Here is a 72089-nt window from a genome sequence, read left to right as displayed (position 1 = left end):
TGCAAGTGGGAGTTTGTTGGGTATTATGCCCAAAATAAAACTCCATTTCAATGTAATCCAATTTATTCAATATCAATAAAGAAACAGAAGTATTTTTCATTCATTTGTATGTTTTGGTTCATGTTATCAATTGCTTGTCTATTTGATTTATAAATTCATCTGAAACCCTTTTCACATACTTGATCCTGTTTATTGTGTTGTCAACACAGTGGAAAGTAAACATGACTATGTGAATAAAGATTCCTAGATTTATCAGACACAGGGTTTTACTGATATGATAATCTACAACAGAGTTTACTTGCATTTGGTATAATGCTATGTTCTTTCCAGAGCATTGGTTAAAGTAAAGCTTAGGTTGGGTGCATGGAGTATGCATCGGAAGGGACCGATATTGAACTTTGACATAGATTTATTAAACTTACCGTAATATCTATTCAAGTCAATATCGCCTAGTTGATCCTAGATCAAATGATCTAAATCCTGATATGATTAGGTTCAATCTCAAGAGTGTTATTCGTGTTCTTTGATTTGTTAGTTAAGCCTACTTTTGGGTCAGGGTGATACGTACATTTTGGGAACACGGTAGTGCAATTGAGTGGGAGCGCTAACATAAATATGGAATCTATAGCTTCTATCTGGCGAATAGAAAGTAAAGGATGATTTCCTTCGAGCTTGGCCAAACGAAAATAAATGGTGGAGTACTCATTTCACATAGCTGAAATATCATTTATACGGGGTTAAGTGTTTTAAGGATAAAATACATTGTAGGGTGTCACAGTAATCTAATCCCTTTACAGTGTAGATCATCCATATAGAGGATCATTGATCAAATTAGGATTATAACAATGGATAACTAATGACGTGTCTATATGGTGGAACATATAGAGCGTTCTATATTCTGAGAGTGCAATTCTAAGTTCTATGCGTGGATTCAACGAAGAATTAATAAGTCAGTGAATTTAGGTTATAAATTCTTGATCTGCTTATTGGAAGCTCGGATATATAGACCCATGGTCCCCCCACTAGTTGAGACAATATTACTTGTAAGACTCATTTAATTGCTTTTGATTAATCAATTATAATTCTCAAATTAAACTATGTCTATTTGTGAATTTTTCACTAATTAAGGGCGAAATTGTAAAGAAAGAGGTTTTAGGGCATATTTGTTAATTAAGATACTTTGTATGGTCTAATTAATAAATATGATAAATGAAAATATTATTTAATAATTATTTATAGTTATTAAATAGTTAGAATTGGCATTTAAATGGTTGAATTTGAAAATTGGCGTTTTTGAGAAAATGAGATGCAGAAATGATAAAACAGCAAAATTGTAAAAAGTGAGGCCCAAATCCAATATGCCATGGCCGGCCATTTTAATAGGGTTTATCATCTGATATTTTCATTATTTTAATGCCAAATAATTCAAACCTAACCCTATGTGGCATGCTATAAATAGATAGTGAAGGCTTTAGGAAAAATAGTGCATGTTTGGCATCATAACTAAAAAACTGTTTTTTGTTTTTAAAAACTGAAAATTGTTTTCTAAAAACAATTTGGCTTGTTTGGCCTTGTTTTTTTAAAACAGTTTTCAGAAAACAAAGTTACAAAAAACAAGAATTTTGAAAACAACAAAATGTTATTTTCTGTTTTAAAAACCAATTCACTATTGGTCAATATTGTTTTTAAAAAACACTAACCAAACATGACTTGTTTTTAAAAACTTCAAAAACTATTTTTTGTTCTCATTTCTAAAAATAATTTTTTGAAAACAAAAAATAGAAAATAATATCAAACATGCTCATAGACTTTCACATCTTATTTCCTTCAGAGAAAAACCTGAGCCTTCTCTCTCTATACCTAGCCGCCACCTTCACCCTCTTCTTCTTCTTTGAATAATTTCGAACCTCTTAGTGATAGAGTAGTGCCCACACACAGCAAGTAGTACCTCAATCATAGTGAGGAAGATCGTGAAGAACGACATTCAACAAAGAAGGAGATTGAACACTAAAGGAAGGAGAGAAAGAGATCCACGTTCAGATCTTGATAATACTCTGCGACAGAAAGGATACAAGGGTTAGAGATCTGAACGGAAGGAGACATTTTATTCCGCTGCACCCAATGTAAGGTTTCTCATACTTTATATGTGTTTAATTTTATAATTGTTTTAGAAGTTCATATTTAGGGTGTTAATCAACATACTTGTGAGTAGATCTAAGATCCTGGTAAAATAATTTCGAACAGCAGCGGACTATTGGTGTGAGGATTTCACCAAATTGGAAACTGTTGTAGGGTACAAAAAAGGCGTGCTTGAGGGATCAGGGGAAGATGAGCGATTTGAGTAATTTGACTCTGAGGCCTTTGCCTAGCTCTAGAAAACACCCTATGACCAAGATAGATAGTAGGAGAAGAGATGATGGGATCATAGCAAGTTTGATGGCTGACATTGGGCCCACACGTGACCAAATGGTGGATAGACCACATGAGGATATTTGTAAGTCTAGAGTACCCCACCATTATCCTGAGCCCACTTACATTACTTGTCCCACTGATACAAACCTTGAAGAAGTAATTGAACAAGTCTTAAGTCCGGCCCAAGGTGGAAAAGGGCCTACTCAAGTTGTTGTGTCCCATGACTACATGGAGTTATCTTCTTGTGGCCCTTCTTTCTCTGGTGCGAAAAAGAGGAAAGCCTGTGTTAATGTTGTACCTGTGATTGCTTCAGAAGAAACCATAGTTACCCTGGGTGATAAAACCCCTTTGTCACCGGTTACTCTGCTTCCTACTCTGGAAGTTGATACCTTCAACCCTGGTAGTTGCAGTCGGGATGGTGATAGCTCCAAGAGAAAAAATCATTCTCGTGGCCTTGGGAGGGGCTCGATTGGCAGTAGAAGAGGAGCCAAGCAGGGGACCAGAAGTGGTGGGAGTCATATGGTGGATTCTGGGAATACGTTGAATACAGGTACGAGTAGTTCGAATTTGGATTGCAATTTAGTGAACGTTACAATCCTTGAGACGCAAAATGTATTGTCGGGCGGGGAGGCGGCCCTTATCAAGCCCCCCGTCCCCATGAGGCTTCTATCGTGGAATTATCGGGGTGTTCGTAGAACCCCGTCAACCCGAGCACTTAGGTCTTGGGTTAGGCGTCATAAACAGGAGTGTCTTTTTTTAATGGAAACAAAGACTAACGAGGATGGGATTCATGAAGTGGCAAGGCTATTGGGTTATCAATTTTCTTCAATTATCCCCGCCGTGGGTATTGGGGGAGGTTTTGCTCTGATGTGGAATGATGGTGTAGACTTGGAAGTGGTAAAAGCTAGTAATGGGATATTTGAAGTGGCAATTAAAGAACCTATGATGAAGTTACAATTGTTGGGTTTTATGCCATAAATAAAACTCCATTTTCAATGTAATCCATTTTATTCAATATCAATAAAGAAACAGAAGTATTTTTCATTCATTTGTATGTTTTGGTTCATGTTATCAATTGCTTGTCTATTTGATTTATAAATTCATCTGAAACCCTTTTCACATACTTGATCCTGTTTATTGTGTTGTCAACACAGTGGAAAGTAAACATGACTATGTGAATAAACATTCCTAGATTTATCAGACACGGGGTTTCACTGATATGATAATCTACAACAGAGTTTACTTGCATTTATTAAATGCTATGTTCTTTCCAGAGCATTGGTTAAAGTAAAGCTTGGCTTGGGTGCATGGAGTATGCATCGGAAGGGACCGATATTGAACTTTGACATAGATTTATTAAACTTACCGTAATATCTATTCAAGTCAATATCGCCTAGTTGATCCTAGATCAAACGATCTCAATCCTGATATGATTAGGCTCAATCTCAAGAGTGTTATTCGTGTTCTTTGATTTGTTAGTTAAGCCTACTTTTGGGTCAGGGTGATACGTACATTTTGGGAACACGGTAGTGCAATTGAGTGGGAGCGCTAACATAAATATGGAATCTATAGCTTCTATCTGGCGAATAGAAAGTAAAGGATGATTTCCTTCGAGCTTGACCAAACGGAAATAAATGGTGGAGTACTCATTTCACATAGTTGAAATATCATTTATACAGGGTTAAGTGTTTTAAGGATAAAATACATTGTAGGGTGTCACGGTAATCTAATCCCTTTACAGTGTAGATCATCCATATAGAGGATCATTGATCAAATTAGGATTATAACAATGGATAACTAATGACGTGTCTATATGGTGGAACATATAGAGCGTTCTATATACTGAGAGTGCAGTTCTAAGTTCTATGCGTGGATTCAACGAAGAATTAATAAGTCAGTGAATTTAGATTACAAATTCTTGATCTGCTTATTGGAAGCTCGGTTATATAGACCCATGGTCCCCCCACTAGTTGAGACAATATTACTTGTAAGACTCATTTAATTGGTTTTGATTAATCAATTATAATTCTCAAATTAGACTGTGTCTATTTGTGAATTTTTCACTAAGTAAGGGCGAAATTGTAAAGAAAGAGTTTTTAGGGCATATTTGTTAATTAAGATACTTTGTATGGTCCAATTAATAAATATGATAAATGAAAATATTATTTAATAATTATTATAGTTATTAAATAGTTAGAATTGGCATTTAAATGGTTGAATTTGAAAATTGGCGTTTTTGAGAAAATGAGATACAGAAATGATAAAACAGCAAAATTGCAAAAGTAAGGCCCAAGTCCAATAAGCCATGGCCGGCCACCTTTGCAGGGTTTATCATCTGATATTTTCATTATTTTAATGCCAAATAATTCAAGCCTAACCCTATGTTGCATGCTATAAATAGATAGTGATGGCTTCAAGAAAAATAGATATTCACATCGTGTTTCCTTCAGAGAAAAACCTGAGCCTTCTCTCTCTATACCTAGGCGCCACCTTCACCTCCCTCTTCTTCCTTGAATATTTCGAATCTCTTAGTGATAAAGTAGTGCCCACACACAGCAAGTAGTACCTCAATCATAGTGAGGAAGATCGTGAAGAAAGACATTCAACAAGAAGGAGTTTCAGCATCAAAGGAAGGAGAGAAAGAGATCCAGGTTCAGATCTTGATAATACTCTGCGACAGAAAGGATACAAGGGTTAGAGATCTGAACGGAAGGAATCATATTATTCTGTTGCATCCAATGTAAGGTTTCTCATACTTTATATGTGTTTAATTTATAATCGTTTTAGAAGTTCATATTTAGGGTGTTAATCAACATACTTGTGAGTAGATCTAAGATCCTGGTAAAATAATTTCCAACAACAATGGAGGTTGTTTACTGTGTACAGAAGACCGTATGAGAATGAAAAACAATTATTTTGGGAAGATTTGGAGACAAGGATCAACAGATGCCGAAGTCCCTGGATGGTGATTGGGGATCTTAACGTGATTGCGCATCCTTGGGAGAAGAGTGGTGGAAGACGAGTAGCCGCCCGTGATACTTGGATTCTTACAAACTTCTTGCAAAATAGAAGGGGAATTGATCTTGGTTCCCATGGGTGCAAGTTCACTTGGCAAAATAATAGATTCTTGGGTGGTTTGACTAGAGAGAGACTGGACCGAGCTGTGGTTTCGGGGGATTGGATTACAGCTTTTCCTGCGGCCAAAGTCACTAACGCACCTATCTCGGTTTTGGATCATGGGTACGTGCTTTTGGACACGGTTAGGGGAAAGAACAAGGGTCATAAACCCTTTAGATTTTTTGAAGCATGGGCGAGGGACCATTCTTGTGAGGATGTCATAAAAGGAGCGTGGAGTTTGAGGGGTGAGAGGAGTAGAAATATGTGTGGAAGGCTGAATGATACGAGGGTTGCTCTCTAAAAATGGAAAAAAGATGTCTTCGGGGAATGTGACATGATGATTAGAGAAGCTGAGGAAAGATTAGGTTGGATACAATGTCAACCAACGACTGCATCTCTTTTGCTTGAGGAATCGGACTTGCAGTCCAGAATTTCTGAACTTTGGATTCGGAAAGAGTCTATGTGGAGGCAAAGGTCTAGGGAGATTTAATTGAAAGTGGGTGATCGAAATTCAAAGCTCTTCCATGCATCCACTATAATTAGAAGGAGAAGGAATGAGATCTCTGCGGTGAAGAATATGTTGGGTTTTATGCCCTAAATAAAACTCATTTCATATAATCAGATTTACTTATTAATAAAGATCAGAAATAACATTTTATGTTGCATGGTTCACATGATTTATTTCATGATTATATGTATATAATGTATGAATTCTTTTTAAGTCCAGAACATATGAGTTGGTTAAAGATTATAGTGTTGTCAGCACAGTGGAATATAATCTTTATTATATGTTCAAAAGTAGATTCCTTGATTTGTCAGAACACTGGATTTAGACTGACATGGTATAATCAGCGATAGGTATTCTTACACCTTGGAAAAGTGTTATGTCCTTTCCAGGACATTGGCAAAGTTTACCAGTATCGGATGCATGGAGTATGCATTGGAATGGACCGATATTGAACTTTGAATTAGATTTTGAAACTTACCGTAAACATCTATTCAATTCAATATCATAAGTTGATCCTAGATCACATGATCGAAATCCTGATATGGTTAGGCTCAATTTCAAGAGTGTTACTCGTGTTCTTTGATTTGTTAGTTAAGCCTTCTTCTGTATCAGGGTGATACGTACATTTTGGGAACACGGTAATACAATTGAGTGGGGGAGCGCTAACATAAATATGGAATCTATAGCTTCTATTTGGCAAATAGAAGTAAAGGATGATTTCCTTCGAGCTTAACCAAACGAAGATAAATGGTGGAGATCTCATTTCACTTAGGTGAAATATCATTTATACAGGGTTAAGTGTTTTAAGGATAAAATACATTGTAGGGTGTTACGGTAATTTAATCCCTGTACAGTGTAAATCATCTATATAGAGGATCATTGATCACATTAGGGTTATAACAATGGATAACTAATGACGTGTCTATATCGTGGAACATATAGAGCGTTTCTATATGACTGAGAGTGCAATTCCAAGTTCTAAGTGTGGATTCAATGAGGAATTAATAAGTTAGGGAATTTACTTGGTAAATTCGGTTCGACTTATTGGAAGCTCGGTTATATAGACCCATGGTCCCCATACTAGTTGAGACCATACTGCTTGTAAGACTCAGTTAATTGATTTTAATTAATCAATTATAATTCTAAAAGTTAGACTATGTCTACTTTATGAATTCTCACAGTTTAAGGATGAAATCGTAAAGAAAAGGGTTTCTAGGTTTAATTATTAATTGAGAGACTTTGCATGTCTAATTAATAATTATTTTAAATGACAATATTATTTAATAATCTATTTTAGTTATTAAATAATTAGTTTTGGCATTTAAATGATTAGAATTGGAAAAATGGCATTTTTGGAGAAATAGAAATAAAATTGAGGAAACTGCAAAATCCAAGTGAGGCTCATTTCCCTCTATGGGCCGAGCACTCCTTTGTGTTTCCCAATTATTATTTTAATTTTTTAATTGCCGTGTAATTGCTAATCAAAGCCTAACTATAATAGGAAAGTGGTGGATCACACTAAATAAGGCAGTTAATTGATTACACAGTAATTAAGGAAACTGTTTTATTTGGAAAGTTGTGCTCTCCCTTTTCCCTATATAAAGGAACCTTGCTCTCTTCTCTTGCATGGATGATGAGCCACGAAATTCAAGAGAGAAAATGAGAGAAAATTTCGAAATCCTTGTGAGATGAGTAGTGCCCACACACATCAAGTGGTATCTCAATCATAGTATGGAAGACTATGGAATTTCTGCATCAAAGAAGAAGAAAAGAAGATCCAGGTTCAGATCTTGGTGATGCTCTGCTACAGAAAGGAATCAAGGGCTAGAGATCTGAACGGAAAGAGTCATATTATTCCGCTGCACCCACTGTAAGGTTTTCTAACTTTATATGTGTTTATTTTCATTGTTTTAGAATTCATATTAGGTTGTTAATCCAACATACTTGTTAGTAAATCTAGATCCTGGTAAAATAATTTCCAACAACTGGTACCAAAGCCATGGTAATGATTTACTTTCATGTAATATGAATTAAAACGATGAATGCATGTTTCTGTGTTGATTTGGATGGTTTCATGTTGGTTTATGTGTTAGTTGATGAATGTTGATGTTGTACAGTTTCGTTTTCCATGAAAGATATTTTTTCAATTTTTGAAAATATTTTATTTGGATTCCTTGTGAAAAATTGAGCAATTTTCGTTTTTACGGAATTCGATTCCGATAAAAATTGAGAAAGATATGATTTTTGGAAAATCGGGAATGATGGCTGTGGAAGCTAGGTGCACACGTGCACCAGGTGCTTCGGACAACTTCCATCTGCGCGCGCACCTTGGTCAATCACCCAGGAGCACGCCCGTGCGTCTCGCCTGGGAATCCTGCAGCCCGCCGAGTTTTCTCGGCAGATGGGGCTGCAATTCCTCCCATCCGCGCGCGTAAGGCCCATTTTGCATAGTCTTATCTCGGGTCGTCGTGCGCCCTTCGTCGCCACTTTTCCCAAAAAATTGCGATTTTTGGGGTTTTTTTCCCCAAAAATCCAATTTTTTCAAGGGATTGTTTCCCAAAAATTTATTTTTCCAATTTAAAATATTTCTAAATTGAAATGTTTCCAATTTTAAATATTTTCAATTTGGAATTTTTCCAATTTTAAATATTTCTATTTTGGATTGTTTCCAATTTTTAAATATTTCCTATTATGGTCAGATTTAAAAATTTGTTAACTTCTTTAATATTTATTTGTTATTTAATTATAAGATTGGATATTTTGATATTTAAGATATTTTAAATTAAAAGATAGCTTTGTCTTTTTATTTAAAATATTATATTAAAATTATCTTATATGGCAAATTAAATAATTAATAAATTTGAAATTAACATAGATATTTTTATAGATATACTTACCATAATATTTTTCAAATTCAAAAATTTGTTATTTTGTTAAATATTTAATTATTTATAAATTATAAGTATAAAAATGATATTTTTTCTATATATATCATTTTTTCCTTATTAGAAATTTATAAATCATATCTTAAATATTTAAATAACATAGATATTTTTGTAGAGATTTGAATATTGCTTAATTTGAGATATTTTGACATATAATTATGGTAATTATTATTTAACCAAATCTATTTTAAAATTGGTTTATTTTATTAAATTGTAAGATCTGAAAGTGATATTGGAGATTCTTTCCTTTTAAATCATTGATCTTATTAGATATTTAATTTGATTCAAATAAACCTAGATATTTTAAAATTAGTTTTCTTTATTTGGTTAGTTTAAGAATAATAATTTAATTATATTAATATCTTGATTCACATCTGTTACATGGACAATGTTTGTTTATATTGTTTATTCAAAACTTTTTAACAAACCTATTATTTATCTGATCTAAATTGCTATGATTAACTTGTTGACAGATCATGATCCAATGATCTGATTTTTAATCATAGTCCAATTGACGATAGATCTTATAAATAATTTGTAACAGGTAAATTTTGTACTTCTTTCATCTGTGTAAACCTAGTAACATGATAGGGTCCATCCAAATCATTTGACCTGTGTGAGCCTATATGTTTGCTTTTGGGCTTAGATACATATAGGGAGCCCATTTAAGTTTTTACTGAGTAAATGGACTAGGTTGCTAAAATAAATTTTGACATAAGGAAATTTATTTAGGCCCAATTAGATTTGGGCTTATTCAATGAATAACAATTATTTATTGAAAGGTTAAATTCCTCTCTTTTGGGCCTTGTGTGAGAGTTGGGGGCCATAGAAGTGGGTACGACATACTGAACCCAGCTCCCCCTCACATGAACTACCCCAATTGTGAAGGTCCATTTGCCTTATTTAAATAATTGTATTAGGTTAATTATATTAGTCTAACCTAATTAAAATTGAATTAGCAACATAATTAACTTTTAAAATATATGAAATTTATTTTTCATTGTAATATTTTAAAGTTAATTTTAGAAAAACACTTAGTCAATGATATATTCTAGATAGTTATTTCTAGTACTAGTTATTATTTCTAATATTAAATAGGAAAATATCATTGATTGTGAAATTAATTGTCTCATAATTAATTTTGGTACAATCTAAGTTTAGAATATTTTCCTAGTATTAAACTAGAATTAATAATTAAGTTTCCTTTTTTACTTAATTATTTATTTCTTGAATTTAATACATTTAATTAAATTGAAAATTTCAATATCTAAGTTGATTTTCATCATGATACTTTAATATTGTTATTTTCATGTTATTTAATTAAAGTTAAAAATTATTTTAAGTTTGGAATCTTATTTCAGAATAACTTAAGTTTGAATAATTTTCAGAATATATTTTATTTTATTTTATTAATCATTTCCCAAAATTTCGAAATTATATTTCTTTAATGTAGAAATTTCGAATTTTATTTGAAAAATAGATTAAAGTTGAAAATTATTTATTTAATTTTGGACCAACTTAAATCAGTGACTTTTTCATTTGATGGTTAATTAAAATAAATGAACTAAAATATATTATAATTAGAAATTGGATTAATTAGTCTATGAAAGTCTAGATAGATATTATCTGTTTTGCTTGAAGTATTTTTCTAGTGTATTTAATTAAATAGAAAATTAATATTTAAGTTGATTTTTTAATCATGATACTTAAATATTTGAAATTTTTCTTAGATATTTAATTAAATAGGAAAATTATATTTTTTTGTTGAAAATTAATTTTTTATTAATTTTGGGCCAACATAAAATTAGAGTAATTTTCCAGGATTTATTTTTATTTTATTTTAAAGCATTTTCGAAATGCAATATATATTTATAGAAAATTAAATTTGAGTTATAAATTAATTTAAATTAATTTTGAAACAACTTAAATTGAATAATTTTCTAAATATTTATGGAAATTATTACTAAGATGGAAATAATTCACGTTATTTATCCATCTAAGTATAATTTATAAATATTAAATTAGAATTTATATTTGGAATTTTTCATTCTAAATTGGAAATTTTAATTAAATAAATATATATTTAAAATAAATGGATTAAAATAAATGTTAGAAGAAAATACAAACCTTCATTAAATAATGAGCTTTATTATAAGGATATTCGATCTCCATTGTTGGTTTTACATAGCTATTGTTTTAGTGAGTAATCCTCCCTAATGGAGGAACGTTCATTAGCAAGTTAGCACCGTTTAATCTCGAAAGATAAGTAATCTTGTAAGTTTTTTATATAGTTTATGATCACCCTAATGGTGGCGACTATATAAGACTTGCAAGAATATGAAACAATGGTGGAAGCTCATAAGATAGAATAGCCTTGACTCTCGCCTAAACGGGACAACGCGGATTCACATCTTGATCGAATAAAAGGTTGCTAGAATGTTTGACATTTTAGATGAGCTGACAACTCTATTCAATGAATGATAGCTTTGACTCTCGCCTAAACGGGACACTGATATCAGTTTGTTGAAAACCTTGGAAATTATTTAGGATTGTATGTTTTAGTATTTTCACTTGTCATTCCTACTTGCTATGTGCTTCATAATTTCTGAATTGTGTATGAATTTGTATTGAACCATGTTATTTTCTGTTATTAAATTGTAGTTTAATTTCGAATCTTCATTGTTGGTCTAACTTGATTTGTTTTTCTAATGAGATAAATCCCTAATGGATTTTCACCATTAGACTAACATAATAGTGTTAGATCTCGAAAGATAAATATTGTAAATGCAACATCTAGTTGTTCATCAATTGATGACACTTTAGACTAGTGTTTTACAATATGAAACAAGAAGATTGTATAAATAAGATTACTTTGACTCTCGCTAATCGGAGCATCGTTGGATTCTTATTTAAAACGAAATTATCCTAATTCCTCTTAGCTTATTCATTTCAAATTAGCTTAATGACATATCATTGGATGAATGGTCTATAAATCATATAAAGTCTTATTTTCTCTTAAGAAATTAGATGACGCATATGATTATATTCCCGGAATTCTATCTCTAAATGATATAAATCCTCAATCTTAGATATCTCCTACTTGTATAGGCAAATCATAGAGTTAGATTAGTAGTGGTGGTCCAAGAGAGAATTACTAATTATACAGTTACGCTTTCACAAGTGTTTCATAACCATTTTCTTTCAATGGATTTAAACTGTATGAGTTTAGTATTCTGTGACCAGAACCCACTTGCACTATTCTAAGAACTCTTTGATGTAACTAAAGTAAGTCATCAAAAGATTCAACCACATATTTTATAAATCTATGGCATTTGTATCTTGTTCATAGTGGTTTTGACAAGATCATTCTCTGCAAAGAGTTAATATGCCTATATCCACTGAAAGTAATTTCATCTCATTCGCAGATGGATGTACATTCAGGGGTGGATATGAGTTTTCGTTGTATTCTTAAAACGATCACTCTAAATTTTACCTTATGCAAAAGAAATTTGAAATGTTTGAAAAATTTCATGAATTTCTAGCAATGGTGAAGGTAAGTGGTTAAAGATCTTGCGAACTGATAGGGGTGGAGAAAAAGGTAGTAGATATGCAGTTCAAAGATCATTAATTTGATTTTGAATAATATCCAAACTTACCTCCCCAGAAATTCGAGTTGCAAATTGATGATTAGTTACTAGTCGTTGCCTAAATCCTTCTATGGTAATAAAATTTCAGAATGATGTAATGGTTGTATACTTAATGTAAATCATTACTAGATTCATGGATAACCTAATCGAAATCTTAAGAAAAGCTAGAACTACTAACCTTGGTTTGCATGTTTGTCAGCTATTCTAAGTGATTAGGGGTGGAGCATCCCATAGTCATTAGATAAGAAAGTGTTTGTTTAAACAAATACTACTTTTCTAAGAAAATGACTAAGTCTGAAAATAAAGTAGCAAATAAAGGAGATATTTTTTTTCTTGATTCCAAAAGTGTTCCATCATCTTATTCTTCATATGATGATCCCACTACCTCTGTTGTCTTAACACAACTGAAGAGGTCTATACCATTTAGTTTTCTTTGACATAGTTCACGGTACCTTGTTGTAGTGGGAGAGTTTCTAGGAACTCACCTTGTTATAACTTGGAAGACACTAGTGATTAAAATCCATTGTGAGTTTAAACAAGTAATGGATTGTCAAGATAAGAAACTAAGAAGAAAGCCAAGAGAACTATGGTTTGATCCATTCACATGGAGTAACCTAAAGTTTTCTGTTACAAGGACATGAAAGGAAATTTTCGTTAATAAGTCTATTCAATGGACTTAACAAAACTTCCTGTTCCTAGTATTGTAGGTTTGAGTTTATCTAAACCTATGGCTTGTGGTATACCTGGTAATTACTTACTCTAATGCAAGCATGAGATGCTGATGCATTTTCTTTCCAATGGAAATCTATAGAAGCTTCACAACTTCTTAGATATAGATTTGATTTATCTAAGGAAAAGTCTCAACTATTCCAGAGAAGATAAAGCCATGAAAGAATTTCTTAAATCAACAGTGAGAGGTCTCAGATATGCTTTTGCATGCCTTAGACTAGACACCTGCTGTTGAGTGGGAGTAATGAGTAAGTATCAGATTAATCTAGGAGAAGAACATTGGAAGAAAATCAAGTAAATCTTAAGATTAAGAAGAGGAACTATATGTTAGTCAATAAGAGTGGTTTTAAAACTCTTAGACTACACCACATCAGATTTCGAGACTTGCCTGTGTGCTAGAAAGTCTGCTGATGAGATGGTGATTACTTTGGGGGTGGAGTAGCGATTTTGGAGAAGTGTAAAAACCTATCTGAAATCTCTTGGTCTACCAGAAAGAGACTGAATGTTAAAAGTTGCAGGAAAGATACTTATTCAGTCTAAGGAAAGTTCTATACATTTGTGGCAGTGTTCCAACTTGCCTTAACTACTAGGGTTACTTCCTGAATAACGAAAGAGTAGTTGCCCAAAAGTATAGAATCCAGTATCCCAAAAGAGTAGACATATAGAGAGGAATTTCACATTATCAAGGATTTTGTGATTAAGGAAGAGTAATGGTGGAGAAGAGGTTGTGTTTAATTCAACATGTCAGATCCCATTACGAGGAGTTTACTACTATTACACTTGATTGGTATATCAAGGTGTTAATGATTATTTGAAATGCACTTTTTGTTTTATATTAGTGCAAGTGGGAGTTTGTTGGGTTTTATGCCCTAAATAAAACTCATTTCATATAATCAGATTTACTTATTAATAAAGATCAGAAATAACATTTTATGTTGCATGGTTCACATGATTTATTTCATGATTATATGTATATAATGTATGAATTCTTTTTAAGTCCAGAACATATGAGTTGGTTAAAGATTATAGTGTTGTCAGCACAGTGGAATATAATCTTTATTATTTGTTCAAAAGTAGATTCCTTGATTTGTCAGAACACTGGATTTAGACTGACATGGTATAATCAGCGATAGGTATTCTTACACCTTGGAAAAGTGTTATGTCCTTTCCAGGACATTGGCAAAGTTTACCAGTATCGGATGCATGGAGTATGCATTGGAATGGACCGATATTGAACTTTGAATTAGATTTTGAAACTTACCGTAAACATCTATTCAATTCAATATCATAAGTTGATCCTAGATCACATGATCGAAATCCTGATATGGTTAGGCTCAATTTCAAGAGTGTTACTCGTGTTCTTTGATTTGTTAGTTAAGCCTTCTTCTGTATCAGGGTGATACGTACATTTTGGGAACACGGTAATACAATTGAGTGGGGGAGCGCTAACATAAATATGGAATCTATAGCTTCTATTTGGCAAATAGAAGTAAAGGATGATTTCCTTCGAGCTTAACCAAACGAAGATAAATGGTGGAGATCTCATTTCACTTAGGTGAAATATCATTTATACAGGGTTAAGTGTTTTAAGGATAAAATACATTGTAGGGTGTTACGGTAATTTAATCCTGTACAGTGTAAATCATCTATATAGAGGATCATTGATCACATTAGGGTTATAACAATGGATAACTAATGACGTGTCTATATCGTGGAACATATAGAGCGTTTCTATATGACTGAGAGTGCAATTCCAAGTTCTAAGTGTGGATTCAATGAGGAATTAATAAGTTAGGGAATTTACTTGGTAAATTCGGTTCGACTTATTGGAAGCTCGGTTATATAGACCCATGGTCCCCATACTAGTTGAGACCATACTGCTTGTAAGACTCGGTTAATTGATTTTAATTAATCAATTATAATTCTAAAAGTTAGACTATGTCTACTTTATGAATTCTCACAGTTTAAGGATGAAATCGTAAAGAAAAGGGTTTCTAGGTTTAATTATTAATTGAGAGACTTTGCATGTCTAATTAATAATTATTTTAAATGACAATATTATTTAATAATCTATTTTAGTTATTAAATAATTAGTTTTGGCATTTAAATGATTAGAATTGGAAAAATGGCATTTTTGGAGAAATAGAAATAAAATTGAGGAAACTGCAAAATCCAAGTGAGGCCCATTTCCCTCTATGGGCCGAGCACTCCTTTGTGTTTCCCAATTATTATTTTTATTTTTTAATTGCCGTGTAATTGCTAATCAAAGCCTAGCTATAATAGGAAAGTGGTGGATCACACTAAATAAGGCAGTTAATTGATTACACAGTAATTAAGGAAACTGTTTTATTTGGAAAGTTGTGCTCTCCCTTTTCCCTATATAAAGGAACCTTGCTCTCTTCTCTTGCATGGATGATGAGCCACGAAATTCAAGAGAGAAAATGAGAGAAAATTTCGAAATCCTTGTGAGATGAGTAGTGCCCACACACATCAAGTGGTATCTCAATCATAGTATGGAAGACTATGGAATTTCTGCATCAAAGAAGAAGAAAAGAAGATCCAGGTTCAGATCTTGGTGATGCTCTGCTACAGAAAGGAATCAAGGGCTAGAGATCTGAACGGAAGGAGTCATATTATTCCGCTGCACCCACTGTAAGGTTTTCTAACTTTATATGTGTTTATTTTCATTGTTTTAGAATTCATATTAGGTTGTTAATCCAACATACTTGTTAGTAAATCTAGATCCTGGTAAAATAATTTCCAACAGAATAACCTTGGTGTGTGGGAGACGAGTGAGCGGAAGATTGGGATAGTGTTCAATGAGTTCTTCCGGGAATTGTATAAGTCCCAGGAAACGGTTATAGATGGGGCCTTCTATGAGCTTCAGTCGCCAGTTATTTCGGTGGATGAGAACAAAAGGATTAAAAGTATTCCCTCGGCTGAGGAAATCTGGAATGTAGTGGCCGAGATGCATCCTTTGAAGGCCCCGGGACCCGACGGGATGCCGGGTTTTTTCTATCGAAAATATTGGGAGATAGTGGGGAGTGAGGTAATAGAAATGGTTCAAAAATTTTTCCAAACGGGGCTGTTGGATAGACAGCTGAACTATACTTTTATATGCTTGATCCCTAAAGAGGAGAATGCGAGTACGGTGGACAAATTCAGACCCATAAGCCTGTGTAATTTTGCCTACAAAATTATATCGAAAATCTTTGCTACCAGACTACGGGAGGTTATTGACAAGTTGATATCCCCTTTCCAATCAGCCTTTGTTTCGGGAAGGTGGATTGCTGAATCGTCAATTCTAACTCAAGAATTGGTTCACATGATTAAGAGGAAGAAAGGTAAGGGAGGGCTCATGGCGATTAAGCTAGATATGCTCAAAGCCTATGATAGAATTGAATGGAACTTCCTCCATGAGGTGCTCAAAGGTAATGGTTTTGACAAGCAAGTTTGTGATTTGATAATGGAATGTGTCCAATTGGTTTCTTACTCGGTGTTAATCAATGGCGTGCCTCAAAAGAAATTCTATCCACAACGGGGACTACGCCAAGGTGATCCTTTGTCTCCTTTTTTGTTTTTGCTATGCCATGATGTGCTATCCAAGCTAATCATTAAACAGCAATCATGTGGCCGGTTCCATGGGATTTCAATATCAAGGTCTGCCCCGCCAATAACGCATTTGATGTTCGGAGATGACACGATTTTGTTCACCCGTGTTAATGTGAACATGGCGTCCAAAATATTGGAATGTGTTCATAAGTATGAGAGTTGGTCCGACCAGCAGTGTAGCTTGGTGAAATCCAGTGTTCTATTCTCCAAGAATGTGGCAAGTCCTTTAAAGGCTAATATACTAAATGTGCTAAAGGTAAGGGTGTGTGATGGTAATGAAAAGCACCTGGGGAATCCTTTTGTATTCAAAAGGAAAAAACAAAATAAATATATGTACTTGAGAGAAAAGGTGATGAAAAGGATTGAAGGATGGAAAACGAAGCTGCTGTCGTTTGCGGGGCGTACCACCTTGGTGAAATCGATAGATCTCTCGATCCCGTTGTATGCAATATCTACAAACAAACTACCACTCTCTAGCTGCCGTGATATTGATAAGATTATAAGGAGATTCCGGTGGACGGGGGATACGGAGAAGGAGCGTTACATGGCCCTGGTTGGGTGGGATCAACTTTGTACTCCCACTTTCCAAGGAGGTTTGGGATTTAGGAAGATGGAGGACATGAATAAAGCACTTCTTACCAAGCTGGCATGGCAGATGGCCTCAAATTTGAATAGGCCGTGGGTTAAATGTCTAGCGGAGAAATATTGCAAGAAGGCCTCGTTTTGGAGTACACAAGCCAGAGATAATGATTCAGCCTTTTGGAAAGGAATTCTCAGCTCTAGAGATGTAATTCGCAGGGGAGGAATGACTCTAGTTGGTAGAGGGGACACGGTCGATATTTGGAAGCAGCCTTGGATCCCATGGCTCGACTACTGCGACTTTCAAAACCTTATGGATCGAGTAAGGCCAAGATTTCCAAATATTAGATCTGTGGCAGATATTTCTCTTGATAATGGTTGCTAGAATGTTGGGCTTCTTAAGGAAATGTTTGGCGATACGTTGGGTGAAAGAATTGCTAGAATTGGCCGATTACCTAGTGAGAACACAGCTGTGTTAGTGTGGAAGGAGTCGACTGATGGGAGGTTCACAGTGAAGAGAGGCTATGAGGCGTCCCAAGCTCATGGGCCGAGTATAGATAGCAAACTGTGGAAGAAAGTTTGGAGCCCAAGGTTGCACTTCAGGCACTCGATGATGTTATGGAGAGTGATTTCGGACTGCCTACCGACTAAAGAAAGGTTAGTTTTTGTAAGGGATAAGATTTGTTCTATGTGTGGGGAAGAAACTGAATCTGACACTCATTTATTTTGGGATTGTCATTGTGCATGGGCGCTTTGGTTTGGCAGCCCCTTCTCCTCCCGTGGAGGGGTAGGTAATGGTAACTCGATCAAGGAAAGATTAGTGAGGCTCTTGGAAAGTATCCCGAGGCAGCATACTGCTAGCTTCCTATCTTTCGTGAGGTGTTTGTTTGAAGGTATTTGGAAAGCTAGAAACGAACTCTTGTTCAAAGGGGGTGTAGTTGATATCCTACAAATAAGAGACTCCATTATGAGGAGACACTCTAAAGCCTTAAGAGCAATGAAGGAGGATTCGGACATAGGTGTAACAACACCTACTGGTGTGATTGGAAAAACGGTATGCAACACTGCTGATATATTCAGTGTCTCGGACGCATCTTGGAAGGAGGACAAGGCAGGTCTTGCGGTGGGATTACTGGATAGGCAAAACAACAAAACGGAGTGGTTCACCAAGCAAGTTTCGGCTTCTTCTACAGCTGAGGCAAAGTTGCTGGCAATTCAATGGGCTATGCAGCTAGTTAGAGAGAAAGGATTTAGAAGGTATGCCGGTGCCTCGGACGCAAAAGTACTGATTGATGCATTGAAGAAACAGATTTGCCCCCAATTTGGCAGTTGAAACCTCTGGCTTTGGAGATATTAAACTTGTGTAACTTGTTTGATGATTGTAATTTCTTTTTTATTTCTCGTAGAGACAATTTAGCTTGTGATGCTTTAGCAAAATGGGCTAGAGAAAATAGTCAGTGTAATGGCTACATTTTGAGGGAGGGATCCCCTATTGTGATTCCCAACTTTTTATTGCAATGAACTTTTCTAAGTTCTTTCAAAAAAAAAAAAACAATAAAATATTTTCTAAAGCTACAAACAAAACATGTGTCATATTTAGAGACATCCACCGTGTAACGTGTTGGGTCACGTTTTTAGTTATATATATACTGTAGCCGAAGCCATGAATATATATAGATATATATATGGGGTAATTCCATAAATATGGTAAAAATAATGCTAGTTTAGATAAATATGGTAAGGAAATTTAATAGAAAAAAATATGGTATTTGAAATAAAAACTTAACATATATGAGATTGAATTACCATAAAAGATATTAAAATTTCATTCACATTTTTTTTAAAAAAATAAAACAAATGAAACTACAAAGCTGATCACCGAGTTGTCACCTAAGGGTTTTAAAAGACACATGAGTTTGCTAACGGTGCCAAAAAAGTCGTCAAAGCTGCTGTCGACGTCGGGAAAGTCGTCGATGTTACTGTCGGTGCCGAAAAAGTCATCAGAATTGGAATTATCGCTGGAAAAATCACTGGAAAAATCACCAAGAAACTGGTTTCTTCATCAAGAAACAACAATGCCAATTTTGACAAATTTTCTGTAGTTTGCTGTCAGTACCGAAAAAGTCACCGGAGTAGCTGTCGGTGTCGGAAAAGTCGTCAGAATTGGCATTGTCGTCGGAAAAATCACTGGAAAAATCATAGTTTCTTGGTAATTTTTCCGGCGACTATGCCAATTCTGATAATTTTTCCGAAGTTTGCTGTCGATGCCGAAAAAGTCGTTGGAGTAGCTGCCAGTGTCACAAAAGTCGTCAGAATTGGCATTGTCACCATAAAATCACCAAGAAAGTATTACTTGGTGATTTTTTTAGTGATTTTTCCGGCGACAATGTCAATTCTAACAAATTTTCTGATGTCGGCAGCAACTCCGACGACTTTTCTGACACCAACAGCTACTCCGGTAATTTTTCCAACACCAGCAGCAAACTCCAATGACTTTTTCGGCACTAGTGACAAATAAAACTACCTAAACAAATAAAAATATTAAATATGAGATTTGAAAGCCTAATTTATATATATATATATATATGACATATCAAATACCATAAAAAGACCTAAAAACAAAAAAATACTATATAAATTGGTCAAACTTAAAAGTGCATATTTAACGTAAGAACTTTCAAAATTCTATAGTATGTATATTTTTTTCTATATAGAAAGATAGATTACCAAATCTATAATCATTAAAAATATTAATAAAAATGATAAATTGGATTTATAATATATATTTTTTTTTAATGAAAATGGATGCTTTCATTAAACGGTAAATCAGTCATTATAAGATTCTAAAGGGCAGAATGAGTATTGCTCTCAAAAAAAAAAAAGTTGCGAGCTAAACAATGTGCTATCTATATTTATAGATCTTGAAATAAAACAAATTTGAAAATTATGAAAAGAAGATAAGAAATAAGATTTGTAATATTCATAAAAAAAAATTGCAATTACTAATTAATAAACCAAAAGAAAAGGCCATTTGGAGAGAACTTTGAAAACTACCACCAAACTATCAGATTAATAGACCAAACTAATTAGTAGATTGGCTTTGCAATATTTTTGTTTGTTAATTATGAAAATATATCTACTAATGTGTGTAGCGTATTTGGGCATACCGAGCCCTTTATAGGGACGTGGGCTTTCATAGGCCCATTTGTTAGCCCGCGAGACAGTGAAAAATAAAGGATTTTGACACCGAAATTGAAAATACCAAAACATCTAACTTCTCACTCATATAGTCGTCTTCCTCCTCCGAGTTAGGGTTTTGTTCGCTGTTGGAAAACCAAATCTTTCGCTATCCTCAATTGGTTAGGGTTTCCTTTTTCTTTATTTCTATATTTATTTTCCGGTAAGATTTCTTTTAGGATTTTCCTTTATTTTTATTTTTTATATTTTTTAGGAAAAATTAGGATTTTTGAAACTTCTGTTATTGAAAACCTGATTATGTGGTTCGTAGTTCCTCAATTTGTGATTTTCATACATATATATATGTATTTGTATTGTTTCGTTTCGCAGGTTTTATTATAATTATTGCTTCGTCTATGTGAAAGAAAAATGTATTCTTCAAGAGGGAGTAATGCGTACGGTCAACAATCTTATGCTGGGCAACCTGCCTATGGCCAAAACGTAAATTGTCTTTTCTCTATGTTAGTTTTACAATCTACAATTCTTTCCATATGGGTATCAATTAACCTCATTAGAAAATTAGAAAAAAACCCTCGAGGGATGGTTTCAGAGGTGGTAGGTATACTGGTATTGTTTTTGTTGTTGTTGTTTCGTTGTAAAAAACAACTCTGCTTTATCTTCTCGCTGTTTAATCCCATTGCAATTGCTATTAATTTTTTAAAATTCAAGAGCACATAGCTATGTTAGTTTTGCTTTGATTGTTTTTTGTTTGTTCCATTTTTTTTTTTCTATAGTTTCACCCCATTTTTTCTTATGTTATAGCTGGGCTCTGCTTATTCCGGAAGTACTGTTGGAGGTCCGGACGGGGGCTCTCAACTTTCCATATCTTCTCGTCATACCTCCATGTTAGCTTCTTCCCAAGAAGCCGACGCTACTGCATATAGAGCTCATCCTTCAGCCACGGCACATTACGGGGGACAATATGGTTCTTTGTATAGCTCGACTGCTTTGACTGGTGTATCTCAGGTAGGATAAAAATATATGTTAAGATACTTTTTAGTATTATCTACTGCGATATCTTCGCTAATTACTTTCTTCTCTATCAGTTTTTATAGCGTAGTTGCGAAATGTTCTTTCGACGTGGTTTTCATGGTTTATTTTAAGAAATTATCACAAAATTATCCTTTTTGTTACTGATGCATAGGAATGAATTGTCTTATTTAAACAAATGCGAACTTGTTTAAACAATTTTATTCTAATCTAGATATAGTATGCACACGGAGTGTTTTAATTAATGATAACCGGGTCATATATATATATAAGAAAATTTTTAGGTAGGGGAATTACTTTGCCCTTATCGGAAGGACATTTTTTGTTTTCGGTACATAGAAAACCTATATTTTTTTTTTTTCGTACAAGAGTAAATTATAGTTATAGTAGCATTTTCTCTGTTTAAGGTGTCGAAAATGTGATTCAAATATTAAGGTGCAAGCGTGCCTATTTTATTTTACGTGCAATTAACTGTTTTAAACTTTATTTTGGATGCCATAAATTATTCAAAAATTTTCAAAATTGTGTAGGATACTGACTGTAACATGGTGTAGACATATATGATTTCTTTTTTTGAATATAATCTCTCTAGGTGCCTAAAACAGAAAATGTAGGGGCAAAATTGAGGCCCCACTTGAAAAGCTAGCTCCTTGTGTATATATATATATTTTTCTGAATTATCTGGTGCATTGTAGTACTTGATGCACATGTTAATGCTGTACGCTATTTGAGCAGGTTCCATCAATAACTACCAAAGCGGGAACATCTACTTTGGAAAGTCGTGGGGCTTATACCTCAGCTGTTCCAGATTCACCGAAATTCTCCTCTGGTGACTATGTCTCCTCTTCAACCCATGGGTATGCTCATAAAGGGGGTCAACTATATGGGGAAAAGGTTCCTGATTATCCTGTTATAGACAGAAGACAATATGGGGAAAGACAAAGTTCATATATGGGAAGGGACTTGCAAAATGAATCAACTGGAAGATATGCTGATTCTGTCAGTTTCGCACATCAGGTACTGTATTCACATCACTTTTTAGCTATATTTTCTGATTTTTACTCTTCTCATATTCTCATTCCTTTTTGGTTATTATTTTTTCTTTCTTTTCATCGATTTTTGCTTCTTGCCAGATTTTAAATATTTAATATATCTATATTTTTTCTGCTATATATTGTGACAGAGTGAGATTTATGATCGGATTGATCAGGCAGTTCTGCTTCGGCAAGAACAATTATTGAAGTCACAATCATTGCAATCTGCTTCTCTTGATGGGAATGCCAGGTACTCTTTTTCTCTAATCTTATACGTTTGACTGCAAATTAGTTGTTTCTTGACAGAAACGTTTGATTAATCTGAGTTAGGTTTTCATCTTAAATGAACATCCCATTTCGTTATTCCCTTTCCTTGGGGAAGTTGGCCTTTTTTTTACTGGTGATAGTCTTTGGACAGTTAGCTATGTTAGATGGTAATGTTTTTCTTATAGAACTGAGTAGCAACACATTTCTGGCAGAGAAACTGACTATCTTGCAGCAAGAGCTGCTGCTAGTCGTCATCCCACCCAAGATCTCATCACTTATGGAGGAAGAGTTGATGCTGATTCTCGCAATATATCGTTACTTGGTGCTTCATCCTACAACACACAACATGCCCCTTCAATATTAGGGGCAGCCCCACGGAGAAATGCTGATGACCTTGTGTATGCACAAAGCTCTTCAAATCCTGGTTATGGAGTGAGCCTCCCTCCTGGTAGGGATTACGCCATGGGGAAAGGGCTACATGCTTCATCACTTGAGACAGATTATCCTAGTAGTGTATTGCCTCGCAGTGGTCACGCAAGGATTGATGAGCTAAAGGATGATAGGGCTAGTTACCTTCGAGAGTTTGAGCTAAGGGAGGAGGAACGTCGTCGGGAGCGTTTACGAGATAGAGAAAGAGACAGAGAAAGGGAGAAGGAACGTGACCGAGATCGAGATCGAGAACGGGAACGAGAACGAGAAAAAGAAAGAGATCGTGAAAGGGAGCGCATTTTGGAACGTCGAGAAAAGGAGAGAGAGCGAGAGCGCAAACGTGCACTTGAAGTAAGGCGTGATCGAAGTCTACCAAGAGTTTCTCGGGATCGTCGAGGCGCGTCTTTGTTAAAGGAGGGGAGACCATTGCGACGAGAGTCCCCTCAACGCGAAGCTTTGCATAGGTGGATCTTTTTGTTTTATTTTGCGTCGACTGGTTCTGTTATAGCTGCTTGTGTATCTTGCAGCCTTTTTCACTAACTGTTGGTGTTCTGTTATCCTGAAGGCGTCGTTCCCCTGTTAAAGAGAAAAGGAGAGAGTATGTCTGCAAGGTAAAAAGCATAAGTTAGCCATTAAAATGATAATGAGAATGCTAAACTGTTCAAACTGTTGCAATCTGCTTTTCACCTTCCTTGGGGATCAGCGTTTGAGCTCTTCATTCTGGTTGACTTAAATTTCCTCAACCTCAGTTACTTTTATTAGTTCATTGTGCTGGAACCATTTTTCATTTTATGTCCTCTTCCTGTGGGGGCCTGGCTTCTCACTGCAATGTTTCCTAATACATTCTCCCTGCAAGGTGTCTTTCTGTATTCTTGTTGCAATGTTTCTTACCACATTCTCAATTTATTGTCAATTCTTGCTGCATTCTCTCTTACCACAATCTTACTGCTGTGTTTCTGTCCACATTCTCTCTTTCTGTATTCATGTTGCCATGCTTATTACCACGTTCTCAATGCATTGTTTCTTTCTATATTCTCAGTCCAGCATTTCCCACCACATTCTTTCCGCATTATTTTTTCCGACATTCCTCCTGGGTTTCTTTATCTGTTGTGCTTGCCTTTGGCTCCAGCATTTTCTTTGTATCTTCTTGTGTCTTACAATGCATTTTCTTTCTTTCTCTCTCTGTCTCTCTCCTTTTTAAACTTCAATTTTTTCTTCTTTTATCTCCAACTTGTTATGCTGGTGTAAGTATGTGGAAATTGATTTTTTCTGTACTGCTGCTAGCCTCTGGTATATGGATTTTTTGGGGTATGGAGAATATTTTGAATGTAAGCATTTTATTTCTTTAGCTGGTGGTGGGTGGAAATTGGAACACGGTTACATTCAGGCAAATGGAATACAGATGAAAGAAATATTGAGAATGGAACTCTTTGTTGTATGCGTTTACTCTTTTTTCTTCCTTGAGACTAAGATGTTTATGAATGTTATTGGCACATATTTTATTCTCTTCTGCAGGTTTATACTTCCAGTTTGGTTGACGAGGAGAGGGACTATCTGTGCATAGATAAGCGATATCCCAGGCTTTTCATATCCCCTGAGTTTTCCAAGGTCCATCTTTAATGTTTTATATCCATTTAGATTCTGGTGACAGTATTCCAGGCTTTTCATATCCCCTGAATTTTCCAAGGTCCATCTTTTGATTTTGATATCCATTTATATTCTGGTGACAATATCCCAGACTTTTCATATCCCCTGAGTTTTCCAAGGTCCATCTTTAGTGTCTAATGTCCATGTAGATTCTGGTGACAATCTCTAACTATTTTTTTATCAGGCAATTGTATATTGGCCAAAGGAGAATCTTCAACTTTCTATCCATACTCCCATCAGGTACTTGTGAAAGTTTTCCTTCTCTTATTTATTTATTTTTTTGTTTTTCATTTATTTTGATGAGGGATGAGGATTGATGCTAATGATTTTATTTTGAAATTATTTAGTTCGTCTACTTTTTTAATTAATTTGATTATAAAATTTATGAGAACTCTGAGCAGTTGTGGAACTTTTCATCACCCCATACGAGGGGGAATCCTCAGATTTTAGGAAAATAGGCTGTGTAGCATTTTGGTTATTATATTAATGAAAAGGGAGAGGAAAAAGGAAATTTAAATATTGGGTCTCTTATTGATATTGGAACAGTTTTGAGCATGATTTTGCTGAAGAAGAAAGCACATCAGGGTCGAAAAAGGATTCTACTAACCTTTTGTCTGAAGAATCTTCAAAATCAGGACATGGAAATATAGTGTGGAATGCAAAGGTAAGAAATTTTCTTCAGCTGTACTTTAGAGAAGTTTTACTCTGTAAATTACTGTGAGTGATTCATCTGAAATGAATTTTCATGACACAATCTTGCATCAAGCAAAACTTTTGCCTGGCCACACATTGTGTTATTAGTTTTCATTTCTATTTTTTTTTTTAATTTCTTTACGTAAATGTTACTTGATTTTACTTTTCCGTACTATTTGCATTATATTATAATTGCTTAAAAACATTCTTTAATCCATGATAATGTTTTAGTTTTATATGGCACTAAACATGGTACTCAACAATCCATTTAGTCAAGTAATCTAATCCCATATAATAGTCTTGTCATATACACTCCAATCCACCTCTATGCCAGATAGCTTGGTTAATAGTTTGGATATTTTAGTGGAAGTTTCATTAGATGGCATTCTAAATTGATACAATATTGAATAATTCTTCATCTTTGTTGTTTATTTGTTAGTTTATTCTAATGAGTGGAATTAGCAAGAATGCTCTGGAGGAGCTATCATCTGAAAAGATTTCTGATGATCGCATACCCCATATCTACAACATCCTTCGCTTCGCTGTTCTTAAAAAGGATCATTCTTTCATGGCAATTGGTGGCCCTTGGAAATCGGTTGATGGTGGGGACCCATCTGTTGATGATACATCTTTAATTCATACTGCTCAAAGGTTAATGCTGAACCTTTGTTTTCTTTAGTACTAACTTCTGGCAATAAATTGTCTTTGGTAAATACACTAAGCGATTTTTCTTTATAGATATGCAAAGGATGTTGCTCAACTTGATCTGCAAAATTGCCAGCACTGGAACCGTTTTCTTGAGGTTTTCTTTTGTTTCCTCTTTTCTCTCTCATAATGTTATATGCCATAGTTTTGCTTATAAATTTAAATAAATTTATAAATTTTGCTTGCCATATGCAGATACACTATGACAGACTTGGAAAGGATGGACTGTTTAGTCATAAGGAGGTTACTGTATTGTTTCTTCCCGATTTGTCTGAATGTCTCCCTTCTTTGGATGCATGGCGAGAACAATGGCTTGCACACCAGAAGGTTGTTGCTGAAAGAGACCGTCTTCTTTCACTGCGAAGAGAGGTGCTTGACAAAGCCATTCTTTCCCTTAGTGCTCAAAATGAATTTATGTTTTTATTCTCAAGTTGTGAGGGTTCTTTCATTGCTGTTAACGAACCTAATATATTGATTCTTTCAGAAAATGAAGGTGAAAGATGCACTAAAAGGTAAAGTTTGAATGCTTGTAGGTGTTGGATTTTTGTGCCTATGCCATCAGTTTATTTTCTATCTTTTAACCTTTTCCTGGCTTGCAGATAAAAATAATGATTCCTTCAAAGATGTTAAACTGGTTGACAAAGAAGAGAAAAAAAGAGAGGCTTCATCTTCTGGAAAAGCTAAAGATGCTGAAAAAAAGGAGAAAGATGGTAACAATTCCAAAAGAAATGCATCAGAAGCAACGGGTGACACAAAGGTGGAAGAGATGAAAGTGGATAAAAAAGAAGAGGGAGCAACTGCTGTTGCTCAAGCAACTGGCGGTGTGGTGACTGGGAAGAAGAAGATTATAAAGAAGGTTGTCAAACAGAAAGTTGTTGGCAAGACTACTGGTGATACTGCAAGCAAACATCATAATGGAAATGAAAAAGAGGATAATAATGCAAACTTAGAAATTTCAGGTCAACAGGATGCATCTGCGTCAAGTGGGGTGAAAACTTTTGCTAGGAAAAAAGTAGTGAAGAAAGTGGTGAAAGCTAGTGTGAGTGAGGATAAAGTTGCACATTCTGAGAAGAAAGTTGACAAGGAAACAGATTCCTCTGTAGAGAAACTAAAAGATAAATTAGATCCAAACAGTGCTGCAGCTGGGAAAGATACCAGTGTGAAAACTGTCAAGAAGAAGATTATCAAGAGGGTACCAAAAAGAAAAATTGCTACTGTGCAATCCAACGATGGTAAGGAGAAAGATGCTGCTGAATCAGTAGATGGAACACCAAGTACAGGGAAGCAAAAGGCTGATGCAGATAACATGAAAACTGAAGTTAAATCATCAGAAAAAAAAAATATTTTTAAAACAGCACAAGTTGTAGAGAAGTCAGATAAGACAGGAAGTTCTGGTAAAGTAGATGTAAAGGATGAAAAAGCAGAGAAGAAAGAGGTGAAGGGAGCCGGTGAGCGAAGTGCTACTAGAAAAGAGACAGAAACAGATAAGAAGAAAATATCCCAAAAGGACATCAATGATAGTAAGAGCGGGTCATTGAAAGATGACGAGAAATCGAAAGATGTTAAGGAGAAAAAGGCCAAAGATGTAAAGGATGAATCTAGAAGCAAATCAAATAAAGAATTGAAAGAAAAGAAAAAACCTGAAGAACCTCCTCGACACCCAGGATTTATTCTACAAACAAAATCGAGCAAGAATTCTAAGGTAAATTCTTTTGTTAGTCTGGTAGCATTATGTCTTGAAATATTTATTAGTTATGTCCTTCATCTTAATTCATCCAATAATCCTCGTCTTTTTAAAATTTGTCAGTTACGATCCATGTCACTGGCTCTGGAAACACTCTTGGATTATTCTGATAAAGATGTTGAAGAATCAACATTTGAGGTTTGCTTTCTTGGTTCACGTATTGTCTTTTTGTAAATGTCAAAACAACGCACTAGTTTATTTATGGATTTTTCTTAAATATATATATGTATATTTATCATTTTGTAGCTTTCGCTCTTTGCTGAGACACTCTGTGAAATGCTTCAGTATCAAATGGGTTGTCGTCTCCTCACTTTTCTCCAGGTTAGTCTGAGACTTGTTAACAAATATGGATATGCATATTACCATAAGTAATTTACTAACGTACTGTTTTCATTGCTCTTTGTTTTTGTTTAGAAATTGCGTGTGAAATTTGTGAGGAAAAGATTGCAAAATAAGAGGCAAAGGGAAGAGAAGAGAGGGAATGAAACTGATAAAATGTCACCATCAAAACGTCTCAAGACTGAGAAATCCTCTGTCAACAACCAATCTACTCAAGCATCTGAAACTGAAACATCAAATCAGGCCCATCCAGATGATAAAAAGGAAGATAAAAATACAGTGGAGGAGCATATTGCTGTTGAGGCGAAAACCTGTAACTTGGTTGATCCTGGTGATGAAGTGAAGACAGAAAATGGAACAGATGATGATGATGAAGACTATGAGGAAGATCCAGAAGAAGACCCAGAGGAAGAAGACCCAGAGGAAGACCCAGAAGAGGATGAAGAAATGGATGATGTGAATGCTCCAGGTGATTCGTCTGTTCAAAATGGTACCAAGGAAACAAGCTTAAACGCTGAACCTGTAAACGAGAAGGATGACAACTTGGATAAGGGACAACCTGACCTCAAGGATACAGAGACAACAGCCAAATCGGACAAAAAACCAGCTGAAAAAGTTGAGACAAAGGCAGATACTGGTGAGAAAGAAACTCCTGTAAAGTTGAAGGAGGCGTCTGCTGACAAGGAGCTATTGCAGGTATCTTTCTTTCTTCAGTTGTATTTTGGTTGTATTCTTTCTTGGACTGTGCATTGATAGAACTTTTATTCTTAAACAGGCTTTTAGGTTTTTTGACCGGAATCGAGTTGGCTACATCAGGGTAACTTTCTTCTTCTTTTGAACATGAAATTCTCTTTAATGATAACTCTGAAATGGCGAGTAATATATGTATATGTTTGCCTTTACAGGTTGAAGATATGCGGTTGATTATCCACAACTTGGGGAAATTCCTCTCGCACAGGGATGTCAAGGTGAGTCTCCATTTGATTAAATTCTGAATTATATTATCATGTGTGTACTATTTTTATTTTTTATTATTTTATTAAGGTGGGTTCTCTTTTTTTCTCTTGCCCTGCGTTAGGAACTTGTGCAGAGCGCATTGTTAGAGAGCAACACAGGAAGGGATGATCGTATTCTTTACTATAAGCTTGTGCGGATGTCTGACATATCAAAAGATTGAAGAAGAAATCATGGTAATTTTGGTCTCTCTTTGCTTCTTGACTTATATTCCGGAATTTGTCTTCGTTTGAAGTAATATAATTTAAAGTCCGTAAGAAGCGGTGGCTATATAAGTTTCCTCTTTGCTTGAAACATTGTAAAGAAACATTGCTGTTCCTTTTTTTTTTTTATCTTTAAATAGATATTAAAAGTATTTTTATTGGATGATTTAAAATTCTGCAATTCTCTTATTGTGTTTGTGTGTTGATAATCGTGTTCACGTGTATCCTACATTTTCTGATCAAGAAATATTTTTTCATTAATCAAACTAAAGGATTATTAACTCAACAAGTTACAAATCACACTTATCTCAACACAGCCATTACAGATTTTTAATTGACTTTAAAACTTCTCTTCTGGAGAGCTTATTTACTTTTTGACAGAAAATTCTGGCTTTGATGCTCTTCTTGATTGCTTTATTAATAACCTTTGGTGTTGAGCATTTGTTCTCAAAGACACAAAGATTACGGTTTTCTCGAAATTTTATATACTACTACTAGCACAGCTAAATACACATCTATCAACAAACTTTTTTGTTTTTTTTTTTAATTAATCCGATCTCGGAAATCCACAAATTTAGATGACCAAAGTCTGCTGCTCAGCCATAGACTAATATTCATCATGACTCGCCAAGAGAAGGCACAAGAAAAGAAGAGATGTGCATCACTTTCAAACTCCAATCCGCATACAAGACATAAGGGAGGGAGAGTTTATGTATACTTGCTTTTGTATAAGATTTTTCTTGTGAGAAGGAGAGAGTGAATGACCTACCACAAGTTAACGGATCTCGTCTTACTCATGGACTGTCCTACTCACGGACCTCGTCCTTGAGTAGCTTTCAGTTTCTTGTGCCTGTGCTTTCTCGATCGTTGTAGCGACAAGTACTTTCTCCTCCTCGTGTTGATTGACTATGAGTTCTTGTGCGCTCCGAGGTAACACTCGCCTCTTCACGTCTCGTCCTTCTCCCTTAGGTATGGTTCGTTGTGTGCCCCTGCTGGGGTTTGTTCGTGACCTTTCCCTGTTAGTTCGAGAAGGACGTTGGCGATGCCTCGTTGGTGACCCACATGTCCCAGGTTGAGTCCTAGGATTTCCCTCATTCCCACGAGGGATTTCTTGTTCCCTGGTTTCTGGTCGCCTTCTATTCTCATTTCTGTGTGAAGGCTCTGGCCGATCATTTAGTTGTTCATTTTCAGGGGGACCCTTAGTTTCCCCAGGTTATTCTTCCTGAGTGTTTTGAGGGTTCTCCTGAGTCGTCTCCTACCTCCTGGGTCGTGAACCGCGAGGTCTGCCTCGTGGTTTTCTCACTCCAGGATCAGGTTGATTTTGTGTATTGTTCTCCTGTGCCGCCCTGGCCGCGGCAGCCTCACGTTCCAACTCAGCGTTCCGTCAGTTTGCCTCCTCCAGGCGGTGTTTGAGATGGCATGTTTCCAACTCAACAATTGGCACGTATCTTGTAGGATCATAGGCACCATCCTCATCACATGGCCTGGATTGAGCACCACCAACATTCATTTCAGGCTCTTCATACCCTGTTTTTGGATTCTGGCCATTTTTATGCTGAGTCCTCCTTGAACGTGTGATCCGTGTACTGGGGCCACCTTCAGGTTGAGTCCTCCTGGAACGAGTAGACCGTGTACTTGGGCCACCTTCAGGTTGAGTCCTCCTGGAACGAGTGGTCCGCGTAGATTGCGAGTTGGGAGGCCTCCGTGAGCCCATTGGCTCTTTTCCAGGAAGGTGAGTGGTCTCTTCAGGATGAGTATTAACATTCTCAGCGTTGTCAGCCATGGAGAAAGGTTTTTTTCTGACCTTTTTTCACAAAGGCTCTCAATGAAAGCACCAAACTGTTAACGCATATTTTTGTTAACTAAATTAAAGCCTATTTCGTGATGGTATTGCGCAGAAATAATAGTAGTAAAAGGAAAAAAAATAACACAGCTTTTTTACGTGGTTTTGCAGTTAAAATTCTACATAGTTCACGAGTCTATCTTATTAGATTTTTGATACAAAACTAGGGCTTTTTCTCTAAAGGATTTTTCGTCCCTTTTTCAGTGTATCCTGCTTCTATTTATAGTTACATAGGAGGACAGTTAATTACAAATCAGACTGATATCCTACAACAATAATTCCCTGAAATTGTGGGATTTGATTACGTCCCACGTAAAATAAATGCGATTATTATTTGAAAATCGCACAGCTGTGATTAGTCCGCTTTTACCAGGTCAATACGTGCGTGGATTAAATACGTTGCAAAGTGTATCGTGTTAGGACCTCTCACTGGGAACATAGCAACAATAACCCTGGCAGCAAGCTGAAGCTTTTCCCATGTCTTTCTGAGGTTGATAATGTAAGTCTCGTCATTTCTGCGATTGAAGACATAACGCTCCGTCTAACAATCGTAGTTCTTGGTGACAAGATGAACTTTAGCAATCAACTTCTTTTGAATGTCAGCTTCTATCTAAGAGAGCTGACTCGACGGAGCAGTGAATCTCATTGAAAGATGTCTGAAGCTGATTAGTGAAAGTACCATTAGTATGCCCTCCTATAGCGAGATGGATGTCTCGCTATTCGTTGTTCAAGTTCATTCTACTGTTATGCTTAGTTTGTATAATGTATATTATACGCTAAGTGTTCTAACAGTCAACATGTCTTATTTACATCTCTTCATACGTAGCGATGTTGGTGCCTCGCTTTGTATAACTAAAGTTGTCCTTATGATCATGTCTTCATATACTAAATGGTTTTCTCGTCAATACGTGAACTAATAGTTTGTACATCCTTATCTCGCTTAAGACTTTACAGTCAGCAAATTATAAATATACTTTATCAGCTCCGCATTTAATGAGTTATTCTATTTTAATATCTTCTAATATAATTATCATTATATTTGTTGATTCATATTCCCCAATTTAACACGTGTCTTTTTCTGAAGTACCAGCTAAATTTCGGGTATAACAATATCAGAGTTAAAAAAGCGGAAGCGGATTCGATTAAAAATAATTTAATCTAATATGAACCATAAGCCCAAGGATCTCAACATAATATATATAGATTAAATCTAGACGAATAGAAAGAGAGACAATATCTCTTGTAGCCTATCAGGGATCCTCACTATCATTTCGTAATATCATCGAACATCTAATCTAAGAACTTGCTAAAGGGTTCACACCACGATCTTCCAAACCAACCTCAACACTCAGGAATAGAGGGGGCTATTAGATTCAATTGAACGAGTATAATTTTGTAATCACAGTATATTCTTAACTCATGAGATACTGTGATGAGATAGGGAAGAACACAAATCTCACACCACAATACAGTTTGTAAGGCATGTGAGAAGAGGAGAGAGAGAGAGAGAGTGCGTGCAAGTAGGAGAGAGAGAGAATTAAAAATTAATGTTATTTTTCAATCTTATTTTCTCTCTAAAAAGTATCGCTCTATTCTCTTATTTTCTCAAGCTATTTGTTGTATTGATGGATATCGTATATATAAGGTTATAAACAAACCATTTATGTAATCCTTTAAAATAAAAGATAATATTTAATTTAATTCAAATTCAAATATAAATACCATATAACTGACTAACAAAAATCAGTTAAATCATTTTATTTTAGTATTATCTTTTTGATTAAATAAATTATTTAATAATATAATAAAAAATTAACTAATTAATTTAATTTGATTTATCATAATATTAAAATAATCAAACAAAATTAATGAGCATTTATATGTCACCCTACACGTGTGGGCTAGGCCTATACGTGTATGCCATATTTTAAGGTCCAAAATTAATTTCTTAATTTTACCACAAATAAGATTTATTATTTATTTTGCCAGTAAATAATAATTAATTAATTCTCATTAATCTCTTATTTTACAAGAATTAAAATAAATATTATTTTCACTAAAATAATATATTTTTCTCTTTAAGAATAATATTATATTTAATTAGTTAATATAGTTTTATCAAACAAAACTAAATATTTAAATACTATTCAATTACACAATTCATACTTGTTATAATTATTGAAAATAATAATTTCCACAAATTACTATTTTTTCCTTAAGAATTATTTCTCATAAAAATTAGTTCTCACCCAAATTTACTCATCAAATAAATCTTCCCCTGTACTGTGTTATATAGAGGTGACTTAGGGACCATGGACCTATATTTTAAAGCTCCAATAAACACTTGATTATTATCAATCTCATTAATAGAATAATCCAGTTTATAAATTCTATTATTACTCCACTATAAATATGAAATTGCACTATTTGACAATATAAAATTATATTTACAGAATTCTTACTAGTAGTTATTGATATAATCAATATAAGTAGTTTGCCCTCTAATTATTAGTTCATAATTATAGTTGATCAAAATTATTGTTTTACCCTTCTAATTATCTCTTGATTCTTTATATACCATTAATTCAATGTGAACAGCTAATCTATAACGTATTATAGATTTGAATCCAATTGTTAGCACTCTTAGAATTAACACAATAATAGAACTAATATTCGATCCGTTAAGAAAGATTAGATTCTATTCTATTATTGTATAACATGTTCCCTACTACTCATGTTATTAAGCTCCCCAAATAAATGTTGTAAGAATCATCTTCTTTGAGAAATTTTAACAGGTGAATCAAAGAACTCAATGAGCACAAATAGGAGTTCATGTATACTCAGGATTTAGATTGATCTACCAATGATTATCGTTGCGATATGAATAACTCTTTCATGGAAAACGACACGTTAATGAAAGATATTATTTCATATCGGTCAAGTAATGTATAATCAAAGTACACACAGTACCTTTACTACATGTCTATTTACATATGTGATCCGAAACAAAATTACACACACACACACACACACTAGAGTACAGTGTATAGTAAATCGTACTTAGTACTTCTATATTAAAGTTCTTTTACTTAAATACACTATTGACTAGTTTTATTCATATTCTATAATCTTAATCTTTTTATACATCCTTACAAGATTATACATTCTCCATATACATAAGAAATTTTTAGATAATTATTAATTATACTTCTATAATTAATGTAATCATTTATCTTATAATTGTATTTCATATATTCTCTAATATATTATCCATTAATTACTTATTTTTAAGGCATAAATCCCAACACCAAGATTATCTCCAGAAACTTCAACCCTAGACACGGTGCGCCCAAATTGACTAAATGTCAACCTAGGCGCCCATTAGGGCTTCATGGTGCACGGTTGTTGTTTCACGTAGACTTATCGCCAAAGTCTAAAACTTGGTTAGGGCATGTCTCTCATCTATCTTAGGATAGTGGCTGCGCAGATAGCCCATAAGAAGTTGATAGGAACTAAATTGATGCGAGACGACAACAGGATATCAACTCGGGCGCCCAACATTGACGCTAGGACCTATTCGCTTGAACTTTGTTGAAAGATTGTACCAAAAAATGACTTTGTTGGATCTTGGTGCCTACTGGGCTACCCACTATTGTCAACTAGGGCACCGACGTAGTTTTCAATGCCCAAGTCGACCACCTTAGTCTTAGTGATTTGGCTTCAGGGTTGTTTCCTTCTTGCCACGTGTCAAAAGTGTTGTCTTGTCATTGAGTCAAATTTTTGTGTAAACAATTATTATTAGAATAAAATAAGAAAAGATGAAAATAAAATTAAAACAACTACATTAACACAAAATAATTTGTAAAAGAAACTTAGGAAAACATTAAGTGATTTTTTAAAAAAACTAAGGTGGCATTTGGTAATACTTTTTTAATTAGTTTTTTGTTTTTAAAATTAAAAAAGTGAAAATATTTTTCAAAAACATGTTCTATAAAACTGTTTTTACTTCTCAATTTTTTAATTGAGAATCAAAATTTTAAAAACAAAAGAAAATCACTATCAATATTTTTTTAAACAGTTTTTTTTTTTTCTCAATCAATATTTTGAACTTCAATCAAACTCGAACCCAAATACTCCCACGGCCCTAGCGCTGAACCCGTCCTCTGACCTTAACCCAAATTCGACCCAGGACCTAAACACGACGTAAATAAAATCAAAAAATAAAAATAAAAATAAACTTTACAAAACATACTTTTGTTTTCTGTTCTTAAAATTAAAAATCAAAAGTGGTTAAAGAACGCATTTTTATTTTTAAAAAAACAAAATTTTTAAAAACAAAAGTTTTACTTTCATTTTGTGATTAAAAAATTAAAAAACAAAAATGTTACCAAACGACACCTTATTCTAGACTGCAAATAATTATGTCTTAGAGTAAAAAACGTCCAAAAGAAAAGTAGTAGTACAAAAACAAAAGTAACAAATGAAAGTACAGCCTTATTAAAATTAGAAATGATACAAATTACATTATAACATATAGGTAAAAAAAAAAAGACTTAAAAGAAGGGATTTTTACAATGATTAACTGATTTACTAAATTTCTTTAGTTATATTTTGTTACAGAGCCTCAGAAATCATAATTACTTCTTTTTTTTTTTAAAAAATAATAATAATAATTCCGATAAAATAACTTTTTTTTAAAAAAATATTGTGTAATTTTCATTGTATCTTTCTTAATTTACTATATGTTTTCTAAATTTACTATATCTTTCAATTTATTATAATTTTCACTCATCGTCAAATTATAATAAATTGTATGAAATCTAATTCATGTCAACAAACACTAAAACATTTGCACCACAAATCATGAGGCTTTCATTATAGCAAACAAACACAAACACATTGTGTTCTAGAATAATGAACAATGTGAAACTATAGTAAAAGAAAAAGGAAAAAGTCGTAAAATTCGATCGTCGCTATTTAGCCAATAGCTTTGGTTTTTGTTCATGAATCATGAATAAGAAGAAAGGCCATCTAAAAGAGTCTTCATAGCTTGCTTCTTCACTACTTTCCCATACAGTCCTCTTCCCACTTTGAAAGCTTTTTCAGTCTCCACCACCCCACCACTCTTATTCAATCTTCCCAACAAAATCTTTAGCACCCTCTCATCACTTCCCACCACTTCCACAACACTATCCACCACCGAGTCCACCGGAGGAATCCTCCGCCCCCATCTTTTCACAGATTTTTCAGAGCTATAAGCATCAAAAAAGGCAGCCCAAAAAGATGACCTCAAATAGCCTTTCGCTTTGCCCCTCACCATCATTCTTTTCATTCCCTCCTCTAACCTAAAAACGACACCCCCAGCTTCCATTCCTCTCTCCACTCCAATCTCAACCTCTCTCATTTCTTGCCTTGACGAAATCTCTTCCTCGAATTTACACCTCTTGCAAGCACAATCGAAACCCCAACTCTTACACATCTCCTTTCTTTTTCCCAGTGGAGAAAGCACATCAAAATAAGCAAATGTGATTTCCTCACCTGCCTTAACATCTCTAGAGGCATGAACCAATACATAGTCTCCAACATGTACTCGCCTAGCATTGGGAACACATGAATGGTTGATGAAACAAGCCAAAACCCATAACCCAATACCATAATAGTCACCGTTCTTCCCCAAAACCTTACCCGAAACTCCATTTTCAACAAGAGAATTCACATCCAAGATACTTATAACCCTGTTAGTATCAAGCTTTTCAAAACATAAGCTTGTGCTATTATCCTCAGCCTCAGGACTAAATAGGCCTATATCAGGAACTTCAAGACTACACTCTTCTTCTCCGGATGATAACTTTCCGATCATATTGAGGGTTTTGGGACACTTACAAGTGGAATTGTTGACTTGGTCGATGAAATTCTTCCACATGACCAATTGGGCATTCTCATCGGGCACTTTTCCTCCCAATATACTCCTCTCAATGGCGACTGCTTTCGTCGAAAATAGCAGAGTCCCTGCATCAATGTTCTTGGTAGCAAATAGCCCTCTCCCGCTAATCTCCGATTTCCTCAAATCAACAGGGCCAATGTACTCGGAGAGCTCCGGAAACTTTCCTTGGAACCGATTCATGACCCACTCAGAGATATCAAAAGCACCGGTCCTCCATAGAAACTCCAGCTTCTTGCACTTTTCCACGTACCCATTAAGGCTCTCGGAGCCACATGACTGAGAATCGACCAGAGCTGTTTTAAAACAGCCCAACGCCATGGCATATCTGTTGAGGTTCATCAAGATTTTCCCTTTACAGAGAAGAGTCTTGAAATGGGCACTCTCGATTCTCAACGCTTCATCGCAATCTCTCAAAGCTTCTGCGAATTCTCGAAGTCTGAAACGAGCTTCGGCTCTGTTCGAAAGGGCTAGACAGAGGGATTTGTCTAGCTTGGAGAGGTTATCTGGATTGGGTTGAAGATCACGAGCCTTTTGAAGCTGGACTTGGCAGAGAGAGATGAATTGAGAGTAGGTTTGTACGGACTCCTTCCATTCCTCTCTGAGTAAAAGCTCTGTGGCTTTCGACCTCAGTTGCTGCATTAGCTCTTCCGCCATTGCTAACTCTAACTTTCTTCTCTGTCACTAAAGATTTCATTGACGAGGTCTGTTTGTTTGGTTTTGTGTATATATTTTAAAGTATTTATTTATTTATTTATTTATTGTGTGTGTAACGGTCACATCGAATTGTTTTCTCAATCTTTTTCTCGTAACGGCAACGGCTATTTCGGAGAGGTTTTTGCTTTAAATAATCAGAAAGAAAGAAAAAAAGAGAAATAATAAATATTATTTTTTGATAAATAAAGAAATAATATTTGTATACATATTACTATGTTAATATTACTATATATTTTTAGTTGCATTAATTTTTTTTAATGTTATTTAATTTTTATTAAAAAATGCCTAATTTATTTGTTATTTGTAAAAAGTAAACATAATAATATTTTTGTTTATGATAATTTTATTTAATCGTAATATTTTATTTTATAATACTTTAATATTATACACATTATTTATTTATTTTTTTTAAATAATTAAAAGATTTTTTTTGGTAACTACATTAGGTTTTTTGAAAAGATACGTTCATTAGTAAAAAGCTAATTAGGAATTATGCTTCTTAAATTTTGACATGTACAAAATTATGCCTCCTGAACTTTTAAGGTCGTTAAAAATGTCTCCTGTACTTGTTGGATTTAAGAACTTTTATCCAATTTTAGTAAAAAAGTCTAACATGGATGAAAGTTCAGAGAGCATGATTTAATACATTTTAAAGTTTGAGGGGCATGATTTGGTATATATCAAAATCTGGGGAACATGATTTAGTACATAAACAATCACTGAAATAGTAAAATTGAATGAAATTAGACAAAAGTCCTTAAATCTAACAATTTCAATAGTTCAGGTGGCATTTTTAACGACCTTAAAAGTTCAGGGGGTATGATTTGGTTACATGTCAAAGTTTAGGAGGCAAAAATCATAATTAGCCTTAATAAAATATTAGACCTCACGATTGTTACAGAAAATATTCATAGGAATAGTAACTACATCAAGACACCCAAAGTGGTTATGGGTAAAAGCCCATTTGGCTATGTTGTGAGCTATAAAGTTACAGGTTCTAGCAGTAATACAAAATAAACAAGTAATAAAGGAAGAAACGATTCTTTTACGAAATACAGAGTAGTTTTCATTTTATCATCTAGGGTGTAAGCCGTTGAGAGTGTTGATCACTACCTTAAAATCATTTTCTACCAGGATAAACTTATGCCCTTTGTCCTTGACAACCTCAAGAGCCAAACAAACTGCTGCAGCTTCACCACAGAGAGCATAAAAAAAGTGCAGCTTAGCCGTATACACCCAAACCACCTTACTCAGGTAGTCTCTAGCTGTTGGGTTTTATGCCCTAAATAAAACTCATTTCAATATAATCAGATTTACTTATTAGTATAGATCAGAAATAACATTTAATGTTGCATGGTTCACATGATTTATTTCATGATTATATGTACATAATGTATAAATTCATCTGAAACCCTTTTCACATACTTGATCCTGTTTATTGTGCCGTCAACACATTGGAAAGTAAACATGACTATGTGAATAAAGTTTCCTAGACTTATCAGACATAGGGTTTTACTGATATGATAATCTACAACAGAGTTTACTTGCATTTGGAGAAGTGCTATGTTCTTTCCAGAACATTGGTTAAAGTAAAGCTCAGGTTGGATGCATGGAGTATGCATCGGAAGGGACCGATATTGAACTTTGACTTAGATTTATTAAACTTACCGTAATATCTATTCAAGTCAATATCGCCTAGTTGATCCTAGATCAAATGATCTTAATCATGTTATGATTAGGCTCGATCTCAAGAGGCTATTCATGTTCTTTGATTTGTTAGTTAAGCCTACTTGTAGGTCAGGGTGATACGTACATTTTGGGAACACGGTAGTGCAATTGAGTGGGAGCGCTAGCATAAACATGGAATCTATAGCTTCTATCTGGCGAATAGTAAGCAAAGGATGATCTCCTTCGAGCTTGACCAAACGAACATAAATGGTGGAGTACTCATTTCACATAAGCTGAAAGATCATTTATACGGGGTCAAGTGTTTTAAGGATAAAATACATAGTAGGGTGTAACGGTAATCTAATCCCTTTACAGTGTAGATCATTCATATAGAGGATCATTGATCAAATTAGGATTATAACAATGGATAACTAATGATGTGTCTATATGGTGGAACATATAGAGCATTCTATATAACTGAGAGTGCAATTCTAAGTTCTATGCGTGGATTCAACGAAGAATTAATAAGTTAGTGAATTTTAGTAATAAATTCGTGATCTACTTATTGGAAGCTCGGTTATATAGACCCATGGTCCCCGCACTAGTTGAGATAATATTACTTGTAAGACTCATATAATTGGTTTTGATTAATCAATTATAATTCTCAAATTAGACTATGTCTATTTGTGAAATTTTCACTAAGTAAGGGCGAAATTGTAAAGAAAGAGTTTATAGGGGCATATTTGTTAATTATGATTCTTTGTATGGTTCAATTAATAAATATGATAAATGACAATATTATTTAATAATTATTTATAGTTATTAAATAGTTAGAATTGGCATTTAAAAGGTTGAATTAGAAAATTGGCGTTTTTGAGAAAAACAGATGCAGAAAAGATAAAACTGTAAAATTGCAAAAAGTTAGGCCCAAATCCACTAGTATAGGGCCGGCCACTTTTGTAGGAAATTTAAACTGATATTTTCATTATTTTAATGCCAAATAATTCAAACCTAACCCTAGTGGAATGCTATAAATAGATAGTGAAGGCTTCAGGAAAATTACACTTCTGATTCAGAAAAAACTGAGCCTCTCTCTCTCTCTCTCCCTATCTTTGCTCGAACCCACTTTCTCTCTCTTCTTCCTTCAATTTCGAAATCCTTAGGGGGCGTTTGGTACGAGGTGTTTAAAATAATTTGATTATAGGGAATATTATGAAGGAGAATATAATTATAGGAAAATGTGTAAACTGTGTTTGGTTGTGTAGGGTAATATGTAATCATATTCCTGTTAATTAAATTAAGTTGTTTGGTTGAGTACAGAAATCTTATATATTATTTGAAAAAATAAAAATAAAAATATTTTTTTATATATTTATTTAATATTAATTATATATAAAAATAAAATAATTATTTATTAAAGAAATTTATTTATTAATTAGTTAATATTAAATTGGGGAATTACCCATATACTGTTTTTTTTAACTTTTTTTTTCAAATTTACGGTTTAGATTTCTAAAGTGGTTGCAGCGCTAGTTGCAATATGGGTTTTATACGATTTTTTGTTGCAATTTAAGTCGCAGCGTTAGTTGCAATAGAAGTTTCTATGTAGAATTTCGTAAAAATGCAAAAAAAAAAAAACTATTTTGAAGTGTAAAAATGAAAAAACCCATATTAAATTTATTGTATTTTTTATTAATTAAAATGAATATTTCTATATATTTTATCATTATATTATTTATTTTTGTTTGCTATGTCATTTATGTACACCATCCGCATAAAATTTATGTATAATGAATATACATATATTATTGCTAATAATATAAAAATAACTCAGTTAAAAAAAATCGATTTCACAAAATAAATATATACCGTAATATTTTATTTATAATAAATGATAATATTATTGGTATTTAAATTTATTTATTAATTCAAAAATTCTATTCAAATTAATATAATAGAAGGTAATGATTCAATCCTACCCTTTTTTAAAGTATTAACATTACCCTCCTCAAGGGTAGTTATAATACTAAGGGAATAACATTCCAAGGCTAAAGACTCAAAACAAACAAGGTAATGTTTCACATTACCATTCTCTTATTAGCATTAACCCATTCCAAACACCCCCCCCCCCCCCTTAGTGTATGAGTAGTGCCCACACACAGCAAGTGATACCTCAACCATAGTGAGGAAGATCGTGAAGAAAGACTTTCAGCAAAAAGGAGTTTCAGCATCAAAGATTCAGAGAAAGAGATCCAGGTTCAGATATTGATAATGCTCTGCTACAGAAAGGAATCAAGGATAGATATCTGAACGGAAGGAGTCATTATATTCCGCTGCACCCAATGTAAGGTTTTCTAAACTTTATATGTGTTTATTTCATCGTTTTAGAAAGTTCATATTTAGGGTGTTAATAAACATACTTGTGAGTAGATCTAAGATCCGGGTAAAATAATTTCCAACAACTGGCCTCAGAGCCATGGTAATTGATTTACTTGCAAGAAATTTGGACTTTAAAACGATTGTTTGTTTGTTTTTGGATGGTATCATGTTGTATTGAGTGTTATTTGATGATTGATTGGAGTTTGTGAATTTTCGTTAAAAATAATTGAATATATATTTCTGGAATTATTTTTATTGGATAGTATGGAAAAAATTAAGCAAGTTACCTTTTTACAGAACTCAATTTCGATTTAATTTGAATTAGTTATGATTTTTTGAAGATTCGAAAAAATCGGAGTTGTGCTGAAATTTTCATGCGCGCGAGAAAACTCTACGTACAGCTTGCAATTTTTTCGTTGTTCTTTGATTTTTCATGCTTTTTCATGGAATTAACTTCCGATTTTTTGTGTAGTTCTATATTTATACTATTACTATTCCTAATTCAATTCTAATTATCATTATGAATTAATTTAATATTTTTTAAATTTAATTCAAGATATTAGTGTAATTTGAATTTAAAAATAGTTAGTATCTATCTTATTTGCTAATAATCTATCTTATTTTTAAATTTGATTATATCAAATCTTATTTTTAAATTTAAAGTCAGATTTTAAATATTTTAAATTAAATCTTTTTTTTTATATAATTTGACCTTATTTAAATTTAAAATAAGATAACTATAATCATGTAATTTTAAAAAGATATAAGATATTTTACTAACTTTTAAATTTTGTTATTTTATTTATTTAAATTACATTTAAAATCTGAAAAAGATATTCATTTATCTTTTTAATTTTTTATTTAATTTTTATTTATAAAATAACATTTAAATTTTAAAAGTAGTTAGCAAATTTTGAAATGATATTTAGGTTGGTTGAAACCTAATTTCGAAATTTTTTATTTCAATTTTTTTTTAAAATTTTCAATTTTTTTTTAATTAATTATTTAATTTCGAAATTAATTATTTAATTTAAAATTAAATAAATCCTACATCCAACTATCCAGCTAACCTTGTTGCAGGAGTATGTGTTTTAGCTTGTGTGTAAGTTTTCAAAACCTATTATTACTTGATTGCAAATAGCCATGGTTACTTTTTGCCAAATCTAATGATCTGATGGCTCCCTTGGTCAAGTTAATAATTTGTAACAGGTATATTTACAATATTCTTTCATCTGTGTATGACCTAGCAACATGATAGGACCCATCCAAAGTGTGCCTGTGTGAGCCTATGTGTTTAATTTCATTATAGATGCATATAAGTTATTGTTGCTAAATAAATTATCATAGTTCTTGATAGATTTTATTTAGGCCAATTTAGTTTTTGGGCCTATTCAATTAATAACAGTTGTTCATTTTAAGGTTAAATTCCTCTCTTTTGGGTCTTGTGTGAGAGTTGGGAGCCATAGTAGTGGGTACGACATACTGAACCCAGCATCCCCTTACATGAACTATGTAACACCCTAACTAACATAGGCGTATTACGTGCTTTTTAAACATGTTGTGCAGCTCGTTGCTAATCAACGAGGTTTATGGAAAAACGTGATTATTTAAAATTTTGCTTTTTAATTAAACTTATAAAATAATATTACAAAAGACTCGGGATCCCGATAATAAAATCATTTACAAAAAGATTTAACTGTTTAACTGATATACAAAATAAAAGTCGTCTAACGACCAGTTACAAAAATCAGCCTCGCTGTCCCGATGATCGTACGCTCCAGGCCTAACCGCCCCGACATGTACAATCTCATAAGCTCGCTCACGGTCCATCAGCTATAGCCTTGCCTTTACCTACCCATAAACGTAAACTGTGAGTCGACAGACTCAGTAAGAAAAGCATAATAATACTCATACATAATTCTAACTGCCGTGTCCAACACGATACTGAGTCCCGCTACTGCCATGTCCAACATGGTACTGAGCCACTACTGCCATGTCCAACACGGTACTGAGTTCTGAACGTTCATAGGGACGGTACTATTGACACGTAACAACCTGATCGGTCGAACCGGTCATACTCCGCCGTCGGTCATACTCCGGCTCGTACCGACGTGTTACTATATCCTCCCGATCGGCCGAACCTGGCCATACTCCGCCGTCGGTCATACTCCAGGCTCGTACCGACGGGATACGTCAATAGCATGGAACCACCAACCAAGTGTCACTGACGGCCAAACCTGGCCATACTCCGCCGTCGGTCATACTCCAAATTTCGTACCGACGTGACAGGGTTGGATGGTTCGAAGCCATCATACAACTAAGGTACTCTAATAGGCGTCCTACATGCACGCTAAACATGTAATCTACATATGCATACCGTTATACTAATCTTACTCCGGATTCCGAATTCGTGTGTGCCGCCAACCCGACCGGAACCGAAGCCGAGCGCTGACATCGGCTCCTAAACCATAAAAATCACAACGCTATAAGTGACCCGCTAAATCACTTCCCGGGGACTAAAACTAGGAACTAAAAGTTTCCCCATCGATAAAAAGCATGGCAATACCCCTAAAAACACAAAAACGAGGAAAACTAGGGTTTCTGAAAATTCCCCAACCGGTAGACCGGTTGCCCAACCGGAATTCCGGCTTCGGGAAATTCAGACCCCCATCCGAATTCGGATGCACAACCGAATTCCGGTTCCTCGCAGCAAAGAACATCAAATAATCATATCTTGCACAATTCAACCCCAAATCACCTCAAACTTTCCGCACTGCTCTATACCTTCCCTAGAACATATCCAAGGCATCAAAACAACCCAGAAACCTCAAACACGAAAAATGCCATTGGAGCTCAAGCTTTGAGTTCTAAACTCAAACTTGAGCAAAACCACCTAATCATGCATTCCACTAGCTTAATTCTACATAAACTAGCATAAAATCACCTCTGAAAACTATTAAAAACAACAGCAACATCACAGAAACAGATTACACAATTTTCATGTTGAAAATCAAACTTTTGCATAATAAAATTCTAGCATGCTCAACCTAGGAATCATACTTCACAAGTAGCTTAATTACCAACTAAAAATCATGCTTTAAGCCTCAGAAATTAACAACAAAACACAGCAGCAACAACCTCAATTTATCATGCATGCATCACCATTTTCATCATTTTTTTCCAACAAATTAAAGAGAGAAAGTTAGAGATCACATACCACAAACAAGAATTCACAAATATAGGTTGAATCAAGCTTGAAAAACCCAGCCTTTGAATCCCAAAACCCAGCCGAAATGGAGAGGAAAAGAGAGCTTTTCTTTTGAAATTTTCTTTCTTTTCTAACTTATGATTTTTTTGATGTAAAATGAAAAATGATTAAATGACACCTAGCATAACACTTTCAGCCAAATAACACTCAAATAAATAATTATTTTTCAAATAATAAACTCACATAAGACAAAGCACTAATGGGGCAAAAAGACCATTTTGCCCCTCCACCATAAAATCACATAAATCAAACTAAAGGGGGTATTTTTGGGAAATTCTAAATTCCCGGCCATTCCCGACATTCCCAATGTCTAAAACCCGTCCCCAAACTACTAACATACTAAGTTGTGATTTCTACTGAGCCAAACGCCGAGTTCCAAAATACCGGGCACCGGAAATGCAAAATATGCAAACTACTGAATAACATAACCATGCATTTCTGAATTCCATAAATAACAGTATAATAAATTATTTAAATAGCTATAAATAATTTCATAATTAATCATAATTAACTGATAATTTCCAAATTAGCTAAGCGGGCTTTACAACTATCCCCCCCTTAAAAGGATTTCGTCCCCGAAATCTAACCTGAATAACTCTGGATATTGAGCTCTCATATCTGACTCTAGCTCCCAGGTGGCTTCTTCCACCTTACTGTTTCTCTAGAGAACCTCGACCAAAGCTATGGTCTTATTCCGAAGGACTTTATCCTTTCTATCCAGGATCTGCACTGGCTGTTCTTCATAAGTCATGTCTGGCTGAAGCTGAAGACTCTCATAACTGAGTATATGAGAGGGGTCTGAAACGTATTTTCTCAACATCGAGACATGGAATACGTTGAGAACTGCTGATAAGGATGGAGGCAATGCTAACCGATATGCCACTTGACCTATCTTCTCGAGAATCTCGAAAGGTCCTGTAAATCTAGGGCATAACTTGCCTCTCTTCCCAAAACGTTTAATCCCCTTCATCGGAGATACCCGTAAAAACACATGTTCCCCTACTTGGAACTCAACATTTCTACGTTTCGGATCTGCGTAACTCTTCTGTCTGCTCTGTGAGGCAAGCATTCTAGCTTTTATCTTCTCTATTGCCTCATTGGTCCGCTGCACTGACTCTGGACCTAGGTATTTCCTTTCCCCTGTCTCATCCCAGTGGATAGGGGATCTACACTTCCTACCGTACAACAGTTCATAGGGAGCCATCCCTATCGTACTCTGATAACTGTTGTTGTAAGAAAATTCTAGTAATGGTAGATACTTATTCCATGAGCCTTCAAAGTCCATAACACAGGCTCTCAACATGTCCTCCAATATCTGAATCGTCCTTTCGGACTGACCATCTATCTGAGGATGGAATGCTGTACTGAATTTCAGCTTTGTACCCATTGCCCGTTGCAAACTTTGCCAAAATTGGAGGTAAATTTCGGATCCCTGTCCGAAACTATAGACTTCGGTACCCCATGAAGTCTCACTATCTCTCTGACATATAACTCTGCCAACTGATCCACTGCAAATGTTGTTCTAACCGGCAGAAAATGAGCAGATTTCGTAAATCGATCCACCACTACCCAGATGGAATCAAATAAACCCGTGGTCCTAGGTAACCCGACCACAAAATCCATCGTAATATCCTCCCATTTCCATACTGGTAGGGTTAGAGGCTGCAACAACCCCGTCGGTCTCGATGTTCAGCCTTAATCTGCTGACAAGTGAGGCATCTCGATACGAATTCTACCAAATTCTTCTTCATACCGCTCCACCAGAAGTACGGTTTCAAATCTTGGTACATCTTAGTGGTGCCGGGATGCAGAGAATATGGGGTAGAATGAGCCTCCTCAAAGATCTCATTTCTAAGTTCCACACCATTTGGAACACAAACCCTGGCTTTATACAAAAGCATCCCACTGTCTGACACTGAAAAGTCCTTGGCTTGACCAGCCAATACCTCATCTCGGACCTTTACTAACTCTGGATCTGTCATCTGAGCGACTTTTATTCTTTCTACCGTATCGATTGCGCGTTAAGTTGTGTAGCTGACCTACCACAAACTCAATGCTGGATCTAACCATATCATCTGCTAGCTGAGGTGAGATCTGAACCATACTAGCTATTTGCCCGGGACCCTTTCTGCTCAGGGCATCGACCACTACATTGGCTTTTCCGGGATGATAGAGGATCTCACAATCGTAATCCTTCACTAATTCCAACCAACGCCTTTGTCTCATGTTCAAATCTTTCTGAGTAAAGAAATACTTGAGACTTTTATGGTCGGTATAGATCTCACACTTCTCCCCATAAAGGTAATGCCGCCAAATCTTCAATGCAAAAACCACCGCGGCCAATTCTAAATCATGAGTCGGGTATCGCTGTTCATAATCCTTTAACTGACGGGAGGCATAAGCGATAACCCGGTCGGCTTGCATCAACACACACCCCAAACCCTGTTTGGATGCGTCACAGTAAACCACGAACTTCTCTTTATCCGAGGGCAAAGCTAGCACTGGAGCAGTAATCAACCTCTGCTTTAGCTCTTGAAAGCTAGCTTCGCACTTATCTGACCAAATAAATCTCTGATTCTTCTTTGTAAGTTCGGTTAGGGGCATTGAAATTTTGGAGAACCCTTCCACGAACCTACGGTAATACCCAGCTAAACCCAAGAAGCTTCTGATCTCTGTCACTGTCTTCGGTCTCGGCCAATCCCTGACGGATTCAATCTTCCCGGGATCCACCTTGATCCCATCTTTACTCACAATGTGCCCTAGGAAGGACACCTGAGATAGCCAAAACTCACATTCCTTGAACTTGGCATAAAGCTTATGTTCTCGAAGCCGTTGCAGTACCATCTGAAGATGTAACTCATGCTCCTCTTCTGATTGAGAGTACACGAGGATGTCGTCGATAAACACAATCACACAGATATCGAGGAAATCCTTGAATACTCTATTCATCAGGTCCATGAATGTCGGGAGCATTGGTTAGTCCGAATGACATAACCAGAAACTCGTAGTGTCCATACCTAGTGCGGAAAGCCGTCTTCGGAATGTCCTCCTCTCGGATTCTCAACTGATGATAACCCGAACGGAGATCAATCACAAAATCAATCTCCCGCTGAGGTGGTAACCCTGGAAGTTCTTCGGGAAAAACGTCCAAAAATTCCCGAACCACTCTGATGTCCTCTGGCCGAATGGTATCTGGCCGAGTGGTGCCCACCACCACGGCCAGAAACCCTAAGCAACCTCCGTGCAACAATTCTCTCGCTGACGTAGCCGAGATCACTGGGATCCGAGATCCCTGAAGCGAACCAACAAATACAAACGGTTCTTCACTTTCCGGTTGGAAGACCACCATCTTCCTTTTACAGTCAATGCTCGCCGAATAATTAGATAGGAAATCCATTCCTAAAATAATATCGAATTCGACTAAACTCATCTCTAACAGATCAGCGCTTAACTCTCTACCATCTATCCTGATCGGCATAGATCTAATCCACCTATTGGAGATAACCAATTCTCCGCCAGGTAACAGCGTTCCAAACCCTGATTCATATCTATCATAGGGTCTACCCAATTTACTAGAGATTCTAGCAGCCACACAAAAACAACCTTGACCCAAGCACTCACCCGGAGAATGCCTCTTACAAATAAGACACTCCAGTAGGAATAACGGGTCTTAACACTACCCTGACAATCGTCTTGATTCTGGTTCCCTCGGAACCTCTTATTCTGCCTCGAGCCACCGGATGCAGTGGATGATTCCTCCTCCAGTCCATGGCCGAACCACTACCTCCCCTGCTGAAACCTGACGCAGAAGGGGTAGGAGCCCCGCCACATTCCGGAGTCCTAACTGATTCCACATACATCTAGCCGCGCCCTCGCCCTCACCATGCTTTCTTCGCCATCTCAGCTTAGATGGTCTTATCGTCGGTAGTGATCATAAGGTCATACTTGATCTTCACATTAAGTCCATCGAGATATTTTCTTTCTTACTGAAATCGGTTGGCAAAAATCCCGAGGCCAACCTCGCCAACCAGCTGAACTGAGTAATATATTCCGTCATGCTCATATTCTCTCGCTGGGTCAGGTGGGCGAACTCTTTCCTCATGGCGCTTCTGACCGCCTCGTTATAACATTTAACGCTGAAGAGTTCCTAAAACCTTTCCCAGGTCATAGAGATGACGTCATGGATCTGAGACACCATGTCCCACCGTACCGCAGCGTCTTCTTAAAACCGAAAAGTGGCACTCACCACTCGTCGTTCCCGTGACACCCATAAAATTCGAATCTTGGTGATCACCGTCGCCCATTGCTCGGCTTTCACTACATCCGACCTCCCAGAAAACCGGAGGTGCTCCGCTTCTCGAACCGTTCGTACAAAGTGTTCCAATCTATCGTCGCCACCACTATCTCGCCCGGCGCAGGGGCAAAGGTGTGCCACTGGAACTACGGGCACGGGAACTGCAAGAGCACCCTGTTGTCTCAACCTCTGAATCTCGAGATCTTGCTCTTCTATCTAGGTTTGCATTTCCGCAAACCGTAACTTCCCAAATCTGGGCTTCCTGATTGACTTGGGCAGCCTGCGGCGAGTTAACATCCTCCAACCGCAAACCCTGCCCCTAGGACCTCTACCTCGGCCCAAAACACTTGAGGGGAACTGAGCTCCTCGACCTTGATCTGACCCGACTGAGATGCCCTGACTCCTAATATTTCGTCTGGCGTCCATCTAGTCTGAACCGCCTCGAAATCCCGAGTTGGCACTTCAGGTCACGATCATCGAGAGCTTTACTAATGCCGCTTAATTTGGAAATTAAAAACGAAACATGCGCCTATTCTACTATCAGGCTACTAACATGCTTCCTAACAGGCTTTTCTTTTTCATAACTGAATAAAATAAACTACTAAAGCAATAAAGGCTTACTGAACCGTGAAACGAGCTAACTGCTGATGATGATTGTACATGTCGTGACGATCTTCGGAAGACAACCTGGTGGCTCTGATACCAAATTGTAACACCCTAACTAACATAGGCGTATTACGTGCTTTTTAAACATGTTGTGCAGCTCGTTGCTAATCAACGAGGTTTATGGAAAAATGTGATTATTTAAAATTTTGCTTTTTAATTAAACTTATAAAATAATATTACAAAAGACTCGGGATCCCGATAATAAAATCATTTACAAAAAGATTTAACTGTTTAACTGATATACAAAATAAAAGTCGTCTAACGACCAGTTACAAAAATCAGCCTCGCTGTCCCGATGATCGTACGCTCCAGGCCTAACCGCCCCGACATGTACAATCTCATAAGCTCGCTCACGGTCCATCAGCTATAGCCTTGCCTTTACCTACACATAAACGTAAACTGTGAGTCGACGTACCCGCAAGAAAAGCATAATAATACTCATACATAATTCTAACTCGCCGTGTCCAACACGATACCGAGTCCCGCTCGCCATGTCCAACATGGTACCGAGCCACTACCGCCATGTCCAACATGGTACCGAGTTACCGAACGTTCATAGGGATGGTACTATTGACACGTAACAACCCGATCGGCCGAACCGGCCATACTCCGCCGTCGGTCATACTCCACTCGTACCGATGTGTTACTATATCCTCCCGATCGGCCGAACCGGTCATACTCCGCCGCCGGTCATACTCCACTCGTACCGACGGATACGTCAATAGCACGGAACCACCAACCAAGTGTCACTGATCGGCCAAACCGGCCATCATACTCCGCCGTCGGTCATACTCCGACTCGTACCGACGTGACGGTGGTTGGATGGTTCGAAGCCATCATACAACTAATGTAATCTAATAGGCTTCCTACATGCACGCTAAACATGTAATCTACATATGCATACTGTTATACTAATCTTACTCCGGATTCCGAATTCGGGTGTGCCGTCAACCCGACCGGAATCGAAGCCGAGCGGCGGACATCGGCTCCTAAACCATAAAAATCACAACGCTATAAGTGACCCGCTAAATCACTTCCCGGGGACTAAAACTAGGAACTAAAAGTTTCCCCATCGATAAAAAGCATGGCAATACCCCTAAAAACACAAAAACGAGGAAAACTAGGGTTTCTGAAAATTCCCCAACCGGTAGACCGGTTGCCCAACCGGAATTCCGGTTCTGGGAAATTCAGGACCCCCATCCGGAATTCCGGATGCACAACCGGAATTCCGGTTCCTCGCAGGCAGCAACATCAAATAATCATATCTTGCACAATTCAACCCCAAATCACCTCAAACTTTCCAGACCTGTTCTATACCTTCCCTAGAACATATCCAAGGCATCAAAACAACCCAGAAACCTCAAACACGAAAAATTCCATTGGAGCTCAAGCTTTGAGTTCTAAACTCAAACTTGAGCAAAACCACCTAATCATGCATTCCACTAGCTTAATTCTACATAAACTAGCATAAAATCACCTCTGAAAACTATTAAAAACAACAGCAACATCACAGAAACAGATTACACAATTTTCATGTTGAAAATCAAACTTTTGCATAATAAAATTCTAGCATGCTCAACCTAGGAATCATACTTCACAAGTAGCTTAATTACCAACTAAAAATCATGCTTTAAGCCTCAGAAATTAACAACAAAACACAGCAGCAACAACCTCAATTTATCATGCATGCATCACCATTTTCATCATTTTTTTCCAACAAATTAAAGAGAGAAAGTTAGAGATCACATACCACAAACAAGAATTCACAAATATAGGTTGAATCAAGCTTGAAAAACCCAGCCTTTGAATCCCAAAACCCAGCCGAAATGGAGAGGAAAAGAGATGTAATGACCGCTCTAGTAATATGATTAGAAAAGGCAATTAGCACTAATTTTTATTATTTTATTATTATTTGTGAATTAATTTATTTGTGGATCCCAATATTTAGAAATAAATATTTGAGTTATAATTTCTCAATTCCGGAGATTTTATTAAACTCTAGGGGTATTATTTAGCTTATATGTGAAATATGTTAATTTTGTAATTTTTGCTCGGCGACAACGGAAAATGCGATGGATGGCTAGATTGATCACATGGGTAAGTTTAGAACCCTAATTGCTAGTGGGGAATATTTTAGAAGAAATAAATTATCGGGATTGAGCGGGGTTATGGAATTGACCATATTACCCCTAGTTTCAAAGAAATACCTTAGTTTTAGTCTAAGGGCATTTTTGTCATTTGAAAGGGATAAGAGATAGGTGGCTTTTTGGTGGATTGACACCTAGCAAAGATACTTTCAGCCAAGGTTTAGTTAGTCCATTTCCCAAATTAGAAAATCAAAGAAAAGAAATTAAAAAGAAAACTTTTTCCTCTTGGAACTCTCTCTCTTTCTATTCGGCTGAGGCAATCAAGGAGCAAACTGGGGTTTTTTCTTCTTTATTCTGTGAATCTAAGCTAGGATTCAAGTGGTTTCATCTAAGGTAAGCCCTAGAATTATTGCTTTTGTATTTTTGAGCTTTTTCCTTAGTTTGATCATGTGATTTTGTGAAATTGGGGCTGTTAAGGTTAGGTTTGCTTAGGGTTTGGTTTCCTAGGTTTATTTGAATTGGTTTTAACCTCTTGTTGCTGGTTTTGATGATTTGAATTGGTATTGTTCAAGTTTGAGCTTTGAGTTCAAAGTTTTGATCTCTAATGGCATATTTGTTTACACTGAGTTTTTCTGTGAAATACTGGCTGGGTTTTATTGTGTATGCCTTGTTTAGGAGCTCTGGAGAGTTTGGTAAAGATTGGGCTTGATTTGAATCAAGGGGGAGAAATTTTTGGGTTTCGCAGATGAATCGAATTCCGGTTCCGGATGGTCTATACCAACCTGGCCGACCGGTTGGTGACCTGTAACCGGATACCGTTGGATCCCGTCTCGCTCGTTGGGAGTTTTTCCAGAACCTTAGTTTTGGCCAATTTTGGGTAATATAGGGTATTGCCATGAGGTTTATTGATAGGGGAACATTTAGTTTCGGGTTTTAAGTCCCGGAAAGTGATTTGGCGAGTCACTCATCTGTGTTACCGTTATTGTGATTAGGGCATCCATCTAGCACGTGAATTCCGTTCAGGTCGGCCAGCACACTTGAATTCGGAAAACAGGTAAGAACTGTGTATAATGTATGATGTGATTATCTGAATGTGTGTATATGTGTTTATATATGCATGCTTGAAATATGTTAAATACTACCAACACTTGTGTGAGTGTATTGGTACAGTGATTGTTGTTAATTTGAGTACGATACAGTGATACCAACACAAGCATAGAAAATGCTAAGGTGTGTGGTACATTACTCAGTGATACTCAGTGATTGGGATAAACCCTACCAACACCCGTACAGTGAGGTACGTTGTGTATGTGGTATAGTGGTTGTACCCTGGTATTGAACGTTCATGCTCATCTGTTAAGCTCTGTAAATAGGTGTATGGGCGCCTATTTACGGAGTCGAAATTATGTGGTATGTTATATGCATTTCTTCGAGTCCGGTGACTCACGGTTCGCTTTCATGTGTAGGTAAAGGAAAGGCGAAGGCCGAACAGGAGTGAATCCGAGCTTGGGTGAGATTGTACATGTCAGCGGCGCGACACAGAGTGTTCGGTCTCGGGACATCTGGGAGTTGTATTTTGAATGTCGCTGTGCGACCTGTAAATCTGCATATTTTGGAATGTATATTTATAAAGTAAAGTTTGTAAAGTTTTAAAAATCGGGATCCCGGCACTTGTAAATATTTTATTAAATTACAAAGTTTCATGTTTAAAGCAAAAATTTTAATTCAACACGTTTTTCAAGAAATTACTTTGATTAGCAAAGTTGCACAATAACTGAAAAAGCACTGTAGCGTGCCTTAGCATTAGGGCGTTACAAGAGAGCTTTTCTTTTGAAATTTTCTTTCTTTTCTAACTTATGATTTTTTTGATGTAAAATGAAAAATGATTAAATGACACCTAGCATAACACTTTCAGCCAAATAACACTCAAATAAATAATTATTTTTCAAATAATAAACTCACATAAGACAAAGCACTAATGGGGCAAAAAGACCATTTTGCCCCTCCACCATAAAATCACATAAATCAAACTAAAGGGGGTATTTTTGGGAAATTCTAAATTCCCGGCCATTCCCGACATTCCCAATGTCAAAAACCCGTCCCCAAACTACTAACATACTAAGTTGTGATTTCTACTGAGCCAAACGCCGAGTTCCAAAATACCGGGCACCGGAAATGCAAAATATGCAAACTACTGAATAACATAACCATGCATTTCTGAATTCCATAAATAACAGTATAATAAATTATTTACATAGCTATAAATAATTTCATAATTAATCATAATTAACTGATAATTTCCAAATTAGCTAAGCGGGCTTTACAAACTACCCCAATTGTGAAGGCCCATTTGCCTAATTTGAATAACTGTACTAGGTTAATTAAACTAGTTTAACCTAATAAAATTGATTAGCAACATAATTAATTTCATTTATTTTGAAATTAATTTAAGAAAATTATAGTTTAAAGAATTTTATATTCTAAGCTAAACTATGTGTATTTTCTTGTATTTAATTAAATATAGAATTATAACCATCTAAATTCTTTCTGAAGCTTAATTTAAATTTTTCATTAAATGTTCCTATTTAAGTTGATATTTAGTTGTCTCTAACTAATCAACTTAAATCTGAATATCTTTTGGATTTAAAATTTCAAAATTAAGTTGAGGAATTTTAGGCATTGGTTATTAAGATTCTTTAGATATTTTTAAGTTAATATCTTTTCGAATATTAACTTAAAATGGAATATTTTAGATATTTTTTAAGTTAATATCTTTTCGAATATTAACTTAAAATGGAATATTTTTAAATTAAGTGGTTACAACTTAATTTTTGATATTTAATTAAATTTAAATTTGAAAATATTTAAGTTCTAGATTTTTTCTAATACAACTTAAATTAGATAATTTTTCAAATTTTGTGGAAAAGATACTTAGTCAAATAAGATATTTTCTAGATAGTTATTTCTAGGATACTTATTATTTCTAATATTAAATAGGAAAATATCATATAGATTGTGAAATTAATTATTTATATAATTAATTTTGGTACAATTTATTTTAAGTATATTTTTCCTAGTATTAAATTAGAGATTAATAATTAAGCCTTCTCTACACTTAATTATTTATTTCTTGAATTTAATACATTTAATTAATTTGAAAATTAAATATCTAAGTTGATTTGCATCATGATACTTAAATATTTCTTTTTCATGACACTTAATTAAATAGAAAAGTATTTTTAGTTGAAATTTATTTTTTCAACTAAATTTAAATAATTTTCAAAATATATTTTTTCTTTATTTTATTAATCAAATTTCGAAATTGCATTTCTTAAGTGGTGGAATTTCGAATTTTATTTGAAAAATAGATTAAAGTTGTAAATTATTTATTTTAATTTTGGACCAACTTAAATCAATGATTTTTTCATTAAATGATTAATTTAAAATAAATGAATTAAAATATATTATTAGAAATTGAATTAATTAGTCAAAGGAAAATCTAGATAGGTGATATTTTTGCTTGAAGTATTCTTCTAGTGTATTTAATTAAATAAAAAATTAATATTTAAGTTGATTTTCACCATCATACTTAAATATTTGAAATTTTTCTTATACATTTAATTAAATAGGAAAATTATATTTTTTTGTTGTAAATTAATTTTATTAATTAATTTTGGGCCAATATTAAATTAGAACAATTTTTCCAAGATTAATTTTTTATTTTAACATGCATTTTCGAAAATTGTATCCTTGAATACTTTAATTTTTCGAAATGCAATATATATATTTATAGAAAATTAAATTTGAGTTGTAAATTAATTTAAATTAATTTTGTTACAACTTAAATTGAATATTTTTCTAAATATTTATTGGAAATTATTACTAAGATGGAAATAATTCATGTTATTTTCATATCCATCTAAGTAAAATTTATAAATATTAAATTAAAATTTATATTTAGAATTTTTCATTCTAAATTGGAAATTTTAATTAAATAAATATATATTTAAAATAAATAGATTAAATAAAGAGAATCAAAGAAAATACAACCCACTTTAAATAATGAGCTTTATTATTATTAAGATATTCGATCTCCATTGTTGGCCTTACAATAGTTAAATGTTTTCAATATAACCTCGAGACGCTAGACTTCGTCCCCATATGGATGGTTATTCGTTGAACGCATTTAACACCGTAAGATCTCATTTGATAAGTGTTTTGTAAGTTTTCGTCTCTATTAGACTCTCCCCTACGGTGACTACTTAGAGATAAACTTATAAAATATGAAACAATGGTGAAAGCTCATAAAATGAGAATAACCTTGACTCTCGCCTACCGGGACAACGTTGGATTCTTATTTTGATCGAATAAAAGGTTGCTAGAATGGTTTCTATTTTAGATGAGCTGACAACTCTATTCAATAAATGATACTTTGATTCTCGCCTACCGGGACACTGTATCAGTTTATTGAAAACCTTGGAAATTATTTAGGATTGTATGTTTTAGTATTTTCACTTGTCATTCCTACTTGCTATATGTTTAATAATTTCTGAATTGTGCATGAATTTATATTGAACCATGTTATTTTCTGTTATTAAATTGTAGTTTAATTTCGAATCTTCATTGTTGGTCTGACATGTTTGTTTTTCTAATGAGATAAATCCCTAATGGATTTTCACCATTAGACATACATAATAGTGTAAGATCTCGAAAGATAAATATTGTATATGCAACATCTAGCTGTTCATCAATTGATGACACCTTAGACTAGTATTTTTACAATATGAAACAAGAAGATTACATAAATAAGATTACTTTGTCTTTCGCTAATCGAAGCATCGTTGGATTCTTATTTATAAACGAAATTATCCTAATTCCTCTTAGCTTATTCATTTCGAATTAGCTCAATAATATATCATTGGATGAATGGTCTATAAATCATTTCATGTCATTATATTTTTTCTTAAGAAATTAAATGAGGCATATGATTATAATCCCAAAATTCTATTCCCAATTGATATAAATCCTCAATCTTAGAAATCTCCTGCTTGTATGGGCAAATCAGACTTAGAGTTAAATTATTAGTGGTGGTCCAAGATAGAATTACTCATTATATTTGGTATAAATTTAAGTCTTTGACTTTAATTTTAGATTCCAAATAGAAATTTTCTTATATTTCTAATTCCAGAATACAATACAGTTACACTTTCTCAAGTGTTTAATATCCATCTTCTATTAATGGATTAAAACTGTATGGAATATGAGTTAGGTATTATGTGACCAGGATCCACTTGCAGTATTCTAAGAACTCTTTGATGTAACTAAACCTATGTCATCAAAAGACACTACCACATTTTTATTAATCTATGGCATTTTTATCTTGTTCATAGTGGATTTGACAAGATCAATCTCTGCAAAGAGTTAATATGCCTATATCCACTGAAAGTAATTCATCTCATTTGCAGATGGATATACATTCAGGGGTGGATATGAGTTTTTCGTTGTATTCTTAAAACGATCACTCTAGATTATACCTTATGCAAATAAATTTGAAATGTTTGAAAAATTTCATTAATTTCTACCAATGGTTAAAACCATTAAGGTAAGTGGTTAAAGATCTTGCGAACTGATAGGGGTGGAGAAATAGTTAGTAGATATGCAGTTAAAAGATCATTAAATTGATTTTTGAATTATATCTAAACTTACCTCCCCAGAAATTTCAAGTTGCATATTGATGATTAGTTACTAGTCGTTGCCTAAATCCTTCTATGGTAATACAATTTCAGAATGATGTAATGGTTGTATACTTAATGTAAATCATTACTAGTTTCATGGATGACCTAATCAAAATCTTAAGAAAAGCTAGAACTGTTAACCATGGTTTGTTAGCTATTCTAAAAGATTAGGGGTGGACCATCCCATAGTCAATAGATAAGAAAGTGTTTATTTAAAAAATACTACTTTTCGAAGATAATGACTAAGTTTGAAAATAAAGGAGATATTTAATTCTTGATTCCATCATCTTATTTGACATATGATGATCCCACTGCCTCCGTTGTCTTGTCACAACCGAAGAGATCAATACCATTTAGTTTTCTTAGACATAATTCACGGTACCTTGTCGTAGTGGGAGAGTTTCTAGGAACTCACCTTCTCATGACTTGGGAGACACTAGTGATTTAAAATCCATTGTGAGTTTAAATAAGTAATGGATTGTCAAGATAAGAAACTAAGAAGAAAATCCAATAGAACTATGGTTTAATCCATTCACATGGAATAACCTTAAGTTTTCTATTACAAGGACATAAAAGGAAATTTTCGTTTATAAGCCTATTCAATAGACTTAACAAAACTTTCTGTTCCTAGTATTATAGGTTTGAGTTTATCTAAACCTATGGCTTATGGTATACCTGGTAATTACTTACTCTAATGCAAGCAACTTACTTTAGTAAGATGCTGAAGCATTTTCTTTCTAATGGCAATCTATAGAAGCTTCACAACTTCTTAGACATAGATTTTATTTATCTAAGGAAAAGTCTCAACTATTCCAGAAAAGATAAAGCCATGAAAGAATTTCTTAAATCAACAGTGAGAGGTCTTAGATATGCTTTTGTATGCCTTAGACCAGACACCTGCTGTTGAGTGGGAGTAATGAGTAGGTATCAGATTAATCCAAGAGAAGAACATTGGAAGACAATCAAGTAAATCTTAAGATTAAGAAGAGGAACTATATGTTAGTCTATAAGGGTGTGTTTAAAACTCTTAGACTACACCATATAAGATTTCAAAATTTGCCTTTGTGCTAGAAAATCTTTCTGATAAGATGGTGGTTACTCTGGGGGTGGAATAGTGATTTTGGAGAAGTGTAAAAACTTATCTGAGGTCTTTAGGTCTACCAGGAAGGGACTGAATGTTAAAGTTGCAGGAAAGGTACTTATTCAGTCTAAGGAAATTTCTATACATCTTTGGCACCATTCCAAATTGCCTTAACTACTAGTGTTAATTTCCTGATTAACCAAAAGTAGTTGCCAAAGGTATAGAATCCCAAGAGAGTAGACATATAGAGAGGAATTTCACATTATCAATGATTTTGTGATTAAGGAAGAGTAATAGTGGAGGAAAGGTTGTGGTTAATTCAACCTTTCAGATCCTATTACAAGAATTTTACTACTACTACACTTGATTTGTATATCGAGGTGTTGAGATTATTTGAAACGCACTTTTTTGTTTTATATTAGTGCAAGTGGGCGTTTGTTGGGTTTTATGCCCTAAATAAAACTCATTTCAATATAATCAGATTTACTTATTAATATAGATCAGAAATAACATTTAATGTTGCATGGTTCACATGATTTATTTCATGATTATATGTACATAATGTATAAATTCATCTGAAACCCTTTTCACATACTTGATCCTGTTTATTGTGTCGTCAACACATTGGAAAGTAAATATGACTATGTGAATAAAGTTTCCTAGATTTATCAGACATAAGGTTTTATTGATATGATAATCTACAACATAGTTTACTTGCATTTGGAGAAGTGCTATGTTCTTTCCAGAGCATTGGTTAAAGTAAAGCTCAGGTTGGATGCATGGAGTATGCATCCAAAGGGACCGATATTGAACTTTGACTTAGATTTATTAAACTTACCGTAATATCTATTCAAGTCAATATCGCCTAGTTGATCCTAGATCAAATGATCTTAATCCTGTTATGATTAGGCTCGATCTCGAGAGGCTATTCGTGTTCTTTGATTTGTTAGTTAACCCTACTTTTAGGTCAAGATGATACGTACATTTTTGGAACACGGTAGTGCAATTGAGTGGGAGCGCTAGCATAAACATGGAATCTATAGCTTCTATCTGGCGAATAGTAAGCAAAGGATGATCTCCTTCGAGCTTGACCAAACGAACATAAATGGTGGAGTACTCATTTCACATAAGCTGAAATATCATTTATACGGGGTCAAGTGTTTTAAGGATAAAATCCATAGTAGGGTGTAACGGTAATCTAATCCCTTTACAGTGTAGATCATTCATATAGAGGATCATTGATCAAATTAGGATTATAACAATGGATAACTAACTCTCCGCCAGGTAATAGGGTTCCAAACCCTGATTCATATCTATCATACGGTCTATCCAATTTACTAAAGACTCTGGCTGCCACATAAGAATGTGTAGCCCCAGAATCAAACAGTACTGAGTAAAGCGAGTTATTAACAGAAAGATGACCTGTTACAACTGATGGGCTGGCATCTGCATCAGCCTGAGTGATGGCGAACACCCTAGCTGGAGTGGGTATCGCCGGAGCCCTCAGTGTCTCTGAGCGGAGCTGGGGACAATCCCTCTTGAAGTGTCCGAGAAGGCCACAGTGAAAGCATCCTTGACCTTTGCATTCACCCCGATGGTGCCTTTTGCAGCTGGGGCACTCGGGATAGGAGAACCGGGTCTCTTCTGGTTCCCCCGGAACCTCTTGTTCTGACTCGAGCCTCCAGATGCAGTGGATGCTCTCCTCTTCTGGTCCATGGCCGAACCACTACTCCCCCTGTTAAAGCCTGATGCAAGAGGGGTAGGAGCCCCGCCACTCGCCGGAGTACTAGCCGACTCCGACATACACCCAACTACGCCCTCAGCTCACAGTGCCTTCTCCACCATCTCAGCATAGGTGGTCTTGTCGTCAGTGGTGATCATCAAATCGTGTTTAATCTTCGCATTTAACCCGTCCAGGTACTTCTCTTTCTTGCTGAAGTCGGTTGGCACCATACCCGAGGCTAACCTCGCCAACCGGTCGAATTGAGTAGTATATTCTGTCACGCTCATATTCTCCCGCTGGGTCAGGTGGGCAAACTCTTTCCTCTTGGCGCTTCTTACCGCCTCGTTATAATACTTGGCGTTGAAGAGTTCCTGGAACCTTTCCCAGGTCATAGTGGTGACGTCGTGAATCTGAGACACCATATCCCACCAGACCAGAGCGTCTTCCTGGAACTGGACAGTGGCACACACCACTCTGTCATTACCGGTGACACCCATAAAGTTCAGAATTTTGGTAATCACCGTTAGCCACTGTTCGGCCTTCATCACGTCTGGACCTCCCAGAAAGACCGGAGGTGCTTGCTTCTGGAACCGTTCATACAAAGGTTCCATCCTGTTGGTCGCCACAACTATTTCGGCCTGGGCAGCAGGGGCGGGTGCCACTGGAACTACTGGCACAGGCACTGCAGGAGCACCCTGCTGCCTCAACCTCTGAATCTCTAAGTCTTGTTCCTCTATCCGGGCTTGCATTTCAGCAAACCTAACCTCCCAATTCTGGGCTCCCTGATCGGCTTGGGGAGCCTGGGCAGCCTGTGGCGGGTTCTCATCACCCCGACCACGAGCCCTGCCCCTGGGACCTCTACCTCGGCCCCTAGCTGGCGGGGGAAACTGAGCTCCCTGACCTTGATTCGACCCCACTGAATTGCCCTGGCTCCTGCTAGTCTGCCTGGCGTCCATCTAGTCAGAACCGCCTGCGAAACCAAGAGTTGGCATATCAGGTCGTATTCAAGGAGAGCTTACTAATGCCGCTTAATTTGGAAATTATAAACGAAACATGCGCCTATTCTACTATCAGGCTACTAACATGCTTCCTATCAGGCTTTTCTTATTCATAAAAATTAAATAAACTACTAAAGCAATAAAAGCTTACTGAACCGTGGAACGAGCTAACTGCTGATAATGATTGTACATGTCGTGACGATCTTCGGAAGACAACCCGCGCGCTTCCGATACCAAATTGTAACACCCTAACTAGCATAGGCGTATTACGTGATTTTTAAACATGCTGTGCAGCTCGTTGCTAATCAACGAGGTTTATGGAAAACGTGATTAATTAAAATTTTTGCTTTTTAATTAAACTTGTAAAATATTTATACAAAAGACTCGGGATCCCGATTACAAAACTATTTACAAAAGTTTACTGTTTATACAAAATATTTGTCGCCTAGCGACTAGTTACAAAAATAGCCTCGCTGTCCCGATGATCGTACGCTCCAGGCCTAACCGCCCCGACATGTACAATCTTCACCGGCTTGCTCACGGTCCATCAGCTCTAGCCTTGCCCTTACCTACACATAAACATAGCACTGTGATTCGACAGACTCAGTAAGAAAAGCATAATAATACTCATACATAAATCCCAGTCATGATCAGACGCCCATACCTCTGACCATAATCCTAACTGCCGTGTCCAACACGATACTGAGTCCCCTTAACTGCCGTGTCCAACACGGTACTGAGTTCTGAACGTTCATAGGGACGGTACTATTGACAAGCACCGGTCATACTCCGGCTGCTGGTCATACTCCAGCCTGTACTGACGTGTTACAGTATCAGCCTAATCGGTCGAACCGGTCATACTCCGGCTGCTGGTCATACTCCAGCCTGTACCGACGTGATACGTCAAATAGTACGGAACCACCAACCTAAGTATCAGCCTAATCGGTCGAACCGGTCATACTCCGGCTGCTGGTCATACTCCAGCCTGTACCGACGTGATACAGTGTCAGCCTAATCGGTCGAACCGGTCATACTCCGGCTGCTGGTCATACTCCAGCCTGTACCGACGTGACACAGTTGGATGGTTCGAAGCCAACATACATATCTAATGTAATCTAACAGGCTTCCTACATGCACGCTAAACATGTAATCTACATATGCATACTGTTATACTAATCTTACCTGTTTTCCGAACCTGACTGGAACTATCTGTGCGGCGGATTACAGGCTCCTTAACCATAAAAATCAAAACACTATAAGTGATACGCTAAATCACTCCCCGGGGACTTAAACTAGGAACTAAAAGTTTTCCTATCGATAAAAAGCATGGCAATACCCCAAATAACGTAAAAACGAGGAGAACTAGGGTTTCTAAAAATCACCCAACCGGTAGACCGGTTGCCCAACCAGAATTCCGGTTCTGGGAATTTTCAGAGCCGCATCCGGAATTCTGGATGCACAACCGGAATTTTGGTTCCTAAATTCTACCCACATGGCCCGTTTAGGCAGACATTGAGAGTAGTAGTTGTTATACACTAGGAAACCCAATTGTAGAATTTATCCGGGACCCCTAAGAATCTCATCACATGATCCACAAACTAACAGCTGAGCTTATCATATGCTTTAGTAAGGTCAATTTTGATGGCAAAAAACCCCTCCCTTACTCTTTTTTTGTTAAAGGTGTGGATAATTTCCTGCACAATCACATTGTTATCCTGAATATCTCTCTCTGGCACAAAAGCTGCTTGAGTGGGGGCATATAATGTCGGGGAGAAGGGGTTTAATTCTATTCGCAATGATCTTAGAGGTAACCTTATAAGTCACATTACACAGAGAGATGGGCCTAAAATGATGAGTTATAGTCGGGTTACAAATCTTTGGGATCAAAACCAAATTAGTAGCATTGACTCCCTAGTTCATCGAACCCGAGCTAAAGAAATCCAAAATTACAGCACAAAAGTCGTCCCCCACTGTCTGCCAATAATGCTTGAAAAAAATTGCAGAAATACCATCAGGACCCCGCGCCTTGTTGTTTCCCATCCTAAACAAGGATTTATGAATTTCATCGTTGTTTGGGGGTCTTACTAGATTTTCTTGATCCTCATTGGATAGGTGATTCGTAATTAAATAGTTGCAATTAACCACCGTGATATTTTTTTTATGAAGATTCCACTAAAGAACTCAATAAGATCTTTTCCGATCAGATCCTTCGAATGTACCTACATACCATTTTTATCAAGTATGCTTTCAATAGCATTACGTTGACCCCTAATTTTGGTTGAGAGGATGAAAATTTTTGAGCATTTGTCGCCATCTTTAAGCCAAGAGATGCGGGCCAATTACTTCCAATAAAGAGCTTTCATTTCAACCACCCTGTTAAGGGCTTTTCTTGTAGCATTCTTGATTTCCCAATCTCTAGTACCAGTGGGAAGTTTTTGCAAGCTGTCAAGTTTAGCTTTCAGTTCTTTAATAGTAGAGTCAAACTTTCCATACTGGAGCTTGTTCCAATGGAGGAGGGCAACTCGAGTAGCCCCCAACTTTTTGAACAACCGTGTCGGGGCCCAAGGGAAACTCACAGTGTCCCAAGCATGGGCAACAACCAGGCTGCTTCTATAATCACAAGTCCATCCCTCTTCGAACTTGAAACCTTTTTTTTGAATCTAGTTTCAAGTCCCCAAAATTATAAACAAAGCGGCCTACGATATGAGTCACATGTCTGGAAAGAGCGCTTGGAAAGAGTAAGACCCAATCCTTATTAGCAATGCCCCTATTCAGAGCAGACTTAACATGAGCACTGTCCGATCTATGGTTGTCCCAAGTAAGTTTATCTCCTTGAATCAGGAGATTAATGAGACCTTGAGAGTTCACCAGGTTTGAAATGAACGGAATGAAAAAATCTCGCCCTCTAGATCCCTCCCTTTCAAGCTCATTAAGCACAAAATTGGTATCTCCTAGAATTAGCCACAGGCCGCTAAATCGATCTCCATTTTTCATAATCTCACTCCATAATTTCTTCTTAGAATGAAGGTATGACGGTCCATAGACATAGGTGAGGAGCCAGGGGTGGGCAATAGGGTCGGAGTAGACCAACCCTGAGATATGATTGTGTGAATAATTGATACACTCGAACATAAACCCGATTTTCTAGGCTAAAATAATACCCCCTGCACAACTAACAACAGGCACAGAGAAATTGAAATAAAAGTGAAGTTTATTCAGTATACGTACCAGTGGAGGAGCATCAATCTTTAGTTCGGTTAGAAAAATGTAATTAAGAGAGCACGCCCGAACCAGGGACTTTCGTTTGCGAACTGTAGAGGTCTGTCCCAACCCTTTACAGTTCTAAGCTACTCCTCTCATGGCACCTGTGGAAGAGGTGAGACATCCTCCTCCACATGGGTAGCAGCATGAGATGAGATATGAGAGCCAATGTCATCTATCTAGGTAGCACCATTTGTAGTATTATATGACTCATCCATACATATCATATGGGCCGTCTCTGGTTAAAAGTGGATTTGACTACCCGAGTAAAAATCATTAACCGAGCAGTCACCATCATTAGTATTTTGGTTCTGCCCATGATTGTCCCAGGGAAAATCGCGGACAACTCCCGGATGTTGACGAAGAACTTTTGAGGGTCGAGCATTCAAAGAACAAGCTCATTCGTCAAGTTTTCTTTTTTAAAAAGAGTGGTTTTAGCATTAACATTAGAAGTAGTTTGAACTCCAATATGACCATCTATGGCCTTGATCTCAAAAGAGTCTATTTCTCCAAATTGCTTCAGCTCCATTAAAAAGGTTTCTTGGGCATAAAAAAATTAGCCAAAGCCCTTTTTTCATCTTATGGACGTTACACTCTTGTCCATAAGTTGAACTGTTTACAGGGCAATTAATTGGGCCCAAATTCGATGGCCCAACAAGAATCTTCTTATTACCAGTTGCGGGCCCACATTCAAACACCCCTTCATTTGCCAGCAAAGAGTTGCAATTCCTTTTTTTTTTAAATTCTTCATTTAGGGCACGTGGGTCATTCTTTTTCAAATGGTTCAAAATAGGAAAGGAAGTGTTAGTTCCACCTTTCTCGTTCACAGTCAAAACACCTACGACATGTATACTAGAAGAGGAAAATAAAAACTCTGGCATGCGATTGGGGTTTTGAGGAATCCAATTGGCCCGTTTACCTTTACCATTCGAAGGACGGGGCCGTGGAGTAGTCTTTTTTGGTCTCCTCAAAAACTGGGCACGTCTAATCATCTTGTTCGAAGCTTCACCTATGTTGTTCCTATTCACATTCAAGTGTCGAGGAGGAGACGAGAAAGGCATCTCCTGAGACTTGTCCACGACAGTCGCATTTCCAGGTGCCTCAGACACAACGGGAGATAGAGGTTTACTGGCAAAGCAGTTGGTGTAAGTGGATCTGACATTGAGCCAAGGATCGAACAAGGGGAATCTCGAGCCATCAGTGCTGGTGATGGAATCTGGGCTTGAGAAACGGCAGCCACGTCGAAGATGGTTGATTCGTCCACAGTGATAACAAAAGCATCGATTTTTTCATACTTAAATTGGATCCAAATTTTTGTTCCATTGTCATTCTTAATGTAAGAACCTAAAAATAGAGGAGCCTCGATCCAAACATCAATGAGAATTCTGAGCCATTTAGACCAAGTTGCAGGTTTGTTTTCATCCAGGTCGACTTTTACCACAGAACCTACTAGGGCACCCATGTCATTTCCATTGACAATGGAGAAAAATTCAAACGACAAGTTATGTATTTGGACCCAAAGTCGAGCAACCATGAAAGAGTTTAAAATTTTAGAGAGAGGGCTCCAAGTTTTGAGTAAAAGGTGAGATCCTTTGACTATCCAAGGGTCGTTGTCAAGCACCAACTCCCTATCTTTAGCTTCTTTAAAAATCAGTTCAAAAAGATTAGATTTTTTTGCCACACCAGGAACTAAACTCACAAAGACATGGCGTCCCCATTCCTTTTTAGTAAAAGCTTTGAGACAGCTCTCATCCACAATAAGGGGGCCAGTGACTTTTCCAAAAAGACAAAGGGAGTTAAGGCTCTTGATAGTTGAGTCACAAGGGATTAACGAAATAGTGGCCACAAAGAGAGAAAGATTCTTACCAACCACCAACTCAGAATGACACACGAACTCCATAGCAGTAAAAGCAAACACCAACTAACAAAACCAAATAACCACAAGCACCCCACCAACCAGACAACACAAGATAAAAGGAAACAAAAAGGTTAGGACCAGGCTAGGGAACACACGAGACACGGGATACAGTTTAAGCAAGAAGAGGAGACAAACAAGAAAGTCAAAAGGGAGAGGAGAAAGGAGGAAAATAAAGAGGAAAAGATAAAAGACTAACAAAAGACAACAACTGAAAGCCAACAGCAAAACAAAGCCACTGGGTTAACTAGTTTGAACTAGGGTAGAGCAAGGAGAAAAGGGGCCAACCAATAACCAAGAGTTACAAAGGAGCAGGACGAGAAGTGGGACAAGGAAGCTGGAGGATGATAGATGACCATCTTGTAATTGCATTAGGTAACAGTGTGATAATAGTGATAAAAAATTAATAATATATTGAGACAAAAAAATTTAGATATACTACTAATAATAATCATAATTTAAATTTTTTATTATCTAACATTTATAAATATTTTGATTTTATAATATAACTAATACACTGCATTATCTTGTTTTATAAATATGCATTTTAAGAATGTGAAAAAGAAGAAATTTAAAAAAGAAAAAACTAATATAAATTAAAAATATATTTTATATAAAATAAAATAATAAAATTTAGTGTATTTATAAAGTGTTGGGGTACAAATAAAACTAAGGTAAATATAATTGTATTATAATATTGTATGTATTATGTAACTACAATATAATTTAAAAGCATAATGTTGACTTCAGATTTGGCCAACCGACAGCGGAGTCGTATTTAATGTTGATGCTTGCCACGTGTTACACAATAAGAACAATAAAGTACATGAACACAAGATTTTATAGAGGTTTGACTCCCTTAGTTAGCGAGTAATAATCTACTCTCCTTTTAGTTGTATTGATACCGAGAGATAATGCTACTCAGGTCACTATAGTGATGGGATCGGAAGTAGCTCTCTAAAGGTTACAATGTAGGAATCAGAGTTAGAAAATCTCAAGTATGAGTATAGCAGTGGGCGTGAGAGAGAGAGAGAGAGAGAGAGAGAGAGAGAGAGAGAGAGAGAGAGAGAGAGAGAGAGAGAGAGAGAGAGAGAGAGAGAGAGAGAGAGAGAGAGAGAGAGAGAGAGAGAGAGAGAGAGAGAGAGAGAGATGATTTATCAGACTTAAAGCTAGGGTTTTAGTCCCTTAGAACTTAGAGCTTAGCACTTTTAAGCTTAAAACTTAGGATTTTAGGGTTTGATTAAGGCTCTTTATATAGGAGAGCTTACACCCTTCAAATCCCTTAAAAACAAGTAAAATAAGTTATTATTCACCTATTAAATTAGTAAAATATAAATGACTAAAATGTCCCTCAAAAATAGACATGTTCCCTCTATTTTTGTGGGATGTTAAGGCCCAATTCGTAGTCTAATTTGCTGTCCATGTGTGAAGTTGTGCACCAAAATCTTGCCAGGCCAAAAGCTGGTCGGCCATGCATCTATAGGATGCATGCTGGCCTGCCATGAGATGTCTAGAACCTGGTCGGCCTATGCTCCTCTAGCCGGGCAGCCCCCTTGAGGTGGCTGGTTCATTACTTCATTGTCCTGCTTAAGTATTCAAGGTTCTTGTTGGTTGAAGTGCTGAGTAGTTGACTTGGCCTTCTCGTTGGTGAGTTGTACTGCCACGTGGCACGGATGTTGGCCACATAAACATGCTATGTTAGGTGGGAAAAAATTGGGATAATATTCGCCCCCTAAGTCCCTGTACGGACATCTGTGCGGATAAGGAATTTCCAGCTTAGTTGGGATTGATGTAGCCTTAACTGGGTAAATCTTGCAACATATTTAGCCTTGAAATAATTGCTCTTGACTGTTTGATCTCACTTGTTACAGTAAGTTAACTGCACTGCTCTTTTGCATGCTTTTTAGTTGAACACTACATGGCAAGTAAAAATGTGGTCCCACAGAAGCTATATAAGCTTATGTGGGAAACCACACTTCAATTTCCACATTTCATTCTCTCTCTAGAAAAAAAACTTTTGAAAGCTCCTCGTTCTCACTAGAGGCTGACGCCCCACATTGCTTCAACTCTAGAGAATTTCGTGCCATTTTGACGATCAAAGCTTCCCATTCCTTTCACCAAAGGTTTCTTGTAGTGGGTAAGCTTTCTATTCCCATTATTTACTTGTTTTAGTTTATTTTTCTATGGTTGCATGAAGCTTTTCTTCACTTTGAATATTTTTTGATTCCCACGTTAGATTGTCATTTTTTTGGTATTTTTATCCGTATAATAGTCTTAGGATGTATAATATGTGATTTCTTGACAAAAAAGATATGATTTTGACCTTTATTGTGATTCTTGGCTCTTTAAGTCACGAAGAATAGGAAGAATGTGTTTGAGTTCTTGAAAAATACATGTTTAGATCTGAAGCACACCCTGGCTGGCCATAGAGGCATTGTTCAAGACCTAGCAAGCCTAGGGCCTTTCTCATGGGAGCTGGCCGACCATAGTGGGTACCCGAAAATCTGGCCGGCCCATGTCTAGGCATAGGGTCCCTAGCCAGCCCTTGGCTAGGTCATGGGACCTGGTCGACCCTCTTTTAGCTTGGGAATCCTAACCAGCCAAGGCCAAAATTCCTAGTAGACAACCAAGTATTTGCCCTATTTTAACCTCGGCAAGGGTCTTGAGATGACCTTGTATGCATATACAACTATAATCTAATATGTGGTTCCCTTGGGAACTCTGTATAAGATTTGGTAATCATTCCATTATAGTTAAATGCACAACTTAGGACTCACCATTTGTCTAAGTAGGTAGACTAGAGATGGTACTTAACTGATACCCAACCTTGTACAGTGTAATTTATCTTGCAAGTACCCTTGGGTACGATTGGCTAGAACTTTGTCTGTATCTTGTAGCTTTGTCAGGTTTCTCACCTCTCATTGTCTCTTCTATGTAGGTTATTTCAAGTGTTGGTATGGGGAGGTGCCAACTGCTTAGTCATAGGTCCAGTCAGTCTTACTTTTGAGAGATATCATCCAGTCTGTCCTCTCGCCACTTTATGAGTGATCTCCGGACTGATAGTGATACACTATGGCTAGAACTAAGTGGTCGTACTGTAGTGTACCATCATCTGATCCTCACGTTTCCAAGGTGGCGACGATGGGTAGGGTTGGCATAACGGAAGAAGCCACACAACTTCTTGATTATAGAGATCCAAGGGTCAGCTAGGCAGAAGTGCCTGTGGTTGACTAGGGTGCTGAGAGTATGGACACCGAGTCCGAGGTGGAAGAGGCTACGCCTACTAGGAGGATGATGTACAAGACTTATGTTATCTTCTCCAACAACCTTCTGGGCTCGTATGATGTTAAGAGGCATCCATTGAACAAGCTTGGTCATCCCTTGGTGATAGGTTTGGACCATGTCTTGGTATAGGCTTTTGAGCCTCAAGTTCTTGATGCTGGGTCACAGGGAGACCGGCGGGTCTCTCCTCCATCTATTATCTCTACCGAGGCTTTCAATAGGATACTAGAGAGTGGACGGTTGAGAGGCATTCAATGTGAGGTGCCTTCGAGGGATCAACAAGCGCATCAACTGGCCTTCAGTTGGATGGCTTGGTCGGAGCGCCATATCCACCAGGGGGCAGTGCTACCGTTTCACCCATATTTTAGAGACATAGCTGTATACTTCACGATGTGTCCAACACAAATCATCCCGAAAAGTATTAAATACCTCTAAGTAATGTTTGTTCTCTATGCAGATCTAGGTTGGCCTCAACCTACTCCGTATGAGATTGGGTATTATTTTTATTTGAAGTCTGCTCCAAAGAAAAATCGGACAGTGTACTTCTACTTTAGCTAGGTCAGCCACCAATGGTTGGGTGACACAAATAATATGCCTTTATCAAAAGTTGGTGAATATGCCCAGAATTACTTCATTTCCTAGGATGTCCAGGAAGTTTGACGTCGCTGCTTCCAGTGAGTGCCTACATACAAGCGCTCCATCCCTACTCTATAGATAAGGGATAGAGCAAACTACATCTTGTCCCTCCCCGTAATAAAGAGGAATATAATAAGGTTGGCCAGCGTGGCCAACTTTTAGAGATACAAAATGTATCCCCTGATTACTAGAGTTGCAGGGGCTGAGGGCCCATCAAATGGTTTAGATGGAGACACAGCTGGTGAGGAGGCATGCCCTGGTGGTGGGCATACTCCCAACATGGATGATGATGTGCCTCAATCCCAAATAGTTAGGGATTTAGAGAGAAAGGGCCATCCACCAGCACTTGGCTTGTAAGGGCACCATTTGGGGATACTACTCTGCAGATTAGGCTTGGAAGCCAAAGTTCTGCTGGGCCTACTCGCCCCTTGCCTACATTTAGAGGCAAGGGTGAGGTATTCATTGAAGATTTAGACAATTCCTCTTCTGAGGATGATGGTATTTAATTGTTGGTTGCACCATCTTTTATATTCTTATCTTTCATTGAATATTTTGTAACTTGTATTCTGACTCTGCAACTTTCTTCTTGCAGATATGTCCTCTAGATTCAAAGGTTTAGCTGGAGGACCTTCATATGAGCCTTCAGGTTGCCTGCGGGCCAAGGTGGCCCGAACCACCCATTTTGGTGATGCTGCGGGGTCATCTCTTCCTCTTCCTCCTCCTGGACCTGTGCCAACTGGGCAG

General features: G+C 36.1%; 4 protein-coding genes across 5 annotated transcripts; 3 read left to right on the top strand and 1 right to left on the bottom strand.

Annotated features, from left to right (window-relative positions):
- The first annotated feature begins 5374 nt into the window (after positions 1-5374).
- Positions 5375-5830, top strand: LOC115699943 (uncharacterized). The gene has a single exon (XM_030627491.2). The coding sequence runs from the start codon at positions 5375-5377 to the stop codon at positions 5828-5830; it is 456 nt and encodes a 151-aa protein (XP_030483351.2).
- A 12125-nt stretch (positions 5831-17955) lies between these two features.
- LOC133030399 (uncharacterized) lies at positions 17956-19070 on the top strand. Its single transcript, XM_061103136.1, has 2 exons — positions 17956-18806; positions 18956-19070. Exons 1-2 carry the CDS (start codon positions 17956-17958, stop codon positions 19068-19070), a joined length of 966 nt encoding a protein of 321 aa, XP_060959119.1.
- A 1682-nt stretch (positions 19071-20752) lies between these two features.
- Positions 20753-30040, top strand: LOC115699413 (protein SHORT ROOT IN SALT MEDIUM 1). Of its 2 annotated transcripts, none has more exons than XM_030626804.2 (21): positions 20753-20908; positions 21117-21227; positions 21549-21752; positions 22512-22793; positions 22960-23060; positions 23290-23970; positions 24072-24117; positions 25022-25114; positions 25338-25393; positions 25700-25817; positions 26286-26497; positions 26585-26648; positions 26747-26920; positions 27036-27063; positions 27151-28253; positions 28359-28433; positions 28542-28616; positions 28710-29330; positions 29410-29451; positions 29540-29602; positions 29713-30040. In XM_030626804.2, the coding sequence occupies exons 2-21, from the start codon at positions 21156-21158 to the stop codon at positions 29809-29811; spliced, it is 4209 nt and encodes a 1402-aa protein (XP_030482664.2). In that variant the 5' UTR covers positions 20753-20908; positions 21117-21155; the 3' UTR covers positions 29812-30040. The 2 variants fall into 2 exon arrangements, with proteins under 2 accessions (XP_030482664.2, XP_030482665.2); XM_030626805.2 differs by having other exon boundaries at positions 20795-20949.
- Positions 30041-36542: 6502 nt separating this feature from the next.
- LOC115698794 (methyltransferase FGSG_00040) lies at positions 36543-38368 on the bottom strand. Its single transcript, XM_030625976.2, has one exon. It carries the CDS (start codon positions 38290-38292, stop codon positions 36703-36705), a length of 1590 nt encoding a protein of 529 aa, XP_030481836.2. The 5' UTR covers positions 38293-38368; the 3' UTR covers positions 36543-36702.
- Positions 38369-72089: the final 33721 nt, after the last annotated feature.

The sequence above is a fragment of the Cannabis sativa genome, chromosome 8 (genome assembly GCF_029168945.1).
Source record: "Cannabis sativa cultivar Pink pepper isolate KNU-18-1 chromosome 8, ASM2916894v1, whole genome shotgun sequence".
Classification (NCBI taxonomy): Eukaryota; Viridiplantae; Streptophyta; class Magnoliopsida; order Rosales; family Cannabaceae; genus Cannabis; species Cannabis sativa.
Note: the sequence above shows the minus strand (reverse complement) of the source record. Positions and strands in the feature narration are given on the sequence as shown.

Excerpts from the sequence above, each read along its gene's own strand:
- LOC133030399 (XM_061103136.1), top strand. The coding sequence starts at position 17,956 with ATGTTTGGCGATACGTTGGGTGAAAGAATTGCTAGAATTGGCCGATTA. Across the intron at positions 18,807-18,955 it reads AGAGAGAAAGGATTTAGAAG|AGACAATTTAGCTTGTGATG; the intron begins GTATGCCGGTGC and ends TATTTCTCGTAG.
- LOC115699413 (XM_030626804.2), top strand. The coding sequence starts at position 21,156 with ATGTATTCTTCAAGAGGGAGTAATGCGTACGGTCAACAATCTTATGCT. Across the intron at positions 25,115-25,337 it reads TATCCCCTGAGTTTTCCAAG|GCAATTGTATATTGGCCAAA; the intron begins GTCCATCTTTAA and ends TTTTTTTATCAG. Across the intron at positions 25,394-25,699 it reads TCTATCCATACTCCCATCAG|TTTTGAGCATGATTTTGCTG; the intron begins GTACTTGTGAAA and ends ATATTGGAACAG.
- LOC115699943 (XM_030627491.2), top strand. The coding sequence starts at position 5,375 with ATGGTGATTGGGGATCTTAACGTGATTGCGCATCCTTGGGAGAAGAGT.
- LOC115698794 (XM_030625976.2), bottom strand. The coding sequence starts at position 38,292 with ATGGCGGAAGAGCTAATGCAGCAACTGAGGTCGAAAGCCACAGAGCTT.